Genomic DNA, 72,089 nt, shown 5'->3' with positions numbered 1-72,089 from the left:
ACATTGATGTCTGCCATCATTTCATAAGAGATCACCAACAAAAAGGGGACATTTGCATTGAGAGTGTAGGCACCGAAGATCAACTTGCCAATATACTCACCAAGCCATTGGATGAGAAAAGGTTTTGCAAACTAAGGAATGAGTTGAACATATTAGATTTCTCAAATATGTGTTGATGCAACCCCACTCATATGACATGCCTCTCCTTCAAGCAATCCAAGGTAAAAGTTGATTGGCATGACATACATCCTTGCTTAGGACATATTTAGTGCATCTAGTCATATTTTCAATCTTATTAGGACCTTGCAAGTGGTTCTATCTTATTAGGCTCATTCATGAAAATCAAATGAATTTTGATGTCAATATGGTATCACTATTGCTTCTATGCTTGACTTGATCTAGTGATGGCATATGACATGTTTATGGGCTTGTAAACCTAGTGTTTAATCTAGAAAATGAACTATAAGTGTTTAACTCAACATGGTATAAGATAACCCTTATTTGGAGGTGTGAAGAAGCTTGTCCTTGGATCAAACCGAGTTAAATATCTTTGGGAAATAATCTAGAATTGAACCAAATTTGGGAAAATGATCCTCACCCCATTGATTGAATGTGATAATCTTGACCCTACAAGTAATACTATCTATATTTAGAACCTTTGTGGTCATTGATGACAAAGGGGGAGAGAAACAAAGATAGACATAAAGATAAGGGGGAGAGAAACAAAGATAAGGGAAAGAAATATCTTAAAATGAGAGAAACATATGATATCTTGATATATGACATAGGGGGAGAGATATGACAAAGGAAAGAGATCAACTAAAATTTTTAAGCACACAAGTAGAGGGAGCAAGCTCATGAACTTGTATGGTGCATTTGAATGTGCATTTCATATGTTTGCTTGCATGGCACAAGTATTAAATTTACACATCCATGCTTGTGTGATGATTGTTAGTTGTAAAATTGAATGATGAAATGAAATCACTAGATAACTTTCATTTCCAAGTAAGTTTTTACAAGTGGTATCTTTTCAAGCATTGTTTCCAAGTGTTATAGATCTAACCATGGTGCTAAGGATGGAATATTGGTGCACTCCGATTGGTATCATGCTTCAAAGGTCCATCTTTTATACCTTAGCATCATATGGTAGACATTGACTCCTACTTTTCCTATCTAAGCATATGTGCAAGCTATAATCCAAACTATTAGCACATATGTAGGGGGAGCAATTGCTACCATTTGGGATTCATGAAACTTGTCCATATCCTTTTACACATGGTAAATATGCTTGGGCAAGCAACATGGATTCAATTCAATTTTAATTCATATCTTTGTATAAGGGTTGTCATCAATTACTAAAAAGGGGGAGATTGAAAGCTCTAGTTTGGTTTTGGTAAATTGATGAAACCCTAAGTGCTAACCTAGTTTATCAAGTGATCATGAGATAGGTAGCACACCTCCAGTGGAGAAGCTAATGAAGATCATAGCATGACAATGGTGATGGCATGGCCATGATCAAGGGCTTAAACTTGAAAAGAAGAAAGAGAAAAACAAAAAGCTCAAGGCAAAGGTATAACTTGTAGGAGCTATTTTGTTTTGGTGGTCAAGACACTTAGAGAGTGCGATCACATTTAGGTTTGATAGCCGTACTATTAAGAGGAGTAAAACTCATATTGGAATGCGGTTATCAAAGTACCACTAGATGCTCTAACTCATTGCATATGCATTTAGGATCTAGTGGAATACTAACACCCTTGAAAATATTTGTGAAAATATGCTAACACATGTGCACAAGGTGATACACTTGGTGGTTGGCACATTAGAGCAAGGGTAAAGAAGTTAGAAGTGAAAACAGAGGAGATGCCAGCATCGGTCAAGTGACCGGACGCTAGATCCAAAAGCACCGAACGCTGACTGCCTGCGTCCGGTCGCGCTGACTAGCGGTATAGTGGCTAGGGTTTATCATCGGACGCTGGGCTGTGTCCGGTTGAGGAAAACCGATTTTCGACCCTTACTGTACTCGACTGGACGCTGTGGCTCCAGCGTCCGGTCAGTTTTTACCGAAGCGTCCGGTCAAGTTCGTAGCTGTTGAAATCTGACAAACAGCGTTTGAAGCTGGTGACGCGTGGCATCCATCAGTGGACCGGACGCTGAGTCCAGGGTTCGGTCAGTAAGACCGGAGCATCCGGTCAGAGCGTAGTGTGCCCAGTAAAGGGGTACAACGGCTCTATTTCGTGGGGGCTTCTATTTAAGCCCTATGCCGGCTGTGGCTCATATCTTTGGCCATTTTTCATTGACATAGCAACCTTGTGAGCCTAGCCAAAGTCCTCCCACTCATCTCCATTATTGATTCATCATCATAGTGAGATTGGGAGTGATCCAAGTGCATTGCTTGAGTGATTGCATCTAGAGGCACTTGGTGTTCATGTTTCGCTGCGGATTTCGCTTGTTACTCTTGGTGGTTGCCGCCACCTAGATGGCTTGGAGCAGCGAGGATCGTTGAGCGGAGGGTGGTGATTGTCTTTGGCTCCGATCGTGGTGATTATGTGGGGTTCTTGACCTTTCCCCGGTGGAGAGCCAAAAGGTACTCTAGTGGATTGCTCGTGGCTTGTGTGATCCTCATCTTGTGTTGGTTGTGCGGCACCCTATTGAGGGTTTGGCGTGTGAAGCTAATTAGCGCGTGAACCTCCAAGTGAGTGAATCGCCACAACGAGGACTAGCTTGCCGGCAAGCAAGTGAACCTCGGTAAAAATCATTGTGTTCATCATTGATTCCGAGGTGATTAGTCTTCATTGTTATTCATCTTTGTGATTGATTGGTTCTTCATCTACACGGTGGTATAACTATCTTGATCACTCTCTTTACATTATCGCAAACTAGTTGACAAGCTCTTTAGTGTAACTAGTTGTGAGAGCTTGCTTGCTTGATTGGTGTGGCTCTTTAGTTAGCCTTTGAGAGCACACTAACATAGGATAGTGTCATACCTCTTGTGTGAATTGACACTATCTAAACTAGAATTGTAGTAGGTGGCTTGCATTTTAAGTAGGCTAGCGCAACACTTGCTTCGCCTCATAATTGTCTAACCATTTGGTTAAGTGTTGTTGTAGAAATTTTTATTAGGCTATTCACCCCCCTCTAGCCATTAGGACCTTTCAAGTGGTATCAGAGACGAGGTCACCGTTATTTGAGGCTTAACAACCTTCGGTGTTAAAATGGCTCAAATCAACAACACCAAGAAGCCACCCCAATTTGATGGCATAAATTATCCTTATTGGAAGTCAAAGATGATCACACATATCAAGTCAATCAATAGAAAGGTGTGGAAGGTGGTAGAAACCAAAATTGAGATTGGTGATCCAGAGAATCCCACCGCCGTTGAAGAAGTGCTTCTCCAAAACAATGACATTGCTCTAAGTGCCATTCATGATACAATTGATGAAAGAACATTTGAGCAAATCAAGAATATTGAGATGGCACATGAAGCTTGGAAGAAGTTGGAAGAATCATTTGAGGGCACTCAAGCCGTGAAGGGTGCAAAGGCATATATTCTCAAAGAGAAGTTTGCAAGCTTCAAGATGAAGGATGATGAGAGTGTGCCGGAGATGTTCCATAGGCTTCAAGTGCTTATCAATGATCTCAAAGCACTTGGAGAAGAGGTGAAGGACAAGGACTTCTCCCACAAGTTCTTGAGATGCTTGCCTTCAAGATTTGGTACATTGGTCACCATTCTAGTGAGAAGCGGTTTGGACACCATGACACCAAACCAAGTATTGGGAGATATAATGACCGATGATACCTATAGAGATGATGATGAGAAGGAAGAAAAGAAGGAAAAGAAAGATGAGAAGAAGGATGAGAAGAAGAAGAGCGTGGCATTCAAAGCCACATCATCCAAGGGCAAAGCTAAGCAAGAAACATCAAGTGAAGAAGATGAATCATGGGATGATGATGATGATGAGAAGATGGCTCTATTTGTCAAGAGATTTGGCAAGTTCATGGTGAAGAAGGGCTACCATGCTAGAAGAAAGAAGTCTTCATCCAAGAACAAAGAAGAGTCAAGAAGGTGCTTCAAGTGTGGAAGCAAAGATCATCTTGTTGCTCAATGCCCATACAATAGTGACAATGATGATGACAACAAGAAGAACAAGAAGAAGGACAAGAAGGAAAAGAAAGAGAAGAAGGACAAGATGGCCTTCAAGAAGAAGAAGGGTGGTTCATATGTAGTCACTTGGGATAGTGATGCTTCCTCAAGTGATGATGATGATGATAGTGATGATGACAAGACCACCAAGAAGAAGGTTCTTGCAAGCATTGCCATCAATGAGAAGCCTTCTCTCTTCGAATCTTCATCATGCTTCATGGCTAAGGCCACTAAGGTACAATCTTGTGATGATGAAAGTAATGAAGAACATGTTGATGATAATGAACATGAAAGTAAAAATGATAGTGATAGTGATGATGATAAACCTACTAAGGATGAATTATTTGACATGCTAGAAGATGCTAGAGAACACTTTGATATCAAGAGAAGGGAATGCAAAAGCATGCATAAGGAACTAAAAGCCCTTAAGCAAGCCTTTGAAGAGCTCAATGCATCTCATGGGAGGCTAGAGGAAGCCAATGAGAAGCTTGGCAAAGCTCACAAAAAGCTTGAAAAGGCTCATTCCTCTTTGCTTGATGAGCAAAATAAAAAGAAGCATGTTGAAACTTGTAATGTAGGTTTAACTTATGATATAATTGATAAATTACTATCTATGCCTATCATTGTTGCTCCTTCTAACCCTTCTTGTAGCACTTCCACTTCTACCTCATCTAGTAGTGACGATCTCACTTGTGATGCCTCACTAGTGGTTGAGAATGAGAACCTCAAGAAGGAGGTCCCTAAGCTCACTCACAACCTAGCTAAGGCTTATGGTGGTGAGGACCGCTTGCTTATGTGCTTGGGTAGCCAAAGAGCATCTCTCTACAAAGAGGGATTGGGCTATACCCCCAAGAAAGGCAAAGCGGCCTTTGCTCCTCACAAGACTAGTTTTGTGAAGAACAATGGTCGGTTTTGCACTAGTTGCAAGCAAGTGGGTCACAAAGAGCAAGAATGCAAAAGTAAGAACAAAAATGCTAATGTATCCTCCATTAAGCTTGATTCATGTTATATCCTTACTAAGGGTACAAATGGTGTAAAGGCTAAGTTCATTGGTAAACCATGGATGGGCTTAAAGAAGAAGGCCATTTGGGTACCAAAGAGCCTAGTGACTAACCTTCAAGGACCCAAGCAAGTTTGGGTACCTAAAAAGAATTGATCTTCTTTTGTAGGTCAATTACAAAGCTGGAGAAAGGCATTGGGTTCTTGATAGTGGGTGCACTCAACACATGACCGGTGATGTAAGAATGTTCAACTCAATCAACACCAATGGCAATGATGGTTATGATAGTATCACATTTGGTGATAATGGCAAAGGCAAGGTCAAAGGGCTTGGTAAGATTGCAATATCCAATGACATGAGCATATCCAATGTGTTGTTAGTAGAGAGCTTGAACTTCAATTTGTTATCCGTAGCTCAATTATGTGATCTTGGATTCAAATGCATATTTGGAGTAGATGATGTAGAGATCATAAGTGTAGATGGCTCTAACTTGATCTTCAAAGGCTTTAGATATGAGAATCTATACTTGGTTGATTTCAATGCTAGTGAAGCTAGATTATCTATATGCTTGTTCACTAAGTCTAGCATGGGTTGGTTATGGCATAGAAGGCTTGGTCATGTTGGAATGAAACAAATGAATAGATTGATTAAGCATGACTTAGTTAAAGGCTTGAAAGATGTTGTGTTTGAAAAGGATAAGCTTTGTAGCTCTTATCAAGCCGGCAAACAAGTTGAAAACACCAATCCTAAGAAAAGCATGATGAGCACTAGTAAAGCATTTGAGTTATTGCACATGGATTTGTTTGGGCCAACACAATACACTAGCATTGGTGGAAACAAATATGGATTTGTGATAGTGAATGACTACACTAGATACACATGGGTATTCTTTCTAGTGGACAAAAATGATGTGTTTGCAACATTCAAATCATTTGTCAAAGGCATTCATAATGAGTTTGAAACAACCATCAAGAGAGTTAGAAGTGACAATGGTAGTGAGTTCAAGAATACTAGAATTGATGAGTTGTGTGATGAATTTGGAATTAAACATCAATTCTCGACCAAGTACACTCCTCAATCAAATGGCCTTGTTGAGAGGAAGAATAGAATACTCATTGATATGGCAAGGTCTATGCTTAGTGAGTACAATATGAGTCAATCTTTTTGGGCCAAAGCTATCAACACGGCTTGATATTGTAGCAACCGCCTCTATTGTCACCGATTGAAAGAGAAGACACCATATGAGCTCTTGAATGGTAGAAAGCCCAACATTGCATATTTTTGGGTCTTTGGTTGCAAATGCTATATCTTAAAGAAAGGCACAAGATTGGGCAAGTTTGACAAGAAATGTGATGAAGGATTCCTACTTGGTTATTCCACTACAATCAAAGCATATAGAGTTTGGAATTTGGATAGTGGTACTCTTGAGGAGGTTCATGATGTTGAATTTGATGAAACCAAGGGTTCACAAGTAGAAGATGAGAACTTAGAAGATGTTAGAGGCATTCAACTTTCAAATGCCATGAAGAACATGGATGTCGGTGAATTGAGGCCTAGGCAAGTGAATGATGATGAAGATGATCAAGTGCAAGTGCTTTCCAACTCAAATGTGCAAGATGATACAAATCAAGTTAGTGCAAGTGGATCTCATGACAATGAACAAGATCAAGTGGCTAGTACATCATCTCAACCCAATGATCTAGCAAGTGCAAGCAATCAAGTTCCATTGCTCCAACCAACAAGTATTGCAAGAGATTATCCTTTGGACACTATAATTGCAGATATTTCAAGAGGTGTGCAAACAAGATTAAGATTGGCATCATTTTGTGAACACTTCTCATTTATGTCATCCATTGAACCAAAGAAGATAGATGAAGCTTTGAAGGATGTTGATTGGGTCAATGCTATGCATGAAGAGCTAAACAACTTACAAGAAATCAAGTATGGGAAATGGTAGAAAGACCAAAGAGACACAATGTGATTGGAACCAAATAGGTTTTTAGAAACAAGCAAGATCAAGATGGGATAGTAGTAAGGAACAAAGCAAGATTGGTAGCACAAGGCTATATACAAGTTGAAGGTCTTGACTTTGGAGAAACATATGCCCCGGTTGCTAGATTGGAAGCACTAAGAATCTTGCTAGCCTATGCTTGTGCTCACAATATCAAGCTCTATCAAATGGATGTTAAGAGTGCATTTCTAAATGGCTACATCAATGAAAAAGTATATGTTGAGCAACCTCCTAGTTTTGAAGATGATAAGAAGCCCAACCATGTATACAAGTTGAAGAAGGCATTGTATGGCTTGAAGCAAGCACCTAGAGCATGGTATGAGAGATTGAGAGATTTCCTACTCTCTAAAGGGTTCACCATGGGCAAGGTTGACACCACTCTTTTATCAAGAAGATTGGAAAAGATCTATTTGTATTGCAAATCTATGTTGATGACATCATATTTGGATCAATCAATCAAGAATTTTGTGATGAGTTTGAAAAAATGATGGCTAATGAGTTTGAAATGTCCAAGATTGGAGAGTTGAGTTACTTCCTTGGTCTTCAAATCAAGCAATTGAAGAATGGTACATTTGTGAGTCAAGGCAAGTACATTAAGGACATGATCAAGAAGTTTGGCATGATTGATAGCAAAGTCATTAGCACACCAATGGAAACCAATGGCAACTTGGATAGTGATGCAAGTGGAAATATGAAGGATCAAAAGTTGTATCGGTCTATGATTGGAAGCCTACTCTATGTGATCGCATCAAGGCCGGATATCATGTTTAGTGTATGCATGTGTGCAAGATTTCAAGCTTCACCAAGAGAAAGTCATTTGAAGGCTACAAAGAGGATATTGAGGTACTTGAAGCATACACCAAATGTTGGTTTGTGGTATCCCAAAAGAGCAAAGTTTGAGCTAGTTGGTTACTCCGACTCGAATTATACGGGATGCAAGGTTGAAAGGAAGAGCACCTCAGGCACATGTCAATTGTTGGGAAGATCACTTGTTTCATGGTCATCAAAGAAGCAAAATAGTGTTGCATTATCAACCGCCGAAGCCGAATACATATCCACCGGTAGTTGTTGTGCACAAGTACTTTGGATGAAGGCCACTTTGAGTGATTTTGGAATCAAGTTTAAGAAAGTGCCATTACTATGTGACAATGAGAGTGCAATCAAGTTGACAAACAATCCGGTGCAACATGCAAGAACAAAGCACATTGATGTCCGCCATCATTTCATAAGAGATCACCAACAAAAAGGGGACATTTGCATTGAGAGTGTAGGCTTCGAAGATCAACTTGCCGATATATTCACCAAGCCATTGGATGAGAAAAGGTTTTGCAAGCTAAGGAATGAGTTGAACATATTGGATTTCTCAAATATGTGTTGATGCAACCCCACTCATATGACATGCCTCTCCTTCAAGCAATCCAAGGTAAAAGTTGATTGGCATGACATACATCCTTGCTAAGGACATGTTTAGTGCATCTAGTCATATTTTCAATCTTATTAGGACCTTGCAAGTGGTTCTATCTTATTAGGCTCATTCATGAAAATCAAATGAATTTTGATGTCAATATGGTATCACTATTGCTTCTATGCTTGACTTGATCTAGTGATGGCATATGACATGTTTATGGGCTTGTAAACCTAGTGTTTAATCTAGAAAATGAACTGTAAGTGTTTAACTCAACATGGTACAAGATAACCCTTATTTGGAGGTGTGAAGAAGCTTGTCCTTGGATCAAACCAAGTTAAATATCTTTGGGAAATAATCTAGAATTGAACCAAATTTGGGAAAATGATCCTCACCCCATTGATTGACTTTGATAATCTCGACCCTACAAGTAATACTATCTATATTTAGAACATTTGTGGTCATTGATGACAAAGGGGGAGAGAAACAAAGATAGACATAAAGATAAGGGGGAGAGAAACAAAGATAAGGGAAAGAAATATCTTAAAATGAGAGAAACATATGATATCTTGATATATGACATAGGGGGAGAGATATGACAAAGGAAAGAGATCAACTAAAATTTTTGAGCACACAAGTAGGGGGAGCAAGCTCATGAACTTGTATGGTGCATTTGAATGTGCATTTCATATGTTTGCTTGCATGGCACAAGTATTAAATTTACACATCCATGCTTGTGTGATGATTGTTAGTTGTAAAATTGAATGATGAAATGAAATCACTAGATAACTTTCATTTCCAAGTAAGTTTTTACAAGTGGTATCTTTTCAAGCATTGTTTCCAAGTGTTATAGATCTAACCATGGTGCTAAGGATGGAATATTGGTGCACTCCGATTGGTATCATGCTTCAAAGGTCCATTTTTATACCTTAGCATCATATGGTAGACATTGACTCCTACTTTTCCTATCTAAGCATATGTGCAAGCTATAATCCAAACTATTAGCACATATGTAGGGGGAGCAATTGCTACCATTTGGGATTCATGAAACTTGTCCATATCCTTTTACACATGGTAAATATGCTTGGGCAAGCAACATGGATTCAATTGAATTTTAATTCATATCTTTGTATAAGGGTTGTCATCAATTACCAAAAAGGGGGAGATTGAAAGCTCTAGTTTGGTTTTGGTAAATTAATGAAACCCTAAGTGCTAACCTAGTTTATCAAGTGATCATGAGATAGGTAGCACACCTCAAGTGGAGAAGCTAATGAAGATCATAGCATGACAATGGTGATGGCATGGCGATGATCAAGGGCTTAAACTTGAAAAGAAGAAAGAGAAAAACAAAAAGCTCAAGGCAAAGGTATAACTTGTAGGAGCTATTTTGTTTTGGTGGTCAAGACACTTAGAGAGTGCGATCACATTTAGGTTTGATAGCCGTACTATTAAGAGGAGTGAAACTTGTATCGGAATGCGGTTATCAAAGTGCCACTAGATGCTCTAACTCATTGCATATGCATTTAGGATCTAGTGGAATACTAACACCCTTGAAAATATTTGTGAAAATATGCTAACACATGTGCACAAGGTGATACACTTGGTGGTTGGCACATTGGAGCAAGGGTGAAGAAGTTAGAAGTGAAAACAGAGGAGATGCCAGCGTCGGTCAAGTGACCGGACGCTAGATCCAAAAGCACCGAACGCTGACTGCCTGCGTCCGGTCGCGCTGACTGGTGGTACAGTGGCTAGTGTTTACCACCGGACGCTGGGCTGTGTCTGGTCGAGGTGGACCAGACGCGTCTGGTCGAGGAAAACCAATTTTTGACCCTTACTGTACTCGACCGGACGCTGTGGCTCCAACGTCCGGTCAGTTTTTACCGAAGCGTCCGGTCAAGTTCATAGCCTTTGAAATCTGACGAACAGCATTTGAAGCTGGTGACACGTGGCGTCCATCAGTGGACCGGACGCTGAGTCCAGGGTCCGGTCAGTAAGACCAGAGCGTCCGATCAGAGCGCAGTGTGCCCAGTGAAGGATACAACGGCTCTATTTCGTGGGGGCTTCTATTTAAGCCCCATGGCCGGCTGTGGCTCATATCTTTGGCCATTTTTCATTGACATAGCAACCCTATGAGCCTAGCCAAAGTCCTCCCACTCATCTCCATCATTGATTCATCATCATAGTGAGATTGGGAGTGATCCAAGTGCATTGCTTGAGTGATTGCATCTAGAGGCACTTGGTGTTTGTGTTTCGCTGCGGATTTCGCTTGTTACTCTTGGTGGTTGCCGCCACCTAGACGGCTTGGAGCAGCGAGGATCATTGAGCGGAGGGTGGTGATTGTCTCCGGCTCCGATCGTGGTGATTATGAGGGGTTCTTGACCTTTCTCCGGCGGAGAGCCAAAAGGTACTCTAGTGGATTGCTCGTGGCTTGTGTAATCCTCATCTTGTGTTGGTTATACGGCACCCTATTGAGGGTTTGGCGTGTGAAGCCAATTAGCGCGTGAACCTCCAAGTGAGTGAATCGCCACAACGAGGACTAGCTTGCCGGCAAGCAGGTGAACCTCGGTAAAAATCATTGTGTTCATCATTGATTCCGATGTGATTGGTCTTCATTGTTATTCATCTTTGTGATTGATTGGTTCTTCATCTACACGGCGGTATAACTATCTTGATCACTCTCTTTATATTATCGCAAACTAGTTGACAAGTTCTTTAGTGTAACTAGTTGTGAGAGCTTGTTTGCTTGATTGGTGTGGCTCTTTAGTTAGCCTTTGAGAGTATACTAACATATGATAGTGTCATACCTCTTGTGTGAATCGACACTATCTAAACTAGAATTGTGGTAGGTGGCTTGCATTTTAAGTAGGCTAGCGCAACACTTGCTTCGCCTCATAATTGTCTAACCATTTGGTTAAGTGTTGTTGTAGAAATTTTTATTAGGCTATTCACCCCCCCTCTAGCCATTAGGACCTTTCAAGGGGCGCCGGCAAATGGACGCGCCGGGTGCAGAGCCACGACGAAAGACGAGACGGTGCGTAATTACAAAGCAGAGCAAGTACGCTGTATGTCGAAAAAATAAACGAAGCTACTGCGCTCTCTTTCTCGTCAGTTCATGCTTATCAAAATAAACTTGTGAGTATATATATATCATTTTATTTATTAATGGATTTTATTTTATTTATAAAAGTTGCTTTTCATGCTTAATCTAACAGAATAAACCGTTCGCTAGAATTATCGTTCGACATCCCTCAATATCTTTACGCACTGAGTAATTTAACTTGGGCGTTTATTTGAGTCTGCAAAACTGAGTCACACCGGATTCGCTTATCGCTTCGAGTATGTTTGAAATAAAAAATCCGAGAAATTCGTTTCGAAAATTTTACTTAGACCTAAATCGTGATGCTAAATAAGCTCGTAATACCCCTGGTGTTACGAGTCACCCATTGCAGGTGCCGTTAGGTGAATGAAAAGATAAAAACAAACATCATTAGTAGGTACTCCCTCCATCCCTCCACCCGAAAAAAAAATGAATTCTTAAAATCACACGAAGGCAAACTATCTTAACTTTGATCAACTTTATAATAAAAAACAATAATATCTATGGCATCAAATAAGTACATTATAAAAATATGTTCCATGATGTATCTAAAGATACTAATATGATGTCATAAGTATTATTGATCTTTTCTATAAATTTAGTCAAATCTAAAATAGTTTGACTTATTGGAACTCTAGAAGTTGATTTGATTTGAGATGGAGAGGGGTAGAATTGAAATAATTTAGAGAAAAAAAATTGGGCCACCAAACTTTTGTTTGGGCCTCATATGGACAGCTTGAATTGTTCAAGTAGTAAAATAGATTTTTATACCTATACACCTACAGGAATCGTGGTTTGTCTATTTCTTGAGAGGGTGCGCACACACACACACGTGATACACAGAAACTAGTGAACCAGCCTGCCAGAACGAGAACGAGAACCCAAGGACAAGGAGCCCGTGCCCCGTCGTGGTCCAGGAGGAATGTCCCCATCTTTACCACCTACTACTCTTGGTCCGTCGTTGCATGGATGGGCCGATTTTTATGCAAGTAGACACGATCAATCCAGTTTATAGCCCAGTTAGACTTTGTTTGTATGCCATGGTTTAAAGTTTAGTTTGCCTAATAAATTTTAGACTATTTTTAGCACTTGTGTGGTCCAATGAACTAATGATATTTTTTAAAAAAAAAGTTTAGTTGGCTAATAAATTTTAGACTATTTTAGCACACTTGTGTGGTATAATGAACTAATGATATTTTTTGTGGGGTTTGCTAAACTTTTATTAGACAACAATTTAGACTATCTGTTTACAGCCTTCGGACCTAAATTTAGTGGCTAAATAAAGCCTTTTTTGGAAGGGAAAAAAACCTAGTTTATGTAAAAGGGGAAAAAGAAATCTCAGTAACCTGATTTATATGGCCTATTTTTGGGATTCAATCACATTAAAAACAAGGCATTGGTCCAATAATGTTACAAAGAGGTAGCTACAGCTACAAAACCAACTCACAATAATTCTAAGCATATCGTGGAAAAGAGTCTGATATTATAAATACACGATTATTCATGGAGAGGCAAAAAAACGCACTCTCTCTCCAGTTCCCTAAAGGAAGTCGTTTTAGATAACGACACGGTCTCCAAAGCATAACTTTGACTTCTATTTTTTTATAAAAATATTTATCGGAAAGTGACATATGCATATTTGTATAAAAGTATTTTTCAAGACAAATATAATTATATGGTTTTCATATTTCAAAACTCAACAACTTAAAAGTTATTCATAATCTATATTTCTAATGTTTAACCGAAGGCTTATCTCAAACAACTCCTTTGTCGAGCAGCTAAGTTTCGGCGGACTAAACTCTGCTGTTGATCGTCGTGTTGCTGCAAGTGCCAGACCTACATAATGCCTTCCCCAGATACCGGTGCATTTAACCAGCCAGGCCGGTTTGGTTTCCTTGGCACAGTACTACAGTGATCCAGGTATACGCATTGTATAGGCTTCACACGGCGTGTCTACTGGCTATTTGGTCATACTCGGCCAGTAGGTGGAATTTCTTTTTCCCATGTCAATGGAGATCTGTATCGTCATTTATTTATTTATTTATAGTTTGGACAAAATCCACGAGTAGGGAAAGTGCTCCCTTCATTTTCAGAATACGTTGTTTGACTACCCAATAAAATCATGGTTTAGTTAATAATGAGTCCATTAATATTTAAATTATCTCAAGCCTACCGGTCATCTCCACCCCTCACTGGTTGTCGTCCATAGTTGGCCACATACTGCAGGTTGTGGATGCCTTGGTGAGCGTGGCCACTGGCTAGTCACACAACAGTAGTCCCAGTCCCTCTGACACTGCAGCGGCTATGCATGCCTCCATGGCAGTGCTTGGTCAAAGCATTTCACAATCAGATGACTAGCGCCCCGACATCCGGCCCCAGGACGTGTTCGGACGCAACTCGGGGCCATCGTCCAATTCCAAAAACAGGAGCTGTCCGATCTTAACGCATAATAACATAAGAAACGAGCGCACCTATCCCGAATAGGCCCGTCCCCCACCGCGCCTCCATCCAAAGCCACGCCGCCAGCATCGAGAAGAAGGGGAGGGTGCGGCGCCCGCCTGCGCCTCTGGTTCGGATGCCCAACCGGCGCCGAGAAAGGGTGGAGACACTGAGGCGAGGCAGCCGAAGACGAGGAGGGAGCGAGATGCATCTAATCTACTTTTGAACATCCAGATACAATACTTGCAACATACGTCTAAAGACAGATGAAAGACTTGAAACATGCACCGCGAGGGATGCGTGGGATGCGTGGGATGGAGGCGCCACGCGTAGTGGAACGAGCAGACGAGGATTATTTTGCAGAAGCGCGTCCGGACGGAAGTCACGAGACGGACGTCCTCATCGTATCATTATCGTTTTACAATGGGCTGGTGTGTATTTTGGATTCGCTATGGTCCATGAGGATTGACGCTGTGGTGACTGCCCATGCTTGCCACTAGGCATGATCGCTGCAATAGCGACAACCTAGAGTCGGTGACCAAAATATGGATGGCAGCCTTTGAGATGGTGTTCTGGAGCAAAGACTACAAAAACAATTTTTAGATACGAGAGGTTTTCTTAGTGGCAGATCAATATAGAGCCGCCTCTACGGTAACCTCTAAAATGAGCCGCCTCTAAATCCAGTCACGTCTAAAAATATCCCTATTTTTAGAGGTGGCTCTATTTTTAACCGTATTTAAAACTAAGAGCTACATAATAAATTCAAATTTTAAAACAATCTTGGATGGAGAAACGACCAAAATAAAAGTTGTAGATCTCGAAAAATTATGCAACTTTATAGTTGAGAACTTTTTCATTTGAATTCATCTATGCATTGAAAATTATGTTTAAATTTTTTCATATTTAAAAATTGAATTTATCGAATGGCCTCGGATATAGAAACGGTCAAAATGAAAGTTATAGGTATCGAAAAGTTAAACAACTTCGTAGTTGATATTTTTTCGTTTCAAATCATTTATGCATGGAAAATTATATTTGAATTTCTTCACGTTTGAAATTCAAATTTTTTAAATGACCTCTAATGGAGAAAACGACCCGAACGAAAGCCGTAGATCTCAAAAAGTTAAAAATTATAGAACGAAGGGAGTACGGTTTAATTTTGTTGGAACAGTTCACCCTGTCAATGATAGTTCATCGGGGGGGTACCATGAAGAAGGAGACGACGGGCACATGGACACGCCCTACCCTTTCTGCCGGCCGGACGGGCCCCCATCGACCTGTCTTCCCTTGACCACTTATTAGTTTTCAGGAGCACGCATGCAGCCAGCAGCCATCATGATGCTGATGCAGTGATGCAGCCCGGCCGGCGGCCGGCCAAGTAGCAGCATCAGCCAACAGCAACAGGCGTGCATGTAGTACAAATGATCATTACATACATGGTGTACAACGTACTACTACAGGCTTTAGACGGCGGCCATGCATTATTCATGGTACAGTTTATGGGGTGACATATGTATAGGGCACCTAGGTGCTGTTTAGTTCCTAAAATTTTACAAAATTTTTCAAGATTCATCGTCATATCGAATCTTTAGACGCATGCATGAAACATTAAATATAAATAAAAAATAAAACTAATTACATAGTTTAGACGAAATTCACGAGACGAATCTTTTAAGCATAATTAGATTATGATTGGACACTAATTGTCAAATAACAACGAAATTGCTACAGTAGCATTTCCAAAAAAAAATCACCAACTAAACACTACCCTACTGCTACTGATGAAGTCGATGGTAGGAACAAGCTAGCTAGGGACACCATTATTCCATTCTTTTGTACAATGCCAGCTTGTGCTCGGTTTTCGCATGGCATGGTGCATGTCATCACATCTGCTGCGTGGTGATGTTTGGTGCCTGTATAGTGTATAGGGATTAAGGAGCAGCCACCAAATAATCTCAGTCACCGGCATATATGCATGGCGTGCAGTTTGGCACCTAGCACAACAACCTCATAAACATGTTTCTGCTCTTATATATAAAATCAAATTATTAACAAACCAAGATCAAAACAAGCAGATGCTCGATCGATCTGAAAATGACCAAAACTTTGGCAGCACACCTCCCCTTACAGAATTATTAAATCAGGTACTTACAAAGGAGCAGCAGCAACATGAAGGTTGATCATTCATTCATTCATCAAGCACAAAGCTCAAATTTAGAGAACGAAACACACTAATCTTACATAGCTTGTGGCGTCTGAATGTCTGATCATATATGTTTCAGTGTTCCCAATGCAAGAACGTCAACGGAGCAATTATATTAACACTGTTCAGACGATGATGGAGGTGATCCGAGTCCGATTCCGAGTCCGATTCCTCCATCAGTACAAGAGCATTACCCAATCCTTTCCACCTCATGATGCATATATATCTACACCTTAATTAATACTACAATTATATAAGGTTTGATCAGATTGACACCTCTGTTACTTTACTTATCTTGAGGTTCCCCGGACGACCGGCGGCCTGGGATCTGCAGCAGCGACGAGCCGGCGGGGGTGGAAGGCGCCGTCAGCGACGATATCCACGGCGCTCTTGCACCCGTGCATGTCGAGGAAGGCCACGAGCCCGCCTCCGCCGGCGGCGATCCACCACCGGCGCTCCGCGCGGCCGGACGATACTACTGCTGGCTTTGCCGGCAGCACCGGCACCGGCCACAGCTTGTTCTTGGTGTCGTCCTCGGCATCCTCCGCGGTGTAGCCGTCCTCCCTGGTGCACTCGGCGAAGGCGGCGACGAAGGGGTCGTCGTCCCTGGCGTCGGAGGACGACGACGCGGCAGGGGGCTTCGCGCGCTGGCGCCGGTGCCGGCGTCGAGGGGCCGGGCGGAGCAGCGGCGGCGGAAGCGGGAGCGGGAGCGGGGTGCCTGCTGTGGGGGAGCCGAGCCCGCCGCGGAACGAGTTCTTGGGCACGCCCGGGTGGCGCTCCCACGAGAATGGCACGAGCGAGGTGGTGGTGCTGGCGCGCGGGGACGGCGACGGGCAGAAGAAGGTCGACGCGCTGGAGATGGAGGAAGAGGACGACGAGGAGGAGGAGGAGGAGTGGGAGCTGCGGTGGCGCCCGCGACGAGGTGCCGCAGGCGGCGACGGGAGAGACAGCGGAGGCGGCGGCAGCGGCAGTGGCTGCGGTGGTGCGTGGTGCTGAGATGCTCGCATGGCTTGGCTTGTGTTGGGGAATCGGAGGAGGGTGGTGTAGCGAGGAGCGTTTGCTGTAGTTTCGATCCGGCGGGCAGTTGGGGGCCGGGCAGCTGTGCGTGTGGATAAATACTGTTGGAGTATTTGCAGCAAGGCCCCTTAGATTTGCATCCATATAATTTTTATAAGATTTTCGATTCACGGCTTTGGTTAAAACTTTTACAAAAATAGCTAATCTTTCTTTCTTATAAACTATTTGCTCTCGGCTCATTTTCCTTATTTGGTGAAAATTTGATGCCAGTGCTGAAATTCACTAAAGTTGCAGTTGTGGGGTATAAATGAAGAGAACGGTGGCCTGGTGTGAGAATTTATTCACTTTCGAACTAAAATTCATCATAATAAATTTTTATTAGTTTTCATAAGTGGCCTTGTTTTGTCTACTACTAACTCTTAGCCACATGCAAAAGGAAAAGGATTCATATAGGACTCAATGGCACCTCTCACCAAGGGTTTATGAATGAAAATGGTTGCTTCCATCGATGAGAAAAAAACTAACTCTAAAAATATAATACCAGAGCAGTGAAACGGTGGTATATGAAAATGGATTGAAAGTAGTTTAAAAATAGAGAAAATATTGCACCTAGGTCATCGCACTAGACAACCCCCAAGGCTGCAAGCCACATAATTTTCCGTTTGCATGCATTTTGTCGGATTTGAAAATTTCATTCATCTCTCTCAATGTGTATAACCCTTACCACATAGCCACAAAATCACTTCTTCACTAGATGAGGGATTATTACTTTGACCTAACCTCTTCAAATCTTGTGTTGCATATATGGCATTATCAACACACTTAAATTTAAAAGTTGTCACCTACAAAGTTTTAGACCTCATCAAGCAGTACAACTTTGATGTGAGCATGTCTCCGTCCGTGGTTATTTGAAAAAATTCAAATAGATCTGAGAACTTTTAATGAATTATGGGGCATTTAGGTGGTTGAATGATAAAACAGTTAAAGGACTAATGAGTTTTGGATAGATCTTATTGCAAATGATCCCTTCGCAAAAAAAATATTGCAAATGGTCATATCGCACTAATGTCATATCTCAAATTGAAGAAAGGGCAAGCAAAGTGAAAAAAGACGAAAGACATAAGGTTGTAGTGACTATTATTTGCTCTCAACGGTAGCTTGCTTCCATGAGCAAGAAGATATTGGTATTTGTGAAGATTGAAGTATGAGTAAAGAAAAATTGTAGGGTTTTAAATGATCATATATCCATGGCGTTTTCAGATTAGTGTAGTAGATATTTCCTAAAATATAGGGTTTTCTTCTCCTTTGGAAATTGATGGTTGGCTATGTTTTTGGTTTCTAATTTGTTGACACACTTGTTGAGGAATATCCAAGTTTCAAAGACCTGCTGAGTAATTAAGAAATTAAAAATGTAAATAATAACAATACATAACCTCAACCACTTAAGAAAAAATTAAAATAAAATTAAGTAAAACTTTGGGTGCTATCGCAAAACAACACTAGAAATAAATATTCTGAATACTCTCTCAGTTGTTACAAAATAAAGTACTCCCTCCATACTAAAAAATAAAAGTCGTTTTGGACATCGACACGGTCTCCAAAGTATAACTTTGACTTCTTGATTTTATAAAAATATTTATCGAAAAGTGATATATGTATATTTTTATGAAAGCATTCTTCAAGACAAATCTATTCATATGGTTTTCACGTTTTCAAACTCAACAACTTAAAAGTTATTCATGATTTATATTCCCAATGTTTTTACCAAAGCTTTGTCCAAACGACTTCATTTTTTAGCATGGAGGGAGAATAGTCCAAAGCTTCTAAGAAACAAGGTAAGTCCGCCTATATAACATCTACATCATCAAATTACCTTAATTATATCCACCATGGAGGGATTTATGTCTCTATATATCTTATTAATGATGCATTTATATGCATGGGGCATCACAGATTTTAACATGTTTTCTGTCGTTACCGCTCGCTCGCAGCAGCAGCAGGGAGGGGGTTGTTCTGCTCTGTATCGCCAGCAGCACGTGGGTGGATCGGGACTGGCGGTCGTTGGACCCGTCGTCGACGTCCATGGCGTGGCGGTTGCGCATCGTCTTCGTTCTTTGCGCGCGCATGCACGCACGTCTCTCGGCACTTCTCCGTTCCATGATTCGTCCGATCCGTTACCAACTTACCATGCACCCTTCCTTTCTGACAAAAGTCTTGTACAAAGGCAGCATGCAATGACAGATCGCCAAGGTTTTTACCTGAATGGATGAAGGTTGGTTCATGTGGGCGCCTGTTACTACTTGACTTGGCAGGTAAGAATGACTGCATATATAGAATTATATATATGCCGGCCAGTTCCTCCATAGCTTTGCAAAATAGTTGGTGTTTGAAATATTTGAGATGCTGAACGAATGTGCCAAGTAGTTTGAAAGCCATGCATGGTATTGTTAAAGTTAGTTTTGTTTTTAATAAAACACTTTAGATATATATGAGCATATATCAGGGTAATAAGATTACTCGATCACATATGACATCCCGTTGGGACATCAGAAACGACGGCGTCACTATCCAATAATATATGCAACCGATTCCCATCCCTTGCATGATCATCATATCATATGTACCAACAGTTTTCAACTCATGTTGCTCTTTCGTTTCGACACATGCTGCCCTCTGCTGGCCCACATAGTTAGCATTTTGTGATTTGTGTGACAAACAAGCCACAGTACAAGACAATACGTGCTAACATGGGTGGGCAACAAGCCGGCCGGCCAATGCAAGAGCACGTACTGACAACAAAGAATGAACAATTAAATAAAGGTTCCAAATGTCCCACGTACATCGTCTCAACTAATGATCCTATTCGTTTTTCTTATAATCTATACTTTTCAGCTTGTTTTTTCAGCCGGAACAGTGTTTTCTCTCACAACAAATCAGATGGAACAGTATTTTGACTTGTTTTTTTTTCAACGAAGCTAACGGGGCCAATATATCTTTCCTACTTACTTCGCGAGCTTTTCCCTCTCTATAATGCTATATGCTCCTAACCAACGCGACCTTTTCTGAATGGTCCTATACATACATACTCCTATGCATGGGTGATCAGCTAGCCACATGATCCCATCATTGCTCAGCTTGAGGCCACTACTTCTCAATTTCCACCCGCGGCCTGCACGGACTCCTGCCTGCGCCCCCTATCGCCACCGACAACCAGCTCTGCCTTCCCGGCCAGCCGAAATCAGCTTGTCGACCTCGTGCGCCTCTCCCTCTGTTTCCTGTTTCCTTACTAGATTTGTGCTGCTATCTGGATCTGTACCTACACCCATGCATCTCCTCCACCTCTGGTCTCCCCTGAGCTCGAACTCTGGCTAGACAACTCTTGTTTGTGTTGAGCTTGGAAAAGTAAGTGGACTTGAATCATGTCCACATGGTGTCCAAATTAATTAAGTTCTGGACACGTTCCAACGCTCGTTGGATGGTCGTTTAGCAACCTAGATTGTTGCATCGGGAACAACAAATTAACACCAATAAAAAATGCTGGTCTTGTAGTTAAGACTTTTTGGTCACGTCTGATTCGATCAAAAAGGCTTGTCTCTTGCCTTGATGACTTAATTTGTTTAGCCAAATGTCAAGAGGCTAATGGTGATATGGATAATCTTGTTCGGCTGGGATGAAATTCGGTACTGTTCATGCTAAAAACATTGTTTATGCTGAAATTTTACGAGAGAAAAACACTGCTCCGGCTGAAAAAAAAAAAAAAAAGACATCCAGCCAGCCAAAAGTGACCAGCCGAACACGACCGTATATATATCGTTAAGTTACGTCAAGGCCAGAATCAAGGCGATGAGGAATGAAGACGAAGGGGGTATATATGTAGCCTACGATGGCCGACTGGAACAGCTTACAGTTGCAACTGCTTTTGTCGCGGAAAAGGAGAACCGAAACACTCCGACTGAAGAAACCGAAAAACAATGAGATAACGGTGGAACAGTCGGCCGTGTATCGATCGGCTGAGGCTCGCTGTCATTATAAGCCGGCTTATCAGTCACGGTGTAGTTAAGACTTTTTGGTCACGTCTGATTCGATCAAAAAGGCTTGTCTCTTGCCTTGATGACTTAATTTGTTTAGCCAAATGTCAAGAGGCTAATGGTGATATGGATAAGCCTGAGAAATAATTGTATCCTATCCGACTTTCCCAGGACGATGAAATCTTGGCACTCAGAATTAATCACGACCGGCATATATATCGTTAAGTTACGTCAAGGCCAGAATCAAGGCGATGAGGAATGAAGACGAAGGGGGTATATATGTAGCCTACGATGGCCGACTGGAACAGCTTACAGCTGCAACGGCTTGTGTCGCGGAAAAGGAGAACCGAAACACTCCGACTGAAGAAACCGAAAAACAATGAGATAACGGTGGAACAGTAGGCACGTGTATCGATCGGCTAAGGCTCAGTTCAGCTGTGATTATAAGCCGGCTTATTAGTCATCGTACAATATTTTTCTCTCCCAACAAATCAGCCGTATAAATCAGCAACAGCGGTTTATAGACCAACCGAACAGAGCCTAAGATTTCGCAGCTGTCTCTACATACATACACTGTCTTCATACGCCGCCTATATATGGGCCCGTCATTATACACACGGACATCATCATATCGGCGCAAGCAAAGGAGAGAGGGGTGTAGTGTACTGCGACCCGCCTGCTGCAGACCTTCTCATGGGCCATGGCCCAAAGATAAGGCGGCCCAGGGGGCTTTGGGCTTGAAGGATTCGGAAGGCCCAGGGGACCGCCAAAAGCACCCACGTTGTTTTGTTCCCGGCACAGGCGCACAGGGGGCAACGTTGTTTTGATCCGAAAAAATAAGTTATGAAAGACTTATTTTATTATCCTTTTATCTCTGTTTCCTCTTTATAATCTGGCTTCTGCGATCGCACACAACCAAGTCTTACAATGTTGTTAGCTTATTTGGTGAAAAAAAAAATTGTTTGTTTTTTTCTCAAAAACAAAGTCATTACGAGCACACCAAATTGCCCAAATAGTAGCACCAGCCCCCACAAAATCTGTCATTTATATATCATCCACAATGGCTAATGGCTAGGTATCTGATTATTGCAGCATTAAATGCTCGTTAAGTATACCCTTTTCCTCAACATTGTGGATGTCCTAAGCTAGAGTGGTGTGATCGACAAAGAAACTAGGCAATGGATCATGATATGTTAGTTCTTTAGTTTGGATGGGTTCCCAGCAGGGGCAGAGCCAGGGCCGCTGGAGCACCGGCCTTGTCTCTAGAACCTCATATAATGCACTAATGCTAGGAAAAAAACATTCCTCTAAAATCAAAATATGTAATCTAGTTTCAATTAGCTTTTTTTGTCTGAAACCGGAGGGGCTTGAACCCCTACTTGTAGTTTCAATTACTTTACCCTCCCTTGTCTAGTTCAACGCCTCCTTTGTATCCTTTTCTGGCTCCGCCACTGGTTTCGAGTAATTCCTTCGTTCTCAGATAACCGCAGATACAGCAGGGACCGGAGTGAGATCTTAAAGATGAGACGTTAGGATATGATGAATGTGACGGGGGGGAGGGAGCATCAGCAGGCCAGCACCTACTATTACAACAAAAATAAATATCATGACGAGCCGGCTAAAGGAGGATGAAATCAGATGGCGTGCCCATGTCCGCGATCGACCCCTTCTCCTCTGCAAGAAAAGCAAGAAGATCCCAAGACGGCGACGCGTCAAATTTAAAGGCGGGAGGGAGGGGCATCGAGCAAACAAGGAAAAGCCCAACCGTCTGCCACAAGCAACGCCTTCCCTTCCCCTGGTTCAAGTGAAGAAAGCTTTGCCGCTACTCGACTTCGATTCGAACCCCTCACAGGGCACAAGCCAAGAAAAAAAAACTCTACTCCTGCTCAGAAGCAAAGCCCAGGGCTGTTGTCCATTCCAATTTTTTTTTTTTTTTCATTTCATCCGTGCAAGCAAAGCAACAAGCCTCGGGTACGTCGTCGTCGGTTTTCTTCCGGCCGGGAAGGAAGGATTGGAGACGGATCGGATGGGCGGCGCCGGGGCCGGGTCGCCGCCGACGGCGTCGTCGTGGCGGGCGGTGGCCGCGGCCGCTGTGGCGCTGTGGCTGGTCCTGGCGCTGGCGGTCCTCTGGCTGCCGCTGCTCTGCTGCGCCGTGGCCGCCGTCCGCTTCCTCAGGGTCAGGAGGAAGCTGGTGGTGGCCGGCAGGAGATCATCGCGTGGCTGCTGCGACGGCGACGACCGCGGGCCGGAGGAGGCGGCTGTGGTGGACGCCGACGGAGGCCGGCTCCGGCTCCTGTTGCTGCACCAGTACCTCGACGACCAGATGGAGCTCGTCGGAGGAGGCCACGAGGAGCAGCAACAAGGAACCCCCGCTTCGTGATGTTGATCCGACGGCGAAACAGTACTAGTGTGCTAACTGTTAAGAAGAGACGGAGAAACTGAAACCCAAAGCTTTCCTTTTTTTTTCATTTCGGTTTGCAGACTTGCAGTTCGTAGCCTGTAAAACAGGGGAAGTTAGCAAAATGAGTTCGCAATTTCTTCCTCGATTGTTGACTTGCAGCTCTTCCCGCTGACATTATGTAAATGTAGCCGTGTTAGACCTTTCGCTGTCAGTGTCATACTAACTGCATAATTCGGCGAAATTTTGGGATCCGGTATCGAATTGTAATAGTGTCTCAAACTTTATTTTAAATAATAAAAAAAAAACGTAACCTGCTGGTGCAACAAAAGGACGGATTGGCGGATTGAGATATGGGCTTCAACCAGCCGTTTCTTTCTTTCCCATTGATGCTTTTGATGAGAAGCATGCAGATCTTGTTCGCCAACAATACTTGGAACCGCTCGAGAGGTGCCTAATCGTCGCCACGCATCTCTCTGGTTTTTTTAATATAAGGCTCCATGCCAATTTCAAAAGGTCAAAAAAAAAAAAACTGTGAAATGCTCGAGAGAGAAGGAAGCGATTGAAATGATTTTTTCAGCTGCACTGACGTAGAGTGTCACTGTCAGGGACATATCTAGCGGTGGGACGGGAGGGGCTCAAGCCCCGCCTACAGCCGCCAAGTCCATGGAGCTTATGGCGAGTTACGCATTTACGCAGCGGCGCGGCGCTTGTGGCTGTGCGGCTCCTACAGGAGTTAGCTGCTGGCCGTAAGGACACGGCCTGTCCAAAAGTACAGCCGAGGCCCTCGCACGCTTCCTCCACTTGATCATCGTTCATGGGATCTCCAACAAGATCGCAGCGGCTGCTCACAAATGGAGCACCAAGCAGCATTGGCCCTTCCTAAAAAAAAATTTCTGTCATGACTGTGTTGAGAACGTTGAGAAGCAGTCTAAGCAGGGGCTCTGAATCCATCACATATTCTGAATTTATTATATTCAGTTATCACATATGATGATATATGAGCATGTTCTTCATTTGATTATTTCTCTAATATAAGTACGACCTTATTTTATTTGGCTAATAAAGCTGTCTTTGTTTGTATCTAAGCACACCGTTTTGACCTTCATTTGCTGTAGTACCTTTCAAATCTTGCTCCTAGTAGCAGCCAAAAAAAAACTAGGGTAGGTGATGGCCACTGATCGACTGACGACGGACCTCTACAGCCTGTTCGGTTGGCTGGTTCGTATCGTTGCTGGTTCGTGAAGAAGTACTGCTGACTGGTTTGTGTGAGAGAAAAATATTGTTCCGACTGAAAATTTACGATCGTTTACGACAAGCCACAGGCTGCTAGTACTTTGCCAACCGGCCAGCCAGCAACCACACTATCTGAAAGTGATGAGGCACTACTTCGCGGCGTTGAATTTTGGTATTCTTTCTTCACGCTGCGCCTTTTTAATTTGCGCCCTTATCTTTTTTTCTTGCATGTGAAAATTAAAACGCAGCTGTGCCATGTTTTACGTAATGATGCGTTGAAAATGTCAGGACTTACACTGAAGCGGCCATGTTAATTAGCTTTAAGGAGAGCGAAAGTACATAATACATATATGCATCATATATCCGGACTGAAACTCTGAAATTCCCGGGCATACCCTACATTTTTGGGCAAAATTTTAATAGTTTTTAGAGGTATATGTATGTATAATATAGTTAAGGTGTTAAAATTGCGTTTCTTTGCCATTTTATTGCTGTAATTCACGTGTAAATGAAAGCAGCCCACAGGCCACGCCTATCTGGACGGCCCATGGCCCATCTAGCCTTCCCACTCACTTCCCCACTCCCCCAAATCCACCGTAGGGGTAGGGCAGCCGCCAGCAGCTTCGTGCTTCGACCGATTCCGCGAATCGACGGACATAGAATTGCGTCGCGCCACTCGCCCACGCGGCCGCTCGCACCGCCGCTTGCCACTGCGCTCGCCGCCAGGCCACCCGCTCCACCGGCCCACGCGGCCACACCTCCGGCCTCCCCCCGCTGCCCGCACGGACGCTCGCGTCGCCGGCGTGCCCCACGCGGCAACGCCGCCCCGCTCCCGCTGCGGGCTGCGGCCGGCGGCACCCGCTCCCCCTGGCAGCTGCGGAGCTAGAGCTGCTCGCCGTCGCTCGGAGGTAATAAAAAATCAAATCCCTTTGTTGTATGCGTTGGCAGACTAGTATTGCAATCTTCTAGTATTTTTTTGTAAGACCTTATATTACAGCTAAAGAATTTGTATTGTTATTTATGCAAATTTCAAACTTATTTGTTAGGCATACCCTGGATTTAAATCCTGGGTCCGCCACTGACTGTATCTTATACTTATTATGTTACTGTTGCCACAGAGAAGCCTGCATGCCCCTCGCGCCACAGCCCACTGTAGCACGTCGGCCGGGAGTTCATATATTAGACCCGGACCTTCCTAAGATTGCAGCACATTCAAATCTTCGACAACAATACTTGGAACCACTCGAGAGATGTCGTCTTGTCTACGGCAAACGCAGGACGGTGTGCCGAATCTGCGTCGTGTGCCTCCTTTTCATGCACTCCGGGTCACTCCTGTTTTACACATGAGACGAGTCCAGATCGACCTGTCTCTTTGGTGGTCTCTTATACTAGTGTATATATATATGCGTTGAAAATAATGTCAGAATTTATCGGCCGGCTTATCAATTAGAATCTACAGTATTTTTCTCTCACAACAAAACAGCTTCAGCAGCTTATCAACCTGCTTTAATACCAGTTGAACAGGCCACGAGAGGCGAAAGCACATGATACATATACATTGTATATCCGTGCTGAAACTTTGAAAGCTATGGAAGAAGATGAAAATGAAATACGGGGCAACAAATACTAAACACTTCACGACCCGCCACTGGTATGCATGCACGCGTCCAGTGGTCCTTGAACGGTTGAGAGAAACAAAACACAAGATTTCTTTTCCAAGCAAAATGTTTGATCAAGTGCAAGAACAAGTAAATCGGAAAAGCCGCTGAGCTGGCAGCGACTGAGGCAATGGGACATGGGCTCAACTGAACCACCACCACCTTCTTCTTGTAGCAGCAGAGTAATATACTACCTGATCCTATATCTATTGATGTTGGATTGGGAGCACATGGAGATGGAGGGTTCTCCTCCTCCAGATCTGACTCCTGGCAGGCATTGAATTGCACTTGCTGCACCCATGAGGAGCAGCAACTGCTGCAGCTCTGCAAGTCAAGGTGTGGATGGACACAGATTGCATTGGGCCTCGTCGTCGTCGCGGCAGCCGGCAGCTGATCATGGTTGGCTGATCGCAGCTCCAGAGCCTCCCAACTCCTTTGAAAGCAGAACAAAGAAACGAGATTTGATGAACTGTCAACACTTGGAATTCGCATTAAGGTAGAGGAGATAAAAATGAAAACATGGTGAACTTGAGATCCGTCTCCCCTGGTCTGAACCCTGTTCTACCAAAAGGGTGGTTGGACTTGGACGGAACGAGGAGGGTCAGTGAGTTCGGCCGCACATCTCGTCGTGGACTCTACTGCTGTGTATTGTCATATCATTCATCTATTGCGCTCGCGGATCATTTTTAGTTTTGACGTTTTGTGCTAAACCAAACTCGTTGAAGCTTTCAAACTTCTACATTTGTATTAGATTTTCCACCACTCATCTTGGTATGTTTCTGTTGTTCTTCAAAAAAAATGGCATATGAGATGTGTTGCCGGTTCCCTTGTCTTCAGATTGAAGGAAATTCTACGGCCTGTATGTACTTTCGGTTCAAATTGAGTGCAGATGGCAGCTCTTATGGCCTCAAAGTGTCTGAATTTACATCAGACGGGATAAACGTAATATGTCTGCGGAGTTCAGGGGGAAGACGATGTCATTCAGAGAAAAGACAGTTTGTTTCCTCCCCCTCCTCTATTGAATTGATACCTATGGCTATATATAAGAAGTGGAGGGGAAACCTCAGAATTTTCATAACGAAAATTCATCCACTTGTCTCAAAACTAGGAAGCAGCAGTACAATACAGAATCCTGTACCGTGAAATATAACAACAATTACTCAAGTTAATATGATGAGCCGTTGCCCAAGAGCAGCATCTGCAGAAACAAAACAGGGAACTGCCAAGATTCCAGGAACAAGATGAAGTGTAATGTAAGAATAAGTAAATTCCATGGTATATTATATCAGTAAGTTTTTGTTTCCCTTTGTAGTTAGGCGTCCCCTTTACATATACAATCAAGAAGGTCTCACTTTGTCAGAAGCCCTCTCTCAAGTCAAGTGTGCTGGAATTTAACATCCACGGCCCAACCCAACCCCCAACTGTATCTCCTCTACAGACCACCCTAGAATAGTGGAACCAACATGAATCAGCGAATCCCTGGTCAATCTTGCTAGCATATGGTGACACTACCTACAGGTTATGAATGTACAAGATACCTGCCTACGCCAACCTATCTGTGTGGTATTAGTCTCAAAACCAAAACACAAAAGGATTTGCCTCGTATTTATGCTGTCAGGCCTATATCATCCCATCTTGCTGACACATGCAATCAGGCATTGGGAATGTGTACACCGAATCGTTTGGTTTCCTGAATGCAATGCTCTTCATGTCGCTGTGATGCAGTATTTCCTGCATGTTCTGCTTGAACTGATCCCATCTGAAATTTCAAAAGGATTTAAAAAAACATTTAAATAAAACGCTTCTAAACAAATTATGCCACGACAAAGATCACCTATCAAGCCATAAAATTGAAGGCCAAATCAGAGGTACACTACAATTTGTTGACTGGACTATACATTCAGAAAAGTATGTAAGGGTGGGTGGAAAGATGTATTCATTAAAGCAGTTGTTAGGTAATAACAGGAACAACAGACTAATTGGACCATTGGTCAAAACATATTGTTTTAAGCAGTTGCTTTAGTAAAGAATTATTATCTGAATGGAATCAAAGATGAAAATTATTCTGTGTGATTTGACTGTAACTAGCAACAAGTGACAGACTGACTGCTTTACAGTTACTGATAACGTGTATGATTGCATACAGTTACTAAATAAATTTAAGATAACTGCTCAAACTGACCTGATATTGGGATCATCAAAAGATAAGACCAGCTTCCGCTTGTCTGGTTTTATTGTCTTCGCATTCCCCCCAAACAGGTAGCGCCTGTGCCCCCATCAGAAAGCGAGGGAAGTTCCCCCCTTGAGTTGTCACAAACACTTCGCTCTGAACGCAGACAGTGTAATCTAATGCTGCTAGCTGAGACGAGTGCCCCTATAGAGAATTGGTAGGTGAGTTGGATCACATAATTCATCAAATAAAACAGCAGTATTTAATCTACCTTCTGTCTCAACCAAAACAGATACTTTTGAACATCAAATGGTTTCAAATTTATATTAGTAAATGTAACACCATCATACATGCATATTTTGTTCAATATTAAAAGGACTTCAGAGTGCTGGTGCAAGAAATACCTTGAACTGAGCAAGTTCTTCAGGCGAAGCAAGAGAATCCTTCGTCGTTAAAAGAGGGAAGGGAGACGAGCTTCGGCTCGACTGGCTAGGAGGTGAGGCTTAAGGCCTCTGCCTGCCGACCGGAGTTCAAGGCCCGCTGTGCGCAGAATTTCCGGTACCCATAAAAAAAAATCCTCTCGTCTGTCTCGACTTTCCCAAAGCACGGGCAACGGACCGGCCCACTTACAGGGTAATGGGCCCCTGTGTAAGGACGGGACACGGTGTTCGGGGGTTTTCTCGGCCTGCGTGAGAAGGTCTTTTTCCTTAAGCACAAAGTTGCGGGGGCTGTCTGCCCACTGTAGGCCGAGTTTTTTTTTAAAAGAGGGAACATCTGGCGAAGAGGAGCCATATATTTTTCAGAGTTGTTTATTTTACCGGAAGCAACATATAGGGAGGTTGTATCGTCAAATCCCATGCCCCGTGGCATCATGCCAACCTGCATAAATTCATTTAGTGAGGACATATATCATCTCCAGTAAACCCCTTTTACATATTGAAATGTTTTTTAAAAGGCAACTTCCACAGTGATAACCTGAAGCTTAACCAACTAAACTGACTTGTTAGCTGAATACAAAAAAGCAGGGGGAAATTGTTAGCTAATCTGCCACCTTGTATGAACACAGCAGAGGAAGGCGGCGCCGACTTAGCCGCTTGCTGTGTGTGAACACAGTAAGGGAAGGCGGCGCCGACTTTGCCCCCTGCTGTGATACAGTAGCCGCTGTAGGTGCAGGCGCCGTACGGCTCACCTGCAGCACTGTAGGAACAGGCAGTGGCCGGCGCAGAGTTAGCCCTGTCAGGTTATCTAGTTACTATGCTAGCATGGGCGCTGCACATAGACTAGATAGTTAGAGTTGTATAAATAGACATGTATGGCAACTCAGTAAAGAGAGCTCAGATTTGCCATCACACAGACAGGCCTCGGCCAACGCTGTTGTCTTGTATTGTGCGTGCTTGCTCTGTTCTCCCTTCTTCTCCCAACTCCGTCCGTAGTGTGTGGGTACGGACAACGCCGGTACGTGGTCTACACGGCTAGTGGGTGCTCAGCAACACTAGCGCGTGCTAGGCGAGACCGTCAAGTGCTCCACTCGCCTGAGCCGGTGCTCGGCAAGATCGACTAGAGTGGTTCAATGTCGTGAGCCGGTGATCCTGTGAGACCAACGGAGTGGTCTAGAGGCCATCTCGGTGGTCTGGAGGCTATCTGTAGTGGTCTGGAGGCCATCTCGGTGGTCTGGAGGCTATCTGTAGTGGTCGGGAGGCTAACTGCAGGCTAACAAGTGGTATCAGAGCCGTACAAACGCCGTCGTCATTCTAACCGATGGTGATGACAGGCGGTTCGGAGTTGGGCGACTGCAGTGGCACTATTGTGGCTGCCCAGCCACTACCGGATGTAGTTGTTCGCACGGTGCGGGAGGTCAGCGGCACCACTTGGCCGACGCTGACTCGCACTAACTATGGAGAGTGGTCGGTGACCATAAAGGTCAAGCTCAGAGCCCGACGGCTCTAGAATGCTGTTGACAAGGGCACCGACGTGGAAGAAGACGACATGTCAGCGTTGGAGGCTATCCTCGCTGCTGTACCGGCGGAGTACAGGGAACCGTTGGAGACGAAAAGCTCAGCTAAGGAGGCGTGGGAGGCCATTGCGGCAATGCGCGTCGGTTCCGACCGCGCAAAGAAGGCGACGGCCCAGCTTCTGAAGCAGGAGTACGCAAACCTCAAGTTCAAGGATGGTGAAACAGTGGAGGACTTCTCCCTCCGCCTGCAGACACTCATCAGCAAGCTGAAGAGCCACGGCGTCACCATCGACGAAGAGGAGGCGGTCTCCAAATTCCTCCACTCCGTGCCGGCAAAGTACATCCAGATCGCTCTCTCCATAGAGACGATGCTGGACTTGTCCACCCTCACCATCGAGGATGTGGTAGGCCGTCTGCGGGCGGTGGATGAGCGCCTGGGGCAGGCGATAGCAACGAAGGACAGTGAGAAACTCCTGCTGACGGAAGAGGAGTGGGCTGCTCGGCGAAACTCCGGGAAGGCAGCCTCCTCCAGTTGCGGTGGCAACGGCAAACATCGCGGCAGGGCTTCTTCGGAGAAGAAGCAAATCGACTCCAACGCCTGTCGGTGTTGCGGGAAGATGGGCCATTGGGCATGGGAGTGCCCAAATCGCAAGAAGGAAAAGAAGGCTTAGGCTCACCTGGCAAAAGCCGATGATGAGGATGAGGCCACTATCCTTATGGCGACGTTCTGTGCACTGCACGATATCGAGGCCATAGAGAGGGAAGAGGCGATAATGGTGGAAGGATCTAGCAAGGCCCTGAAGACCGTCAACCTCGACGAACCATGTGCCCAAGTCCATCTCGGACGTGTGGGCGCCGACCAGGAGCAGCGGTGGTATCTGGACTCTGGTGCCAGTAACCACATGACGGGCTCCAAGGACTCCTTCTCCGAGCTCAACGGCGATGTTACCGGTACGGTGAAGTTTGGTGACGGCTCAAGGGTGGCTATCCAAGGGCACGGCACCATCATCTTCAGATGCCAGAACGGGGAGCACCGCGCGCTAACGGATGTATATTACATCCCGCAGCTGCGTTCCAGCATCATTAGCATTGGTTAGCTGGATAAGCGCGGTAGCGAGGTTCTGATCAAGGATGGCGTTCTGAGGATCAGAGACCGGGAGCAGCGACTTCTCGCCAAGGTAAAGAGGTCCCTGAACCAGTTGTACCTGCTCGACCTAAAGGTAGAGCAGCCGGTTTGCCTGGCGGCAAGGCACTCCGAGGAACCATGGATGTGGCATGCTCGGTTCGGACATCTTAGCTTCGACGCGCTTGGTCGGCTGGGGAAGATGGTCCGAGGGCTACCCCACATCAAACACGGAGGCGAGCTGTGTGATAGCTGCCTGGCCGGGAAGCAGAGGAGGCTACCGTTCCCAAAGGCGGCCAAGTATCGCGCGAAGGAAGCTCTCGAGCTAGTTCACGGCGACCTCTGTGGGCCGATCACACCTGCTACATGCGATGGTCGGTGGTACTTCCTCCTACTCGTGGATGATTGTAGTCGCTACATGTGGCTGCAACTCCTGACGAGCAAGGATGAAGCGGCGGTGGCGATCAAGAAGTTCAAGACGCGTGCGGAGGCCGAGAGCGGCAAGAAGCTCCACGTACTAAGGACTGATCGGGGTGGTGAATTCACTTTGGTGGAGTTTGCTACGTATTGCGCGGATCAGGGTGTGGGACAACATCACACCGCGCTGTACTCGCCACAACAGAATGGCGTGGTGGAGCGACAGAACCAGACAGTGGTCGGCATGGCCCGATCCATGATGAAGGCCAAAGGGATGCCGACAAAATTCTGGGGAGAGGCGGTGTTCGTCCTCAACCGTGCTCCAACCAAGGCCCTAACGGGCAAGACACCGTTCGAAGCTTGGTACGGGAGCAAGCCGAACGTGTCATTCCTCCGGACATTCGGTTGCATCGGCCACGTCAGGAAGACAAAACCAAACCTCACCAAGCTGGAGGACAGGAGCACACCCATGGTGTTCCTGGGCTACACAGAGGGTACCAAGGCGTACCGGCTCTATGACCCACGCGAAGACAAGGTGACTGTCTCACGCGACGTTGTGTTCAACGAGGAGGCGGCTTGGGACTGGAACAGTCCGAGCACGGGGGAAGTAGGAGGCTTCCCCAACACCTTCGTCATCGAGCACTTGGTCATCCACGGAGGTGGAGACGCTGCGGAACAGGTGCCACGCACTCTGGGAGGAGCGCCGAGCACTCCGGTGGTAGAGTCGAGCACTTCTGGGGCAGTGCCGAGCACTTCAGGAGGGATGTCGAGCACTCCGGGAGGAGTGTCGAGCACTTTTGGAGGGATGCCGAGCACGCCAGGAGTGGAGCCAGGAGGTTCTGCAGTGGTGGCGACCACTTCAGGATGGGTGCCGAGCACTCCCGTGGCGGAGCCAAGACGTCTTACTGTGGTCCCAACCACTCCAAGACTAAGGCTAGGCACTCTTACAGTGTGGCCGAACACTGCAAGAGTTATGATGAGCAGTCCAGAAGCAGTGCCGAGCACTTCGGGTGCTATGCAGGGCACTCCGGCGGAAGAAGGAACTCCATCACCCCCGATCGAGTTCGCCTCACCTCCAAGTGACATCACTGAGTTTGTGGACGCCTACCACGAAGGTGAGGAGTTGAGGTTCCGCAGGCTGGACGACATCGTCGGCGGCACAGGTCCCTCAGGTCTGGCGGGTAGGCTGCTCAATGATGCAGAGCTGCTACTCGTCAGTGTAGAGGAACCACCCACGTTCGCGCTAGCCAAGCGCGATGGAAACTGGCGACGGGCGATGCTGGAGGAGATGAAGGCGATTGAGGAAAACGAGACTTGGCAGCTCGTCGATCCACCTCCAGGATGCCGTCTGATCAGCATGAAGTGGGTGTACAAAGTCAAAAGGGACAAGCTCGGCGCCATCATCAAGCACAAGGCGCGCCTCGTCGCCCGAGGCTTTGTCCAGCGCGAGGGCATCGAATTCGAGGAGGTCTTTGCGCCAGTAGCGCGCATGGAGTCGGTCCATTTGCTACTTGCTTTGGCGGCAGCAAAGGACTGGCGCGTCCATCACTTGGACGTTAAATCGGCCTTCCTCAACGGCGAGCTAGCGGAAACGGTCTTCGTCAGGCAACCTCCAGGGTTCGCTGTCAAGGGAGAGGAGCACAGGGTGCTCCGACTGCGCAAAGCGCTCTACGGGCTGCGGCAAGCCCCTCGAGCATGGAACGCCAAGCTTGAAACCACGCTGGGCGAGCTTGGGTTTCAGAGGTGCGCAACCGAGCACACGCTCTACACGCGACGACGGGGAAGGAAGAGCTCATGGTCGGCGTGTATGTGGATGACTTAATCGTCACCGACGCGCGCACGGAGGATATCAACAGCTTCAAGCGAGAGATGGCAGCTCGCTTCCGAATGAGCGATCTCGGCGCTCTCTCCTACTACCTCGGCATCGAGATGAGACAGGGGAAGGAGGAACTCACGCTCGGGCAAAGCGCGTATGCCTCCAAGCTGTTGGAGAGGAGCGGCATGGTGGAGTGCAAGCCATGCGTGACTCCGATGGAGGAGCGACTGAAGCTGACGAAGGCCAACACTGCGGCAAAGGTGGATGCAACACTCTACCGAAGCATCATTGGCAGTCTGCGCTATCTAGTCCACACGAGGCCGGACATTGCGTTCGCCGTGGGCTACGTCAGTCGCTTCATGAAGGATCCCGGAGAGGATCACTGGGCTGCGGTAAAGCGGCTACTACGCTACGTCAAGGGGACGGTGAATCATGGAATCATCTTCCCAAAGACCGGCGGGAGTAGGCTGCAGCTCATGGTATTCAGCGATGCAGACATGGTGGGGGGCATCGACGGACGACGGAGCACCTCTGGCATACTCGTCTTCCTCGGGTCAGCCCCAATTTCATGGCTGTCACTGAAACAGAAGGTGGTAGCGCTATCTATGTGTGAGGCAGAGTATGTAGCGGCGGCCACAGCGGCGTGCCAAGTTGTGTGGCTACGCCGGCTGCTGGGCGAGCTGACCGGCGTGGAAGCTCACCCACCAGCACTGATGGTGGACAACCAGCCCGCCATCGCCCTCGCGAAGAATCCGGTTATGCACGACCGGAGTAAACACATTGACGTAAAGTTTCACTTCCTCAGGGACTGTGTTGATGGAGGGCAAATCGTCATCGAGTTCGTTGAAACTGCTCGGCAGCTTGCAGACGTCCTCACCAAGCCGCTCGGACGACTTCGACTCACGGAGCTGAAGGAGATGATCGGCATAGAGGGGGTACAAGGGTTAGCAGTAGGATTAGGGGAAGATTGTTAGCTAATCTACTGCCACCTTGTATGAACACAGCAGAGGAAGGCGGCGCCGACTTAGCCGCCTGCTGTGTGTGAACACAGCAAGGGAAGGCGGTGCCAACTTTGCCCACTGCTGTGATATAGTAGCCGCTGCAGGTGCAGGCGCCGCACGGCTCACCTGCAGCATTGTAGGAACAGGCAGTGGCCGGCGCAAAGTCAGCCCTGTCAGGTTATCTAGTTACTGTGCCAACATGGGCGCTGCACATGGACTAGATAGTTAGAGTTGTATAAATAGACATGTATGGCAACTCAGTAAAGAGAGCTCAGATTTGCCATCACACAGATAGGGCCTCGCCCAACGCTGTTGTCTTGTATTGTGCGTGCTTGCTCTGTTCTCCCTTCTTCTCCCAACTCCGTCCGTAGTGTGTGGGTACGGACAACGCCGGTACGTGGTCTGCACGGCTAGTGGGTGCTCGGCAACACTAGCGCGTGCTCGGCGAGACCGTCAAGTGCTCCACTCGCCTGAGCCGGTGCTCGGCAAGATCAGCTAGAGTGGTTCACTGTCGTGAGCCGGTGATCCTGTGAGACCAACGGAGTGGTCTGGAGTCTGGAGGCTATCTGTAGTGGTCTGGAGGCCATTTCGGTGGTCTAGAGGCTATCTGTAGTGGTCGGGAGGCTAACTGCAGGCCAACAGAAATGCAGTAACCAAGGCTATAACAATTTTAAAGGAATAACTTTGAAATACTAACTGCGTGATTCAGTGCATACGAAGCAACTGTCTGTCCAACATAAAAAATGCTTGACTCCCATGAGCTGATGTACTATGGCAGTACAGCCTAAGAGGCCTAGACTCAAAATGTGTTTGTAGTAGACAAAGACAAATACAAAATGGAAATAGGAGGTGCTAACCTCTAATGGAGTAAGAGGACACTTTCCATCCCTTCTGTTTGCCTCAGGGTTTATCACTCGACCATGCCGACGAAACTTCCCTCTCCAGCTCCTTTCACGAGCATTGTCCATTTCAGTTTTCTCCCTCCAGCCACCATCATATGTACAACATGAAAAGGCTACCATATCCTGAAACATACACCGTATTAGTAGGATGGAAAAAAAAAGTCATAATTGTGAATGCATAAGAGAGACTTGAAACCTCTTCAAAGCGAAGATGCACTGAGACATACTTCCCACCATTCAACAAACTCTTTTCTGTCATTCGACCAACCAAGTCATCTGAGAGAGTTCTTATGGGTTCAGCAAATCTTAATGCATGGTAGTTTACCAAACACCTCAAGGCCTGGATGTTCAATGGAACTGACTGGGCTAATCTGTTTGAGAATGGGGCTATGCGCACAACCCTGCAAAGAACAGAAAATAAAATGAAACTCATGCTTTGGCTTTGCCCCAGCTAAATCAAGCTCTCTTTATTTTTTCTCCAGGTTGGGTACGGGGTGTTTTTCGTACCCTAACTCCAGCAGTTTTGGAAGAACATTTTGCACATAGTGGTTTGGAGATGAGTAGGCTTTAGTTCTCATATTTGGTATGCTGCTGATATTATGATTGAAGCGCAGCAAAACATCTTCAGGAAGTTTCTTCACAACCCTTACATGTTCTTTGAGTGTCTCAATGAAATGATCTTCATCAAATACATCACCAAATTTGCTGAAAGAAATCCATCAGGTCAGATGACAACATCTATATCCTCATGAAACTGCTTGATAAGAAGTGCAGAAGCAATACCAATGATCATTCTCAAATCAGAATGTTAAAATTTCAAATTTAATGTTTAGAACTGAGACAAATTGCTTCAGACAAAAAGACAGGAATCATAAATTACAAGGGTGTTCAATCATTGCAAGGAAACAAAGTAATAATCAGACAAATAATTACCTAGGATCACGCCAGACGCTATTCAGATGAAATGTTGGGATCACAAGAGTTGCATTAAGCAAGCTGGCCACAGCAACAGCATCACAGATCTGCATTAAAAAACCTGAGTTAATAATTACTCAACATAGTGAAGCTTCCAAGAACTTCAGAAATATAAAAGATTAGCATCACAGCTAGTGGACAGGGACCACACCAGCATTCAAAAGTTAGGATGAGAAGAAATATATTTACAAAGAAACATATAATAGCACATATGGATAGTCAAGATAATACTCCAGACTGTTTCGGCAGGTCCTAGACAACAGAGGCTTTCTATTTAGTTAGGAAACTTTAAGCTCCTGCTTTTCAAATGAAATAATCTTTTTTTTTTCGACAAATTCTATCCTGTTGCCAGTTCCATGATTTCATAACAAAACTGTTAAAGAAAGCCAGCTCCGTTGAGTACAGTGTACACTAACAAGAATACCCAAATCACTTATTGGTGGACCAAAGATTCACAAGGCACTGGACTTTAATATAAGACAATGACAATGTATCTACTCAGAACCATAAGTACACATTTGCTCAAGAGTAACAGTCCTGGTACTTACAGAAAGCCTTTGTTGATTTAGACCACCATTTGCTTCTATCATGAGATAGCCATTTGAGGGTGGCAACTCTGCAAATGACCAAAGTGCCATTTAACCTATGAGTATTGGCTTAAACCCATTCCTTGGCTATCTCTGCTCGCCCAGTTATTAAGATTTATGAAACCATACAAAGGTTTCAAAATGGTACCTGATCGAGTCAGCCTACTGTTGACACAAGGCATCCATGGGTCCCCGGAATTCTGGTAATGTGATGTCATTAGCTGCATATGCCAAAACGATAATTTGTTAATGTTAAGAGCAAAATAATCTAATAAATGGTCAAAGATTGGTTCCCACAACGGACAAAAGTAGGCAATGCAATAAGGTAATCTACATGTGAACACGTTGCCAGGGAAGTTTTCTGTTTTTTTTTTAATTTAAAAATGATACTGAATAACAGAAGTTTACTACCGATTGACTTCCAGATGATTGCCGCACTCGCGAGGGACACCCGTCAGCAGCGGCGGGGCAGGGGCAGGGGCTGGGGCCGGCGCTCGCGCGGGACCATGTGGTGTGGCCTGCGAACGAGCTTGGGGGGGAGGCTGGCTGGCTGGATGGGAACCGCAGGAATTAATGGCGGGCGGGCGGAGCAGGGGATTTTTTATATTTTTAATATTTTTTTAAACTAATTTTAAATCTAACATTGTCGTGGATGACGTGACGACGATCGAAAATGCTGACCGGTGACGTGGCAGGGCTTGCCGCGCCACGAACGCCGGCACGCCATGGCCGCCGGCGCGCCACCCCATCCGGCCACGCACGGCGGCTGCCCGCCGAGGCGAACGCCCACGCCTCCTGGCCTGGTCTAGCGCGCCACCGCCGCGAGTACGAGCGCCGCTGCCGCGAGGTACTCCCCTAGGGTATTTGTTGATTGAATCGACAGTGTTAGTTTAGTAAGTTAGTAAAATAAATAAAGTTAGTATAATTAGTATAGTTAGTAAAGTTAGTTTAGTTAGTATAGGTAATATAGTAAGTTAGTATAGATAGTAAAGTTAGGTAGTTTAGTTAGTACAGTTAGTGAGTCTAGTTATACATTGTATTTAGTCTAATTAGTTGTTGTAGTTAGTCTTGTATAGATGTTAATATTAGATTAGTTAGTATAGTTATAGTTAGAAAATGTATTAATATTACTATGGACATTGCGTATGATGATTTCGACGACTTGATGAAGTTTTTTAAAATGCTTTTGCAGATGGATTGTTGTGTTAGAGTTTTTTACAGAGAAAGTGTTAGGAGAGAAGATGGTATGTTTGAGAATATGGAAGAAGAATTAGAATGGTTTGATGAATCTCCTAGCTTCAACGACCTTTGTGTCCGTTTGAATACAAAGTTTGACGGTAATTTCACACTGAAGGGAAGGTTTGATACTAGGAAGACTAGGGCACACTATGTCCTCATGCCCTTGCGCGACCCTGCTCACTGGTCCCGCTACACTAGAGTGCTCCAAGGTTCTAATATGCCCATGGCTGAGGTGGTGGTGGAGAATGGGTACAGGGTGCAGGGTGTCCAGGACGGCCCATTCATTGTCGGTGTTGGAGGCAGTGAACAAGAATTAGGGGTCGAAGGGGAAGCAACTCATTGTAACATGAATTTGGACGGTCAGTTGACGTAGGAGCAGTTTCATTCAACTACGGTATGCTGTATAAGCAATGACTTCGATGTGAATGATTTCGAACGGGAAGAGGAGGAGAAGGAGGAGAAGGACAGGATTGGTGATGCAGTTAGCAGTAATTCAGATGATTCTGATGATGACCAAGGAGGTACAGATGCTATGCTAACACCGGTTGATGCCATGCCAGTACCGGTTCATACTATGCCATTACCAGTACCAACTGAGGTTTTGTATGGTATCTAGGCTCAGGGTAGACTAGTCACATATTTGGCAGCAGATGATACCCCCTATGATTCATGGGCCAGAATTAGCGAAGCGCAGCAGTATGTTCCACCACCACCTTACACAGCGACTGAGCTTGAGCAACTAAGGTCGATGAACGTACCTTTTAGGGGCGTTCCAAACTATAGGGATGTCAGCATGATGGATATGACAGTTTGTGACATCGGTCTCCAGATGTGTAGGAAATCATTGTATGACCATGAAAAAGAAACCCTTAGAAAGGGGATGATATTCAATACAATGTCAGAGATGAAGCTCTTCCTTAAGGACAATGTTGTGTATCATTATAGGCCGTACACCGTCACTTATTCGGACCAAGAGTTGAGGTATCACGTGATATGCAAAAACAGTTGTATGTGGAGGTTAAATGCACGAAAGAGATAGAGTGATGGCAAGTGGAGGATAAGTAAAGTTGTCGAACCCCACACTTGCCTAACAAATAGGGGGAAGGAAAATCATGAGCAGCTCACTGCACGTTACCTTGCCCATCGTATATTGGGGCTCGTTGATGACAATAATGACATTTTGGTGTCTTCTTTACAATAGTCTATATTTGGATTCATTAAGTATGATGTGAAGTACGGAAAGGCTTGGCGTGCTAAGCAAATTGCCCTGGCGATTCGATGGGATTGTTGGGAGGAAGCGTACAACAGGGTGCCCCGTATCTTATGTGCAATGCATTACTACAACCCTGGCTTAAAATGGTTTGTGGACACTAGAGGGATGTGTTTTCGAGACCCATTAAGGCACGTCCTCTATCATGTGTTCTGGTCGTTCACATAAATGGAACATGCATTCCAGTTTTGTTGGGCAGTCATACTTGTTGATGGCGCTTTCCTAACAGGAAAGTACAGGGGCACCTTGATGATGGCTGCTGCTATTGATCCTGAGGACTAGATAGTACCCATGGCTTTTGCTTTGGCAGAGGGAGAGAACAATGAATCGTAGTCATGGTTCATGCGGCTTCTACGTGTACAAGTGCTTGGCCCATCTCGCACTATATGTTTGATCTCAGGCCATCACCTAGGGCTTCTTAATGTTGCAGCTGAGCATATAGATGGGTTCCCGCCTCTAGTGCATAGATGGTGCATGAGACACTTTGCCGCTAATTTCTAGCGGCGTCAGAGGAAGTAGGAGGTATGTGACAAGGTAAAGGCTCTATGTTGTGTACGTATAGAGCACCAGTTCAAGGAGACAAAGAGAGAACTAGACAAGATTGTAAATGAAGTGGGAAAGGCCTGGTTAGAGGTGTAGATGGAACAGAAAGCTCAATGGGCATTAGCATATGACGAGGAGGGTTTTAGGTATGGCATCATGACCACTAACTCCTCGAAGTTCTTCAACCGTGTATTCACCGGAGTTCGATCATTCCCTATGTCTGGAATTGTTGAGTTCTCCTTTCATAAGTGCAACGAATATTTTGTCAAGAGGTGGGAACTTGCGCAAAGGAATATAGCTGAGCAGGGGTGTTTTGGAAAGGTCGAAGCTGAACATTTGAAGAAGGCCGAGGAATTGGCCAAGCAGCACACTGCTGAGCCGTATGGACCCTGCCACCATATCTTTAGTGTACGGGGCAAGGGTGGCACAAGCTTGGGCGGCGAACGTTATGGTGGACGAAACTACCAAGTTGATCTTGAAAAGGTAGAGTATAGTTGCAACATCCCTCAGATCATGCATGCCCCTCGCTCTCATATGATCACAGCCTACAGGGTTCGTGGGTACAACTATGAGGATTTGCCATATATGTCACCCTTGTATCTCCGTTCGAACACCCGACACAGTGGCCACCTTATAATGGTTATGACTACGTGCCGCATCCAGATCTAATGAAGGTAGGGAAGGGTAGGAGGAAGAAGAAGTGACTCAAGGGTGACATGGACGCTATGAGAGGGTATGGCGAAGACATGTATGGAGGAGGAGACTTCAATGAGACCCGTGGCAGGAATCTTTGCTCTATTTGTAAAGAATCTGGTCACAAGGCTAGCAGACATAGAAGACGAGGACAGCAGGTGCTTTCATATTGTGTTCATATTGCATAACAAGTAGTTCAAATTTTGCAATGCTACATAATGTTAATTTGAATATTGTTAATTTGAATACTCTAACCCTTTGTTTATCAATTTATAACAGGATGACCCCTCCCACACCGCACCAGATGTACCACCTTCTTGAGGTGGAGTACGACGATGAGGTTTCCAAGAGGCGTCCGAGGGTTCGTTATGTCGAACGAATATTGTCGTTCAAAACTTGCAAGGGTGAAGAAGTTAGAGGTGAAAAGGAGTTTGTCTTGCTGGTTACTGAGTGATCGGACGCTGGTCTCAGAGGGACCGGTGCGTCCGGTCAAGTGTGGCAGCAAAGACGCTGGCGTCGGTCAAACGACTGGACGCTGGGTCTTGGACTGACCGGACGATAAGGTCTAGGGTCCGGTCCTATTGTCGGGCAGCGCTGAGAAAAGTCACTGTGTGACCGGACGCTGGATGTGTCCGGTCAAGCTTGACCGGACGCATCCGGTCGAAGAAAACCGTTTCTGGAACCTTACTAGAAACGACCGAACGCCGGAGGCTGAGCGGTCAGTCACTTTGTGCGCTGCGTCCAGTCAACTGATGACCGTGAAATCTGACGAACATTATTTGAAGCAGGGGACACGTGGCGTGAATCACGTGACCAGACGCTGAGGGCCAGCGTCCGGTCACCCCGCGTTGTGCCTAGTGAAATGGTACAACTGCTCTATTTCGTGGGGGCTTCTATTTAAACCCTATGGCCGGTTGAAGCTCATACTCTTGGCCATTTACATTGACATAGCAACCTTGTGAGCTTAGCCAAAGTCCTCCCACTCATCTCAATTATTGATTCATCATCTTTGTGAGACTGGGAGAGAATCCAAGTGCATTGCTTGAGTGTTTGCATCTAGAGGCACTTGGTATTCGTGTTTCGTTGTGGGATTCGCTTGTTAGTCTTGGTGGTTGCCGCCACCTAGATGGCTTGGAGCAGCAAGGATCGTTGAGTGGAGGGTGGTGATGGTCTCCGGCTCCGATCGTGGTGATTATGAGGGGTTCTTGACATTTCCCCGGTGGAGAGCCAAAAGGTACTCTAGTGGATTGCTCGTGGCTTGTGTGATCCTCATCTTGTGTTGGTTGTGTGGCACCCTATTGAGGGTTTGGCGTGTGAAGCTAATTAGCGCATGAACCTCCAAGTGAGTGAATCACCACAACGAGGACTAGCTTGCCGGCAAGCAAGTGAACCTCGGTAAAAAAATCATTGTGTTCATCATTGATTCCGAGGTGATTGGTCTTCATTGTTATTCATCTTTGTGATTGATTGGTTCCTTCATCTACACGATGGTATAACCTTCTTGATCACTCTCTTTATATTACCGCAAACTAGTTGTCAAGCTCTTTAGTGTAGCTAGTTGTGAGAGCTTGCTTGCTTGGTTGGTGTGGCTCTTTAGTTAGCCTTTGAGAGCACACTAACATAGGGTAGTGTCATAGTTTTTGTGTGAATAGACATTATCTAAACTAGAATTGTGGTAGGTGGCTTGTATTTTGAGTAGGCTAGCACAACACTTGCTTCGCCTCATAATTGTCTAACCATTTTGTTAAGTGTTGTTGTAGTAAATTTTATTAGGCTATTCATCCCCCCTCTAGCCATTAGAACCTTTCAAGTGGTATCGGAGCTGAGGTCACCGTGATTTGAGGCTTAACAACCTTCGGTGTAAAAATGGCTCAAATCAACAACACCAAGAAGCCACCCCAATTTGATGGCTCAAATTATCCTTATTGGAAAGCTAAGATAACAACATATATCAAGTCAATCAATAGAAAGGTGTGGAAGGTGGTAGAAACCAAAATTGAGATTGGTGATCTAGAGAATCCCACCATGGCCGAAGAAGTGCTTCTCCAAAACAATGACATTGCTCTAAGTGCTATTCATGATGCAATTGATGAGAGAATATTTGAGCAAATCAAGAATATTGAGATGGCTCATTAAGCTTGGAAGAAGTTGGAAGAATCATTTGAGGGCACTCAAGCCGTGAAGGGTGCAAAGGCCTACATTCTTAAGAAGAAGTTTGCAAGCTTCAAGATGAAGGAGGATGAGAGTGTGCCGGAGATGTTTCATAGGCTTCAAGTGCTTATCAATAATCTCAAAGCACTTGGAGAAGGGGTGAAGGACAAGGACTTCTCCCACAAGTTCTTGAGATGCTTACCTTCGAGATTCGACACATTGGTCACTATTCTAGTAAGGAGTGATTTGGACACTATGACACCAAACCAAGTGTTAGGAGACATCATGACCGATGATACATATAGAGATGAAGATGAGAAGGAAGAAAAGAAGGAGAAGAAAGATGAGAAGAAGGATGAGAAGAAGAAGAGCATGGCATTCAAGGCCACATCATCCAAGGGCAAAGCTAAGCAAGAAACATCAAGTGAAGATGATGATTTATGGGATGATGATGATGATGAGAAGATGGCTCTCTTTGTTAAGAAATTTGGCAAGTTCATGGTGAAGAAGGGCTACCGTGCTAGAAGAAAGAAGTCTTCATCCAAGAACAAAGAAGAGTTAAGAAGGTGCTTCAAGTGTGGAAGCAAAGATCATCTTGTTGCTCAATGCCCATACAATAGCGACAATGATGATGACAACAAGAAGAACAAGAAGAAGGACAAAAAGGAAAAGAAAGAGAAGAAGAACAAGATGGCCTTTAAGAAGAAGGGTGGTTCATATGTAGTCACTTGGGATAGTGATGCTTCCTCAAGTGATGATGATGATGATAGTGATGATAACAAGACCACCAAGAAGAAGGTTCTTGCAAGCATTGCAATCAATGAGAAGCCTTCTCTCTTCAAATCTTCATCATGCTTCATGGCTAAGGCCACTAAGGTACAAACTAGTGATGATGAAAGCGATGAAGAACATGATGATGAAAATGAAAATGAAAATGAAAATGAAAATAACCATGATAGTGATAGTGATGATGATGAACCTACTTAGGATGAATTATTTGACATGCTAGAAGATGCTAGAGAACACTTTGACATCAAGAGAAGAGAATACAAAAGCTTGTGTAAGGAACTAAAAGCCCTTAAGTAAGCCTTTGATGAGCTCAATGCATCTCATGAGAGGCTAGAGGAAGCCAATGAGAAGCTTGGCAAAGCTCACAAAAAGCTTGAAAAGGCTCATTCCTCTTTCCTTGATGAGCAAAATAAAAAGAAGCATGTTGAAACTTATAATATAGGTTTAACTTGTGATATAATTGATGAATCACTATCTATGCCTATCATTGTTCCTCCCACTAACCCTTCTTGTAGCACTTCCACTTCTACCTCATCTAGTAGTGATGGTCTCACTTGTGATGCCTCACTAGTGGTTGAGAATGAGAACCTCAAGAAGGAGGTCAATAAGCTCACTCACACCTTGGCTAAGGCTTATGGTGGTGAGGACCGCTTGCTTATGTGCTTGGGTAGCCAAAGAGCTTCTCTCTACAAAGAGGGATTGGGCTACACCCCCAAGAAAGGCAAGACGGCCTTTTCTTCTCACAAGACTAGTTTTGTGAAGAACAATAGTCGATTTTGCACTAGTTGCAAGCAAGTTGGTCATGTAGAGCAAAAATGCATGAACAAGAAATCACAAGCTAATGTATCCTTCATAAAGCTTGATTCATGCTATATGCTTACTAAGGGTACAAATGGTGTGAAGGCTAACTTCATTGGTAAACCATGGATGGGCTCAAAGAAGAAAGCCATTTGGGTACCAAAGAGCTTAGTGACTAACCTTCAAGGATCCAAACAAGTTTGGGTACCTAAAAAGAATTGATCTTCTTTTGTAGGTTAATTACAAAGCCGGAGGAAGGCATTGGGTTCTTGATAGTGGGTGCACTCAACACATGACTGGTGATGCAAGAATGTTCAACTCAATCAACACCAATGGCAATGATGGTTATGATAGTATCATATTTGGTGACAATGGCAAAGGCAAGGTCAAAGGGCTTGATAAGATTGCAATATCCAATGACATGAGCATATCCAATGTATTGCTAGTAGAGAGCTTGAACTTCAATTTGCTATCCGTAGCTCAATTGTGTGATCTTGGATTCAAATGCATATTTGGGGTAGATGATGTAGAGATCATAAGTGCAGATGGCTCTAACTTGATCTTCAAAGGCTTTAGATATGAGAATCTATACTTGGTTGATTTCAATGCTAGTGAAGCTAGATTATCCACATGCTTGTTCACTAAGTCAGCATGGGTTGGTTATGGCATAGAAGGCTTGGTCATGTTACAATGAAACAATTGAATAGATTGGTTAAGCATGACTTAGTTAAAGGCTTGAAAGATGTTGTGTTTGAAAAGGATAAGCTTTGTAGCTCTTGTCAAGCCGGCAAACAAGTTGGAAACACCCATCCTAAGAAAAGCATGATGAGCACTAGTAAAACATTTGAGTTATTGCACATGGATTTGTTTGGGCCAACACAATACACTAGTATCGGTGGTAACAAATATGGATTTGTGATAGTGGATGACTATACTAGATACACATGGGTATTCTTTCTAGTGGACAAAAGTGATGTATTTGCAATATTCAAATCATTTGTCAAAGGCATTCACAATGTTTGAAACAACCATCAAGAGAGTTAGAAGTGATAATGGTAGTGAGTTCAAGAACACTAGAATTGATGAGTTATGTGATGAATTTGGAATTAGACATCAATTCTCGGCCAAGTACACTCCACAATCAAATGGCCTTGTTGAGAGGAATAATAGAACACTCATTGATATGGCAAGGTCTATGCTTAGTGAGTACAATGTGAGTCAATCCTTTCGGATCGAAGCTATCAACACGGCTTGCTATTGTAGCAACCGCCTCTATTGTCATCCATTGAAAGACAAGACACCATATGAGCTCTTGAATGGTAGAAAGCCTAACATTGCATATTTTCGGGTCTTTGGTTGCAAATACTATATCTTGAAGAAAAGCGCTAGATTGGGCAAGTTTGACAAGAAATGTGATGAAGGATTCCTACTTGGTTATTCCACTACAAGCAAAGCATATAGAGTTTGGAATTTGGATAGTGGTACTCTTGAGGAAGTTCATGATGTTGAATTTGATGAAACCAAGGGTTCATAAGTAGAGAATGAGAACTTGGAAGATGTTAGAGGCATTTAACTTTCAAATGCTATGAAGAACATGGATGTTGGTGAATTGAGGCCTAGGCAAGTGAATGATGATGAAGATGATCAAGTGCAAGTACTTTCCAACTCAAATGTGCAAGATGATATAAATCAAGCTAGCACAAGTGGCTCTCATGACAATGAACAAGATCAAGTGGCTAGTACATCATCTCAACCCAATGATCAAGCAAGTGCAAGCAATCAAGTTCCAATCCTCCAACCAACCAATATTGCAAGGGATCATCCATTGGACACTATCATTGGTGATATTTCTAGAGGTATACAAACAAGATCAAGATTGGCATCATTTTATGAGCATTTCTCATTTGTGTCATCCATTGAACCAAAGAAGATAGATGAAGCATTGAAGGATGTTGATTGGGTGAATGCTATGCATGAAGAATTAAATAACTTCACAAGAAATCAAGTATATAAATTAATAGAGAGACCAAAGGAACACAATATGATTGGAACCAAATGGGTCTTTAGAAACAAGCAAGATCAAGATGGGATAGTAGTGAGGAACAAAGCAAGATTGGTAGCACAAGGCTATACACAAGTTGAAGGTCTTGACTTTGGAGAAACATATGCCCCGGCTGCTAGATTGGAAGCAATTAGAATCTTGCTAGCCTATGCTTGTGCCCACAACATCAAGCTCTATCAAATGGATGTTAAGAGTGCATTTCTAAATGGCTACATCAATGAAGAAGTATATGTTGAGCAACCTCCCGGTTTTGAAGATGATAAGAAGCCCAACCATGTATACAAGTTAAAGAAGGCATTGTATGGATTGAAGCAAGCACCTAGAGCATGGTATGAGAGATTGAGGGACTTCCTACTCTCTAAAGGGTTCACAATGAGCAAGGTTGACATCACTCTCTTCATCAAGAAGATTGGAAAAGATCTATTTGTCTTGCAAATCTATGTTGATGATATCATATTTGGATCAACCAATCAAAATTTTTGTGATGAGTTTGGAAAAATGATGGCTAATGAGTTTGAGATGTCCATGATTAGAGAATTGAGTTACTTCCTTGGTCTTCAAATCAAGCAATTGAAGAATGGTACTTTTTTGAGTCAAGGCAAGTATATCAAGGACATGATCAAGAAGTTTGGCATGAGTGATAGCAAAGTCATTAGCACACCAACGGGAACCAATGGCAACTTGGATAGTGATGTAAGTGGAAATATGGTGGATCAAAAATTGTATCGATCTATGATTGGAAGCCTACTCTATGTGACCACATCAAGGCCGAATGTTATGTTTAATGTATGCATGTGTGCAAGATTTCAAGCCTCACCAAGAGAAAGTCATTTGAAGGCTACAAAGAGGATATTGAGGTACTTGAAGCATACACCAAATGTTGGTTTATGATATCCCAAAGGAGCAAAGTTTGAGCTAGTTGGTTACTCCGACTCGGATTATGCGGGATGCAAGGTTAAAAGGAAAAGCACCTCGGGCACATATCAATTGTTGGGAAGATCACCTGTTTCATGGTCATCAAAGAAGCAAAATAGTATTGTATTATCAACCGCCGAAGCCAAATATATATCCGTCAGTAGTTGTTGTGCACAAATACTTTGGATGAAGGCCACTTTGAATGACTTTGGAATCAAGTTCAAGAAAGTGCCATTGCTATGTGACAATGAGAGTGCAATCAAGCTAACCAACAATCCGATTCAACATGCAAGAACAAAGCATATTGATGTCCGCCACCATTATTATAAGAGATCACCAACAAAAAGGGGACATTTGCATTGAGAGTGTAGACACCAAAGATCAACTTGCCAATATATTTATCAAGCCATTGGATGAGAAAAGGTTTTGCAAGCTAAGGAATGAGTTGAACATATTGGATTTCTCAAATATGTGTTGATGCACCCCCCCCTCACTTGTATGACATGCCTCTCCTTCGAGCTATTCAAGGTAAAAGTTGATTGGCATGACATACATCCTTGCTAAGGAAATGTTTAGTGCATCTAGTCACATTTTTAATTTTATTAGGACTTTTAAGTGGTTCAATTTTATTAGGCTCATTCATGAAAATCAAATGAATTTGATGTTTATATGGTATCACTATTGCTTCTATGCTTGACTTGATCTAGTGGTAGCATATGACATGTTTGTGGGCTTGCAAACCGAGTGTTTAATCTAGAAAATGAACTCTATGTGTTTAACTCAACATGGTACAAGATAACCCTTATTTGAAGGTGTGAAGAAGCTTGTCCTTGGATCAAACCGAGTTAAATATCTTTGGTAAATGATCTAGATTAGACCAAATTTAGGAAAATGATCCTCACCCCATTGATTGACATTGATAATCTCGACCCTACAAGTGGTACTATCTATATTTTAAGTCTTTATGGTCATTGATGACAAAGGGGGAGAGAAACAAAGATATAAGTGATAGGGGGAGAAATATCAAATATATTAGTACATGGGGAGAAAGAAGTGTACTAAGATGATGAAAAGACAACAAAGGGGGAGAATTTGACATAAGGGGAGAGATATGATAAAAGGAAAGGGATCAATTGAAAATAATGAAATGAAATCACTAGATAACTTTCATTTCCATGTAAGTTTTTTTTAAGTGGTATCTTTTCAAAGTGCATTTCCAAGTGGTATAAAGCTAACCATGGTGCTAAGGATGATATAATGGTGCACTCCGATTGGTATCACGCTTCAAAAGTCCATCTTTTATACCTTAGCATCATTTGGTAGATATTGTCTCCTATATCTCCTATCTAAGCATATGTGCAAGCTACAATCTAAACTCTTAGCACATATGTAGGGGGAGCAATTGCTATCATTTGGGGTTCATAAAACTTGTCCATATTCTTTTACACATGGTAAATATGCTTGGGCAAGCAACATGGACTCAATTGAATTTCAATTCATATCTTTGTGAAAGGGTTGTCATCAATTACCAAAAAGGGGGGATTGAAAGCTCTAGTTTGGTTTTGGTGAATTGATGAAACCCTAAGTGCTAACCTAGTTTATCAAGTGATCATGAGATAGGTAGCACATTCCAAATGGTGAAGCAAATGAAGATCATAGCATGATAATGATGAAGCCATGATGATGATCAAGTGCTTGGACTTAGAAAGAAGAAAGAGAAAAACAAAAAGCTCAAGGCAAAGGTATAAACCATAGGAGCTATTTTGTTTTGGTGATCAAGACACTTAGAGAGTGTGATCATATTTAGGTTTGATAGCCGTACTATTAAGAGGAGTAAAACTCGTATCGGAATGCGGTTATCAAAGTGCCACTAGATGCTCTAACTCGTTGCATATGCATTTAGGATCTAGTGGAATGCTAACACCCTTGAAAATGTTTGTGAAAATATGCTAACACATGTGCATAAGGTGATACACTTGGTGGTTGGCACATTTGAGTAAGGGTGAAGAAGTTAGAGGTGAAAAGGAGTTAGTCTTGCTGGTCACTGAGTGACCGGACGCTGTTCTCAGAGGGACCGGTGCGTCCGGTCAAGTGTGGCAGCAAAGACGTTGGCGTCGGTCAAACGACCGAACGCTGGGTCTTGGACTGATCGGACGTTGAGGTCCAGGGTCCGGTCCTATTGTCAGGCAGCGCTGAGAAAAGTCACTGTGTGACCGGATGCTGGATGTGTCCGGTCAAGCTTGACCGGACACGTCCGGTCGAAGAAAATCATTTCTAGAACCTTACTGGAAACGACCGGACGCCGGAGGCTGAGCGGTTAGTCACTTTGTGCGCTGCGTCCGGTCAACTGATGACGTTGAAATCTGACGAACGGTATTTGAAGCAGGGGACACGTGGCGTGAATCACGTGACCGGACGCTAAGGGCCAGCGTTCGGTCACCCCGCGTTGTGCCCAGTGAAATGGTACAACGGCTCTATTTCGTGGGGGCTTCTATTTAAGCCCTATGGCCGGTTGAAGCTCATACTCTTGGCCATTTACATTGACATAGCAACCTTGTGAACTTAGCCAAAGTCCTCCCACTCATCTCCATCATTGATTCATCATCTTTGTGAGATTGGGAGAGAATCCAAGTGCATTGCTTGAGTGTTTGCATCTAGAGGCACTTGGTGTTCGTGTTTCGCTGTGGGATTCGCTTATTAGTCTTGGTGGTTGCCGCCACCTAGACGGCTTAGAGCAGTAAGGATCGTTGAGCGGAGGGTGGTGATTGTCTCCGACTCCGATCGTGGTGATTATGAGGGGTTCTTGACCTTTCCCCGGCGGAGAGCCAAAAGGTACTCTAGTGGATTGCTCGTGGCTTGTGTGATTCTCATCTTGTGTTGGTTGTGCGGCACCCTATTGAGGGTTTGGCATGCGAAGCTAATTAGCGCATGAACCTCCAAGTGAGTGAATCACCACAACGAGGACTAGCTTGCCGGCAAGCAAGTGAACCTCGGTAAAAAATCATTGTGTTCATCATTGATTCTGAGGTGATTGATCTTCATTGTTATTCATCTTTGTGATTGATTAGTTCCTTCATCTACACGACGGTATAACCTTCTTGATCACTCTCTTTATATTACCGCAAATTAGTTGTCAATCTCTTTAGTGTAGCTAGTTGTGAGAGCTTGCTTGGTTGGTTGGTGTGGCTCTTTAGTTAGCCTTTGAGAGTACACTAACATAGAGTAGTGTCATATATATTGAGTGAATAGATACTATCTAAACTAGAATTGTGGTAGGTGGCTTGCATTTTGAGTAGGCTAGCGCAACACTTGTTTTGCCTCATAATTGTCTAACCATTTTGTTAAGTGTTGTTGTAGTAAATTTTATTAGGCTATTCACCCCCCTCTAGCCATTAAGACCTTTCACCAACGACATCGTGCTGCGGGAGTCCGGGACAGTGACGGTGGTGGCGAATCTGGCGGCAGCTGCTCGTCGAGCGGTGGCGGCTACGTCGGCACCCATCACGGCTGCTCACTGGCACGGGCGTGGCCAGCTCTCTGGTGCGGGATACGGCCGACGACGATGTGCACGTAGGCAGGGGCGAGCGAACGCGTAGAGAAACTGCGGCCCGTGAAGCTTCGCGATGGATCGGTCCCGTTTAATCGGGACTGACTCGTATCGGACAGACCAGATCGCATGAGCGCTCGATCCAACGGCTAGCGGCTTAGCGGGCAACGTGGCCCTATCCGTTAGCCCTCTTTTGGTGCAGGATTCGTTTATAGAGATTGTTGCTAAGCAGCTGAGGTGACAGTTAACGGTTGGATGATGTTTCGAACGGCTGTGCAGATGTAACCCACTGCTGAACAACCCCAATCCTAGGCAAACTACGGCTGCCATTGAAAATTTAGCGAAGTAAAAAATCGAAACTGCACTTGTGGCGAAATTAACCTCCTTTTGCGGCTCATCATGTCAACAAAAAAAAAGAATCACCAATTGATGGTCGGTAGATAGATTAACTACCAATATATATACTAATCGCAGTTTGTCAACACCTGGGCGGCTGCTGTAGTGACCATTGTTGCACTTTAACTGCCACCAAACAAGACGGCGCGAAAAAACCTGGCGGTAGTAAGAGTAAGACACCGCGTGGATTTTACGATGCTCGATTTGGAAAATACATCATCTGTAGATTGTGTATCCGGGATGTGCTGTCAAAATTCTTGTAGCAGACTGCAGTACTATGGACACCCGTTGTCTGTCTCTCGTTTCAAAACGAGAAGAGGGGAAGTGCACCTGCATCTATACGGCCTTGATCACTGTGCCCTGTCCTCTTGGGTCAGCAGCCGACCGTTGCCTCCTCCTGCGGAAGCCAATCCCATTCCCATTCATCAAGGACCAGCACCATGCTGGGCTTTTCTGCACAAGAGCCAAAAGGCTAGAGCAGTAGAACCCCAGAGCCAGAGCAAGCATGCGTGCTCCAAAACGTTTTGCAGCTCATCGTCTTTTCGTTCACTCATCAGTCCTGCTCTAGTCAAGGCCACACAAAGTAGCCAGTTTCTAGCAACGGCGGACCTAAGATTTTACCAAAGGATATGCCACAAAAAAATGTTGTTATGCAATTCGGTAAAACCATTTCCCTCTCGGTAAGACCATATTTTGATTCGGTAAAGCCACATGCATTAAGCGACATGATAAGCCTTAAATTCAAATATTAAGCTACAAACAGCAGCAAATAGTTTAGATGAAATACAAATAGCTCGAAATATAGCTATAAAAGAGACTTACAATACTACTTGTCTGACATGTTTACCTATAATGATATGAATGTCTCGGTTATTCAAGCCGACCATGATTGTACATCCATACGGCCATACATAATTGAATTGACCATCTCTGTCTTGAATCTTTCTTTTTGGAAAACTATGTACATAAGATTTGAAAGGACCTTTAATTATATAAGCTCTCTGAATTGCATCTTGATCATTCAAAGAATAACTTTGAATGGGTTTTCTTTCACCAGAATGTGACTACATATATTAACAACGCATTGGATTTTTTTATGATTAGTATGGCAAGATAATAGAACAATTCATTACTAAATGTTTCTGTTTATAACGTTACTAGAGCTAAAATAAAAAAGTGCCACAAGCACCCTCTTCTTTAGCAAGCACTACTAAGAAACTATCGTAGTTAAGGGGATAAAAGATACTAGTCGAAAATAAAAGGTAACGAAACAGAGTCTTGAAGTTATTCTTAATAAATAGAAATCAATGCCGGGAAATAGAGAAAATAAAAGGTTAAAATGCAGCACTGTAGTTAATGCATAAAGGCATCGCTCCGCAGTGTATAAAATTGAAAAATAGAGCACTATATAGAGAATAAGAAAACAAAGAAAAATAATATAATAAAATTAAAATTATGAACACGGGGCTCGAATCAACAACCTCCTAGAAGTAGCCCCAAAGCTGCAAACCACCAAGCCATGCACAGTACTCAGTAGTAAAATAAGTTATAAAGTTTTGTTATATATATAAGAGTTTAAAATTTATGCAATGGGCGGGAGCTGCCCGCTTGAACTACTTCAGCAGTATTTTTCAGCGAACGAACAATATTTTTCTCTCACAACAAATCAGCATAAGTAGCCCGTTACTACGTACTCCCTCCATCCAGAAAAGAATGCAATTATAGGATCCGTGCCAGTCAAAATAACTCAAGTTTAACTAAGTTTATAATTAATAATATTAGCATTTGTCTCCAAACAAAATTTATTATGAAATATATATTCTATAACTAATCTAACGGTAATTATTTTATATCATGAATGATAGTAGTTTTTTTTATATAAATTTAGTCAAACTTCAAACTGTTTGATTTCTCGAAAAGCGAGAATTGCATTATTTCCTGAATGAAGGGAGTACAGTAGGTACTACCTCCGAGATGATGTAATTCCAGGTGCTTTCTCCTGTCAAACTGTCTAAAAATTTAACCAAATTTATAAAATAAAGTATTAAAGTTTTATAAAACAAAATACTGGTATCTTTTCGCACAAGTTACATCAGCTAGATTCTGTGGAAAGCTTCTTCCATAATGCCTTGGAGATGAATCGCCACCAGCTTCTCTGTGCTTGCGTCCATGTGAAATGAGACTAGCGTGTGTGAAAAGACAAGAGACTAGCGTGGAGTCAAAGAGAGAGTCTTGCACATTTCGTAATATTCTCTCTCATAGCATGATATAATTGCTATTGTCTCACTTTCTATATTTGCTAGGTTAGAAATAGTATTAGCATATATAGTTGGAGACACACTAAAGATCAACAACGGCTCACAGAAGAAAAAAAAAGAGCATAAAGGCTGTCCTGATCGCTTCGCTGAAAAGCCAGGCTGAAAAATATCGTTCAGTGATTTGTTGTGAGAGAAAAACACTGTATCATGACTGATAAGCTAAGTTGATAAGTTCAAGCGAACTTCATTGAATACATGTTATTCCATATATAGTAGGAATGTAGGATAGACTCCGAGGCAATTCCGTGTTTTTTTCTTTTGCCTTTACTAAACGCACGCAAAATTTGTTTTCGCGGCATCAATGATCCCAGTGAGGAGAAACCAAAATTCATCAGGGATTTCATCACTTGTTCATGTCAAAAGCAGAACTTGCCCTATCTTGACGTTACAGCTACTCGGACAAGCAGCCGTAAGCAAAAGAAGACAACTTTCAGCAGTTTCGGATACTAGTAAGCCGAGTAGTTTATTCGCTTCGATCTCCTTGCTCCTGATATAATTAACTTAGATGTACTAAACAATATGAACAGAACAGCATGTTGTGTTCAACCGCCCTTTCTTCCAGCCAAACCATCCAGAAAATACATCTGCAAGGAGATGCATGTTGCTCAGGAGATAATGTCGGTTCACAGCAAAGGCCAACATAGATGCACACTCAATCCATCTTACCTGTTTCATGGCCAGCTTCTGAAGAAACTTCTGCCAGATTGCCAGTTGCCTAGAACTATTTATTAGTTTAGTGAAGCAAAACTTATTAAGTCCTCAGTTCAAGTAAACTCAAGCTGATGAGCTGGTTGCCTCCAATATAGCACAGCATAACCTAACAATGCTGCGCATGGCTTGAGTTCTGAGGCAGAACCACACTCAACTTCTTTGACCAGATCTTCAACGTCTTTCTCATCGATGCACACCTGAGAAAATTCGCTTCCTGTATCTGCAATTCACTCCCTGCAGTTGCAATTATGCATACATCATACATGTCAACCTGACAAGCTTCATCTAAAATATCCAACAACCAAACCTACACACACTTCAACAAATTACATAACTTCACGCAGCAAAAACTTGAAAAAGAGAAGGGATTCCATAATATAAAGATCCATTCGATACATATAGCACGGCAGCCTTAATATATAAAGATCCATTCGATATACAAATAGTAAACTAGGTTCTTCGACCAGTAAATTCTGCTTTTGCAATTAAGGAGTGAAACCTTCCGTTTAGCTACTGGGCACCACAAAATGTTTTTGCCATGCACACCGAGGCAGGCCTTTCCCAGACAGAAGCCAACGGAATTTCATCACTCTTTGATGGCAAAAGCAAAATTTAGACCTTTTTTTATGTTACAGCCACAAGGACAAGCAAGCAGCCGCATGATGAAGCAAAAGGAGGACCACTTTAAACGGTTCAGATCCTAGTGCTAGACCTAATAACCTATAATCTAATTTGCTTGCAACTTCACGGTTCTAAATTCAGTGTTGCATCTGCATTTGCCTCGATTTCCTTCTTGCTCCTGACCTTGCATCTCTTCTTTGTTCCCTCATCAAGAAGTCCCAGGTCTTCCACGACCCCAATATGGGCATACAGCACCTTCTCCAGGCTCTCAGTAGAGGCAGCCTTCTAACCTTTGCTGCCTCTCATCAGCTGGAACTCTTCCTTGCCATGGTTTCTGCTTGAGAAATGGGTATGCACTCTCATGGCTTCCTGAAACCCGGATATCGTCGGCTGGAACTTCACCAGGAACACACTCTGATTGGCTGGTATTCCATGGCTAACCCTCGCCATCTCAGGCGGTACCCCAATGTCTGGATGAGTATGACAACGTAAACAAATTTTATACTAGTAATAACAAAATATAGCATGAGGATACTTCTAAGAATTATTCTGCACCACAAAATTGTAACAATAATAGACAAAAACATTCATTTTGCTCTGCAAAAATACTACCAGAATTGCAAAGGAACAAACTGAGTATGCCTACATTAGGCAGCTGAATAAGTTGATCTCATTATAACATATCTTAAGGAAATATAACAGAAGACAACATGAGCACATATTTATCCACTATCCTAAGTTAACTAGGTGCTGCACAGATAGGTTCTTTTTAGTCTCAGTGAAAACTAACCTGCCAATACACCTTCAATTTCTTCTATGGAGACAATCTTTGCACCAGTATCCTTTGCCTCATTACCAGTCGAGCTGTTATGTATCACGACAACTGAAGGCCACAGCATGAGGTCTCCCCTCATGGCATTTACTTCCACAAATGGAATGGAGTGATGGGCTTTAGATGTGTCTGGAGCAACATGCCAATTCCACCCCATCAGAACACAGAGTGCTTTGTGAAACCCCAAGTGTTTTGTCTTCAAACCGGCCTTGCATGTATCATAAGCATGTGATAGCAGTGCATCAAGGTCTGGAAACTTCCTCGCAACACTGTTGTAGGAAGTAAACAAAGAAGCAAAATAAACAGAGTGCATGTATCAAAAGAAATGTTATGTGGTGGTCTTTGGACAAACATAAAGTCCCATCAAAGTACATGATCCTCATCAAGGACATGTACAACAATGTTGTGACTAGTGTTCGAACAAACGATGGTAACACAGATTACTTCCCGATTAAAATTGGACTTCATCAAGGGTCAGCCTTAAGCCCGTATCTCTTTGCCTTGGTAATGGATGAGGTTACCAGGAACATACAAGGGGATATCTCTTGGTGTATGTTGTTCGCTGATGATGTAGTGTTAGTGGACGAAAGCCAGGGGGGAGTAAATAGGAAACTAGAGTTATGGCGGCAGACCCTTGAGGGGCAGAATGGGCACTAAAGCTACATAACATTCTGCCAATTTCCTAGAGAGAAATATCCATTATAACTCGGTATGTTAACCTAAACTATAGGGTTAAATTATAAAGCTTATCTACTGTATGAGGTGCATTTTAATGTTACTACAGAAGACATCACTTTTCCTTGGATTTCTCCATTCCAGTCACCATACCCAGCAAGTAGGCAACTGCTAACGAAGTTATAGGAGGAACTGTTTAGTTCGCAGGCAAAGAAAGACAAACCTGCGACAGACACAGCAAGACAAAGATCCTTTTGATGCTTCACGGTATTTCTTCTGCGTAGCTGGACTCTCATTTAATATCTTTGCGTACTTAAGAAATGCTTCCTCAACCTGTTTACTGAACTCCTCTGAACCTTCTGGTGGATCTTTCTGCAGAGGAGGATCCTCGTACTCTGGAGCATCTTCATGCTTTACTTCAGAACCATTAGGTTCATCTTTTGCTGACTTTGAAAATTTATTTGGCCTAACAAATTCATTCTATCTGATGGGTACCCACCATTGAACTGATGAGGAGCAGTTCTCAGTCTCTTTTTTGCACTCTTAGTCAATCCTCCTCTTCCTAATCCTCTTCCTCTTCCTCTTCCATGCATGGGAGCTTCCCCAAATTGTGAGTGAGAATTGGGTCTAGACAGCCTCTGATACATAGGTACGTGTTTTGAATACCCATAACCCAAGATGTCAGAGTGAGGATGGTTCCCCCGATCCATATCAGTCCATTCCCCATTGGTTTCATGTGGCAAAGCAAGCCTTGAGAAAACATCACCATTAGTTGGCACATCATGTCTTGCATCATATTCATCATCAACAAACTCAAACATGTCATATCGTGACATTCTTGGTGGGGGTAGATCATATTCATCAATATCATCATCATAGTGCTCATGTCCTGCAAACCCATGATCAGCTTGATACACATCTATCTCATGATCATGATATTCAGGACTTCTGCATCTTTTCCTAGAAACCATAAGGGAAGCTTCTTGGTCACTTGAGTAACCAAAGGAATCAAACTCATGCTGACGGGCTGCCCGCCTCACAATTCCAATAGGTTCAGTTCCAGGGGAGTGGGAGTAGCGATCATCACCACCCCTTGCTGTTGGGTACTGTACAGAAGCACCGCCGTCATAAGGATGTTGAATTAAGTGATCTGTGTCCTGATGCATGGCTTCAAAGCTACCCTTGTCTTCTTTAGTCCTATGGGATAACCTCAGATTGTCGTTAATCCTTTCATCCCTGAGACCTCTCAAAGATGTTGAGCCCGATATGTGCCTTGAATTCAGTGGGACATTCCCACGTATATTCTCTGATGCAGTATATGTATCATGTCCATCATACTCCAAGGATGCAGCTCTTGGTCTATGCCTAGAGTGTGCCTGCCTTGCAATATCCAGTAATGTTTCATCACCATGACCACTGCCATGCTCTAATGGACTTCCTGATAACCTATGAGGATGACCACTCCCATACCCCAGTGAGTCATGAGACGACCTGCCAAGGCCATCCATGTTGTATCCGTTGCTTGTCTCGTAGCCAGGTTCAGTGCACATCCTGTATGGATGGTGGTCCTTGGCAGGCAAGGATGAGGAAGGATCACCAAGAACCAGGTCAGACTCCAGCATACCCCTACTAGAGTAAAGCCTCTCCATTTCTCTAATCCTCCCAGCAGGCACATCATCAGCAGAATAAAACCTTTCTGCACCTCCACCTTTCTCAACAACTAAGTCCCTACTGCCAGAATAATGCCTCTCAGTATCTCTACTCCTCTCAATGTATGGGACATTCTTGTGGTACTTAAAATTGCCATCATCATGCAGCCGCTGGGTGCTTCCCGCACCATAAATATCACTGGCCTTCATGGCAGATCCTCCTGTCAAGAATCCAGTCTCGTGCGGCACAGAGGGATACAGAGGTGGTGGAGGCGACAACCTGCGGTCCTGGGAGTACATGGCGCTTGTCCTTCCCATTTCAGTTGCACTTATTCTGAGAGTCACACCACCGTTGCCAAGGAACTCGTTCTCCTTTCCGATGTTCCGTGTACCAGGGCTGCCCCCAAGGTAGTCGTCCTTGAGAAGGCTACGGTCGCCAGAGCGGCCAAAATAGTCGCTTTCCTTCCTCCCGGCGCGCAAGGATGCCGGACGTCCGAGGTCGGAAGGGTGGTCAGGGAGCATGTAGGCCGGCGGGGAGTCGTGGCCGAGATCGGCAACGCGGCCAGGGCGGTCGTGCCTGTCGCGCTCCTCGCGGTAGGGCGCCCTTTCGTAGTCCCTGGCCCCGCGGGGCGAGACGCGGCTATCGCCGTATTCCCTGCGCCCGCGGGGAGAGGCGTGGCGGTCGCCGCCCGGCGGGCCGAAGGCATCCTTGTGCGGCGCATGCCCACGGCGGGGCGACGCGTCGCGGTCGCCGTAGCCCGCGCGCTCGCGCCGGGGAGGGCTACGGCCGCCGCGGGGAGGGCTGCGGTCGCCGTAGCCGATGCGGCCGCCGCGGGGCGGGCTACGGTCGCCGTAGCCGGTGCGGCCGCCGCGGGGCGGGCTACGGTCGCGGTCGTTGTCCTCGCCCCTGGGGCGGCGCGGGCGGCGGTCCGGGGACTGGGTGCGGCGGGAGCGGTAGTTGGAGCGCCTACCACGGTCGTCGCGGTAGGAGGCGCCGCCGTGGCGCGCGTCCCTGCGGCCGGAGCCCGCTCCAGCTCCTCGCCCTCCTTTACCTCCACTTCCCCTGCCTCCGCCTCCGCGTCGCATGGCGCCGGCGAGGTCGCAGCTACGGCCTGAGAGTGGGGGTCGCTACCGTGACGGTGGAACGGCGGTGGGTGACTAGCTGTGGGATCGAGGCGGGCTTCAGATCCAAGCCTCAGATCAGAATCTCATATGCGTCAAGGTGGCGGCGGTTGTGGCAATAGTCGTCGCCGTAGTGATGGGCGATGGGGTTCGGAGGCGGCGGGCGGCGGGGGAATGGAATGGGGATCGCGGTGGGTTCAGGTGCGGCGGTTAGGGGTTGCAGTTTTATGCTGCTGATGTGGTGGTGGGCCTTCATTACTTGGTTGGGCCTGTGGAGCCCATGTCCGAAAGCAAAAGAAAGTTAATCAAAGGCCTCTAAAAAAAGTTAATCAGTTGCTCAAAAAAAAGTTCATCAATGGCAATCCACAAAAAAAAATTTAATCGATTTTCAAAAAAAAAAGTTAATCAAAGGAAAGGGAAAGGCCAAAGAAGAAAAAAAAATGAAAAAAGATATGAAGTTTTGGATATGCTTTGCCTTTTGCCTGTAGTTATTGGATATACTTTACCTTGCATACAATGGTAGTGAAAGGAATATACACTATGCAAGGTGCACTCTTTTCTTACACCCTCGATGCTTAGTTGATTTTGAGCCTTTCTATATTAAATTGTAGAAAATATCACGAAGTTAACGCGTGACTTTGTGAAAAATTTCAGAAATTCAATAAGGAATCTTACTTGTAACAAAAAATTCAGAGGAAATACATATTGGATCTAGTTTACCGTATCTTTTACCGATTATACAACGTAGGATATACTTTGGTTTGTCATTATGGTACACTTTTCATTCATATTTTTTATTATACCAACAAATGTGCCTGTGCGTTGCAACATGATATAACTATTATTACACGGTCATTTGGGCGACTTAGGTTTATTAATAATCGCATCATGGGTTAGGATTCATCTTGAAACTGGATTTCATATTGCCTCCTCGACGTACATTAGCTACTCTAATTTACATGAGCACGAGAGATTTAAAGATTTATTATCTAATTATTGTTCATATTCATTATAGGATTGTATACTTCGCACTGCATCATGGCTAGTTAGACATGCTGCTCTAACTTATATAGACATGTGAGAGAGTGACGTACCAATATAAAATGATCTATGCTTTTTAAATAATATAAGCATATATAAATATAGATTTATTTATTTTTGGATAGATTGAAACATGGTCAATTGATTTAAATGGATTGTAGTCGGATGGACATGCCATAAATCTAATTTAACCCATATATAACTTTGACTGTTTTTTTTTCGAATAACTTTGATGTTGAGTTTGTTTGGATGAAGGTGCATGCAGATGTACACAAGTCGACTTGTACCTGTTGTCTAGGACGACCATACAAACTCGCGTCGATTGTAGATTAGAGTGAAACCGAATAGTTTTCATGTGCACGTTTTTTCAAAAGCAAATAAAGTGGTCGAAACGGACGTGAAAACGGCTCGCTAATTAATAGAACTGAGAAGAGAAACGCGGGATGGACAGACTATGACCAAGATCACTCATGGTGGAGATATAATAAAATTAAAAAATTTGGTTTTGTTCAATTTATAATTGCCCAATTTCTGTTTTTATCCTTTCTATTTAAATTTGGATTCCTATTCAAACTACTCATGACTATTTGCCCAATTTCTATTTTTATCCTTTTCTATTTAGATTTGGATTCCTATTCAAGCTACTCATGACAAAAAGCCTCGCATGTTTGGTAATATCAAACAAAAATCTATTTAGATTAGAATTCCTATTCAAATTATCTCAAGAAGTCTCGCTAGACAAGATAGTTTCCACATTCGGAATTAGTTAGGGGAGAGCCAGACAAAAAAATGGGTGGAGAGAAATTTTGCCTCTTTAATATTAGGTATAGATATAGATATATATGATAGTTAGATTATCAAAATATGCCAAAGGAATGAATCCATTTTGAATTATTTTTCTTTGTAACCGTCTTGGTTCATTCGTCTCCCCGTGCTTCGGTGCTCGTGCTTTGGTTTTTCCTCTTTCCATGGACAACGCCTCATGGGTAGGATTATCATTATCATTAGACTATCATTTCTCATGGGTAGGATTATCGTTATCCCCCCCTACCCATCAAGGCATCAAGTTGATTGTCCTCGTACGAACCAATTCGTAACGAATTTGCGTATGAAAGACATGATGCGAATAAATTTTAGATTTCCCATATAAATGCTACTATTTTTTAGAATAAGAGAGGTCAAGCCAGACCTTTTATATTCAAAATCACTAAATAGTGTTAGGACTTATGGTTGTGAATTGTTGTTTACATTAAGTTTAGCATGCATTAGATCGACCTTGTGCAGTTGTGCAACACAATCTAAGTCAATGTCTTGGTGCAATATTTGGTGTTTGCAAAGAGCTCTAGAGACAGTTGCATTTGGTAAAATTATGTTTGATTACTTATATTGTGTGACATGTAGTCACATCCATATGGTAGAGAGAGAGGTGAGAATATTTCATTTTATGTGCTCTATTAAGGGTGTGTTTGGATGACTAGAGCTAGCTACTAGTTAGGGCCAAAAATTAGCTCAACTTAACTAAAGTTTTTTTTATAAAAGCTTCATTAAAACTTAGGAGCATCTTACATTCAGGAGCTCAATAGGGCTCCAAAAAACAAGAGGAAAGCCATGTCTAACAGGACATTGGAGAACACTAGGTTCGTGTCCGTGCTTTGCCATAAGAACCAAAAAGAAGATCATAGTAATTAAATGTTCCATATGTACTTAACTTGACAAAAATATGATGTATTGCACGCACCATGTAGCTCTCTTCGTTGGGTTCTCGTGACCAGGATGATGGTGTGGTAGTTGAGCTAATATTGCACCATTAGCGAATATGTCGCTATCTATTGAGAAATATTAGTTTTAGCATATCCTAGCCAACGATGGTGTTGAAAAGTACGCTGGAAAAACACAAAAATCGGAGCGAGGTTAGCGCATCATCGCCGCATCGGAGAGGCAGGCGACTGTCAATAGATGGGAGAGGAAGCCAACTGGGCCCTACCTGTCGGTGTGGCTGTTTGGTCGTAGGATGGGAGCAGGCTCCACTCAAAAAAAAAAAAAAACACAGCGTGGAGGCAGACCCACACGGGTGTTGACGTCGCCCGTTGGGGCGTTTTGGCAGTAGAGATGAGAGGAGTGGGTACAAAAGAAGCTTGTTGGGATGCTAAGACGTGCGTTGTAGAATTTAGACTCCTATGGATCTTCCTGACTTGGTAAGCATTGTTGTAATTGAGATTTATGAATCCTTCTGTAGCTGGCTTAATAATCCACAGAGGTTCAGATATCACTCCATGAGAGTTGAGGTAGGAGACCATGCTCTGGTTGTCAGAGAGATAGGTAACCTTGTGGCAATTAAGTTTGGCAATGATGCTTGCTGCTAGAAGAAGAGCCATAGCCTCAACTTCAATTACACAGTGAGCTTCACACCATCTGGCTTTCACAAATACAGAGTTCATAGTTTGCCCCAAAGGGATCACAATGAACACTCCAATGCCTTGGCTAGCTAGTTGGCTAATAGGGTTTGACTAAAAAATTAGTCCACCTATTAGACCATGTTCGCTTGTCTTATAATCCGTACTTTTTAGCTTGTTTTTTTTTCCAGCCAGAATAGTATTTTTCTTTCCCAACAAATCAGTCAGAACAGTGTTTCGACTGTTTTTTTCATCTAAGCGAACGGGGCCTAATATTTGGATGTGTTTAATTTTGGCTAGTTCTCTTGTATCCAAACAGGTCCTACCTCATGCAAATTCACACTATCTAATACGATAAATCCTGGTGTACTAACTAATGTGCTAAACTTTTCAAAATATGTTCTGGTTCTGGTCATATGGTTTCACTTGTCAGTATACTTCATCCAACCCCACACCTCTTTCTGATGAAAGAGGAGAGGAGAGAATATCGAAACTCTTGAGAACACCTGCTCCGACTACTTAATTAAGGGTTCGCTTCAACTTTTTTGCAGCCAAAAGCAGCCATTCTACAGTGCTAGCAGAAAGACATTACAGCTGCTCCGGCTGCAAATAAGCTGCAATACTGGCAGCCAAACAGTATTTCCGGTTCCTCTGCGCACTGTAGCAAAGAGCCAAGACCATTCTAAACGGGGCCTAAGCATCACAAATCAATCACACGTCAACGTCAAATAAAAACATTATACAAGTATGGTGATGGTTTTCCACTATAATAATTGACAAAATGCAGAAAGAATTTAACACAACTTACAGGTAAGACTGAAGCATTCCTCAGATATTACGATTCATAATTACAAGCCTCCTAGAAGTAACAAAGCCTAAGGATACCATATCCACCAGCTTAAGTGGATACATGGTCGTCCAATCATCTTTTGGTGGGTATTGAATACTATGGAACGGACACAGTGAATTTATACAATTTTATGTGTCTGTACAAGAGCATATCCCATTATTCTTTCGTGCCATAAAACCGGCAACGGCAACACTGGCCCTGCTTCCTGGGAACATCTACAAAAAAAAATGCTCACCCTCAATACTTGCAGCCTCCACTTGAAGTTTCACGCCCATCAATCATGGAATAAGTAAGATCCATGTCCACTGATGCCACGTTATGCAGAAATACCCGCAAGAATCATCCCATTGATTCGTCATGCAACAAGAACAGACGACGGCTTCTTGAAGCTGGAGCTACTTGCTTTATTCGAAGATGTGATCACCCTATCCTTTGAAACAGGGCCTAAAACAAATTCTGAAGAATTTGATTGTTGATTGTTTTCGCTCTGGTCTGGTAGAACCCAGATTTTGATGAGGCCCTCACGGCAGATGGTGAGGATTGATTCATTGGTGAACACCAGACCAGATAGGGGATCCGCATGTACTCGGTGGGCAACAAGGGGCGAGAGTTTGGGGACATCTCGCATTCTAGGAGAAGGTTGAAGAACACCTGTTGGAGGACATGCATTGTCCCAGTGCGCGGAAGGGCTCCCGCTGCTAAATGTCGGTGAGGCACTTGAAGGATGCCGTAGCGGGACAACAATCTCATCCAGTGCCAGGTCCCATAGAAGTAGTTGGGTGTCCTACAATCATGTAACAACGAAAATTTACGCCGGCAATAAATCATGTTGCAAGCAAAATGCCAACTTGCAATTTAAAGCTTGTCATGTGGTTATATTTAAGCATATATTAGTATGCTCAAGAAGTTCTAGGCAAATAACTCCATGCCAAACAGGAATACAAGGAAAATGGCCGTCCAATACTTATGTTTACTTACATAAACATAAATTATTTTCAAAAAAAATCATGAGAAAATAACCTCATCAGTACTGAAAAAAAGTAGTAACTCTCTTATCCCTGGTCTCGAAAAAATAAAGCAAATTGATCAGTTCCATCCATTTCAACAGTGGACTGAGAAATCTGCCCACAGCTCCATTAATATTAGGTCTCAAAATAAACCAGCAAGACAAGAAAATGGAAAGGCCGGTCTTCCAATTTCAGGTGTCATTATTATTTTTATTAACAAAGTATCTTCACCTTCTATAATATAGTTAGGATTAGAGCTTGCAACAATTCCCATATGTTTTGAACATACATAGGCTGTGCTGTAATATTTCAAAATTCAAACTACAGTTCTAGCTATATAAACTAGGCATACCTGACCAACAGAACCAAAGCGATAGACATTTTCTCCATTTCCATCAGAACTTGGTGGGGACCAATATGAATCAAAAGCAACTCCACTAACCTGCCACCAGAAGAAAAATAGCCTCATTCTCAATCAACAAGATTTGACAAAAGACACTAAGAAAATTTAAGGAAGGCGAAACTATTACCCATGAATTATGTCCTTCACCCCAAGCAACTATCTTTCTATCATCCATGCCCCATACCTGAACAAGATCATCTTCACCACCTGTTAATAGATATTTTCCATCTGAGCTGTAGACAAAACAATAAATAGGTTAGAGGCTGAAATGTTATTTTGTGTGACAAACCCATATGACAGTGATAAAACATTTGCAGATACAAAGATCAGCGACATATTGATGTAGAGATCAAATGAATGGGGCAATGCAACATTACTGAAACACTGAAACTGGGATATTAAACCATGGTGCTGAGCCAAAAAAAAAAGAATTGCATGAACAAACCATGCTACAAAGTGTTGTGAATCACATGACTAAAAAAGACACCTGTTAAGCATGAACAACCAAGGGCAGATGGAAGCCAACCAGTGATCAATAGAAGTTTAGTAGAATAGTAGCAACATATTTTAAGCTTTGAGAATTGAGGCTGATCAGGCAGCCAGCAAACTTAGTTGCCAAGCAGCACAAGCATGAGTCATGACTAGCAAGTACCACAAAACATAAAATACGTGGATAGGAGATAGAGAGCATAACAAGGGAAACACATAGGTGGGTATATTTCCCAAACAAATCAAACTACACAAGCCATTCACATTTACCTCCAAGTGCAACACAACAGTGCACCATAATAACTTCTTCCACCAAATATTAGTTGTTCCTTTGAAAAATCGAAAACTCTCAAATAACCTGCATATTGTTTATCAATGTTAGATGTTAGTTTAAGAAGAAAGAAAATCAGTGGACCCTATAATGAAGTAAAAAAGCATGAGATGCCTAGGGCAAAGCAAGTACCATCTCTCCCAACAGTCGCCAAGTATGCGCCATCAGGTGAAAAGGAAATTGCATTGATCGAACCTTGACATATATGCCATCTAGCGACTGGGTTGCTCTGCAATGTTATTCATGACATAAATCCCAGTTAATTATGTTGCCACATTTTCAAGGACAATCATGTTCTATACCTTGATCAAAACTCTTCTAGTCAAATGTCAAGCAGGAATATTTACAAGATACATAACAAGTAAACTCACAGAACCATAAAGTTCTTGTAGCACAATAGATTCTACATCTAGTTGTCAAAACCAATAACACTGCCCAGGTGGAGGTAGTACAAAAGTATAGTGTTCAAGACAGACAGCATGCTACCAGAAATGTTGCTGAATGCTAGGAGCAAAGACTGAAATGCAAGCATAAATCAATTAAGTAAACAATTAACGGTTCTGAAGGATAACTTTTATATTTTAGTTCAGTCACTTAAGCATAGGTACTCTGCACCTGGAATCAATTTAATGGAGTGCTCTCTTAAATACTTGAGATTTGTGTCATTATGTGCAACTTTGACAGGAAAAGTAATACAGTAGTTATCACTGTTTAGTATCTAACATAATGCTGCGTAGAGCTGAAGGGTTGAGCCATTCTCTAATACCAATACCAACAACCAAAAAGAGCACATGTTATAATGTTAACTAATGCTAATGGCTAAAGCATCTTGCTTCACCAAAGTAATGCACTTTAGGAAAGCAGTCACGGAAGAACCTAGAATACCTTCCTCGACTTTGCATGTGCAACCATAAACTGGGATTGATCCTTCACAGCTGGAAACATACAGTCTGTGTTCCCATCCTTGTTCTGAAAACAACAAAAGATAGAACATCAATTCAAAATCAACCAAAGGTCGAGTAAGGTATTTTTGGTAGCATGCTGTCTGTCTTCCCATCCTTGTTTAAAAAAAAAATCAACCAAAAGACCAAAATAAAGTCTACCAAATTATTATCAAACTCTATAACTAGCAGCTGCTCACTTTATCATACACGTACAAATTTCCATCAGAATGGCTAACAACGAAAATGCTTTCACGCTCTGGTACCCATGCGACAGAAGTGCACCGACTGCAAAACATTAATATCCAAATCTTGATTAGAGAACTAAGTTAAATAAATGGAATAAGATAGACATCCACATGGACTATAACAAAACAACATTATGCTTATATTGCACCGATATCAAGCTTTAGATAGCTTGGGTGCCACTGAAAGAAGTTCCAGAGAAGCCAGTTAAGAAAACTATCCCTTTAATTTCACTAGCAAACAAGTTTAAGGATTCAAAGGCATGCAAGCAGCTGCTTTTTGTCACAAGATGATGAGCGTGCAAAGAATTAAATTATCCAAACTTCAAAATAAGATTGCTTCAGGCAACAAAAGCAAGTTTGGGCTTCGAAAGTGCTCCTTGAAAGCACAGTCGAGGAATACATATATAGACATAGAACCCATAGCTTTACCACAATGCTGTGAAGGACAAGAAGAACTGGCTCCACTAAGATTAGATTCATAGCATTGCTTTAGTACACATTTATGTTAGAACTCTAGAGTAGAAAGCTAAAAAAGACTGAGAATCATGGTGGATGCAGGTAACTTTGCTAGCTACTAAACTTAGCCTCATATCTGAATTCTGAATTTCTGAACTTAAAACCAAATAAGAATAATGGGTTCATGTATCCATATTAACAGACATTCACCTATGCTAACCTTGATCATGCCTGAATCTGATATGTTAAATCACAGAACAGTAATATAAAAAACATGTAATCTAAAATATTTATGAACAATGTCGATAAATTCAAAAGATCATATGTATCAGGTATTTCATTCAAATTAATAATGAAAAATTCAATCATACCTTCCATTGGGTGAGACATCTTTATCACCCTTATTGTAATGTAGAGCTGCCACGGGTTTTCTTCCAGGATCTTGTAACTGTTGCCTCAGCAACATTGAATAGACTGCACAACAGCCCATAAAAGAAACGAAAATGAATGTCTCAGACTTATGCACAGTCCAGTTTGAAGCATAATGGGGCTCAACTAATCATCTCCACTAACCATCCCCTGATCCCATCCCAATGATCAGGTCATGCCCCTCTTTGGCCTCTGGGTCGAATGCATGGCACAGTGGGTTTGAGTTGCTGAAATGGATGGACTTTAGTGGATCCTAGTGCAAGTAAACAGATGATCAGAAAAGAGCAAGACACCAAAAACTGTGTGTAGCTTGCATCCAGTAAAACGACTGAATACCTTCTCCTGAGAATTGAGATCACTGATGAATAGTGTATCAGCAGCATTGAATACAATATATATACCCTTTCCATCATAATTTGTGGCCCCTTGTGATCCACCAAGGCCTGTAGATGTACCAAGGCCGCCTCCTCCTATACGGCTGCTTCCAGCAACAGCCCGGTTCGCGCCATTGCCGCCGCCAAAGCTAAGTGCCTTGCTTCCGTTCCCAGTGCCCAGCAGCCTTGCTGCCGCAGACCGCATCCCACTGCTGGAGCTTGGTGTCGATGGCTGGGAGCCCTGGCTAGCAGGCTTCTCCTTGAGGTATGCCACTGTCAACTGTGATAAAAAAAAATGCAAAGCAATGGCCATGGTAAATCATTTCCCAATCAGAACATAAACTTATTATCAAACTGTAGAAGTCCAAAACGTATGGCAGAATAGAGAAATAAACCAACAAAGGTCTTCACTAACATAAAGCTTCCGTTTATTTACACTGAAACCAAACAGAACCACAACTTCACTGATGAAGCGTCCAACGAACCAACAGCTGAACTAAACCGTCCAAAATGCCTATGATAACTCTATTCTGTAGTACCGAGTACATAATTCTACAATCACTGCCGTAAATTTGCCTCAAACGGATGCTGCATCCCAATTAAAATCCTATTAGCAGTGATGAAAAGACTACCAAAAGCATCCATCCTCCGCAGCAGCCCGCGTAGATCCCCTAGCAGAAGCACACTTCCCACCCGTACCTGCGAGACGGTCTTGCCGCCGTGGCTGTAGTGCAGCACCGCGGAGTGCGTCTTCTCGTACTGCAGCCTGTACCTCCCCTCGGGCGTCTTGAAGTAGGTCTTGAGCCCCGCCGCGGCGCCGCCGCCCCCAGCCCCCGCCCCCCCCCCCCCCCCCCCCCCCCCCCCCCCCCCCCCCCCCGCGCCCGGCCCGACCCCGGGCGCCACCGCTGCCCGCCCTCTCTCTCTCCCCGCAATCAATTCCCAGCCGCAACCCTACCGCCGCTAACTCCGCCGGCTCGGCCCTGGTCCACGGGGACTAGGTGAGCGCGGGTAAGGCTTCCTGATGGCGGAGACGGATCTAGGCGGCAGCGGCGGTGAAGTGGAGGGGGCGAAGAGCGGTGGCTGCTGGCTGGCCCGATTTGGGAGAAGACAACTGCTTTGGTGTACTAGTTTGGAGGCGGAAAAATAATTAAAAAAGCGATGTTGGTGTTTATTTTGCGCTATAAATAAAATTAAATGGCAGCAGAAAAGAAAAGGCGGAGCCCACCAGTCAGGAAGATTGCCGCCCGCGGCGCGAAGGGGCGTTCCGTGACGTCACCGAGACTCATCGGGCCTGTTTGTTCGTGTCTCCATTGAAGCCCGGCTATGATTAAAGTCTAGGGCCGCGTTTAGTTGCCTGCAGAATCGGCGCCGCCGAAAATCCTGCAGCTACGGTAGCATTTCATTTATATTTGATAATAATTGTTCAATCGTTGACTAATTAGGTTTAAAACGTTCGTCTCGCAAAATACAACTAAACTGTGCAATTAGTTTTTGATTTCGTCAACATTTAGTACTCCATGCATGTACCACAAGTTTGATGTGACGGGAAATCTTCTTTTTTCATAGTACCAAAGTTTGAATTTTGGTATAACTAAACATGGCCTAGGTAGGTGGGCTTGCCTTGGTCACATCAAGCCAACATATACTTATTTGGTTGCATAGAGTATCTAAGCCTAGTTTATAATTGGTGTGTTTGGTTCCCTCACTTCTTAGGGGGTGTTTGGTTCCACGGACTAAATTTTAGTCCATGTCACATCGGACGTTCGGATGCTATTTAGGAGAACTAAATATGAGTTAATTATAAAACTAATTACACAGATGGAGACTAATTTACGAGACGAATTTATTAAGCCTAATTAATTCGGCATTAGCACATATTTACTGTAGCACCACATTGTCAAATCATGGACTAGTTAGGCTTAAAAAATTCGTCTCGCAAATTAGTCACAATCTGTGCAATTAGTTATTTTTTCGTCTATATTTAATACTCCATGCATGTGTCCAAATATCTGATGGGACAGGGACTAAAATTTTCCTGTAGGAACCAAATAGCCCCTTAGATAGAATCACCTTATCTACTACCTCGTAACTTCACCCCCTATAGCACATTCTATCAAGTTTGAATTCAGTTTTCAGTTTGTTTTTACTGTTTTCAAAACTTAGAATCTTTGAAACCAACAAGTTTTTGATGTTGGTCCTTTAATCAATGTTAGAGATCTCAGATCGATGAACAACTTTGCTTAAAGACGATCATCAAGTTGTTTTGCAAAATCGAGAGAACGAGAGAGAGAGAGGAAGATGTGCTGTCAGTCACTATAGAGTAGCACCTTCTGCTTCACCGCCGGCAATCTCCACGCGCCGGAGAAATTCGTCGTCGCAACGCCACCTCCACTCGATTCCTCTTGCACGCAGCTTCGCCTCGCCCTTGCGCACCACCCTGGCCTGCTTGCGTCGCCTATAGCCGCCGTAATCGTCCCCAGTGCCGGTTGCGGCCATGGCCGCCGTCGACAGTAGCACGGCAATGGACGCCCTCCTCGTCGTGGCCACCACAAGAAGGCGCCCAGCAGCTCTCCCGTGGCGGCGCCCAAGGCCTCCGCGAGCCCTCCCCCGGTGATGCCACTCCTAACACTGGCACCGGTCGCCGACCCCGACCTCCAGGATCTGCGAGATCCATGGGCGAGGTTGCCGAGGGTGGCGCGACCATGAGCGGGACCACTGGGGACAGCGCGGACGTGCATGGGTGCGGCGTTGGAGATGGCTTGCGCTCGCGACCATGGTTGGGGAGGGTCGTGTTCGTGGCGGAGGGGCAGGGCACTAGGGGCGCGACTCGCGAGGGCCGACAGTGGGCGCGAACGGCGGCAACACGGGCGTGGAGGACCGGAGGTGGAGCAAGGCACTCGTGACGACGAGGTAGGGCGGTGCTCGTTGCCGATGGTGGAGAAGGCACGGCACCAGAGGAAGCAAAGAGGACGCGAAGGGAGGTGACAGGAGCGGAACCTGCGCTTGGCTCTAGGAAAACAGATTGGGATTTCATTCTTTGGGAGCTAGGCCAAGTGACGCACGGTGGCTAGCTTTAGCCAGGCTAAAGCCCAACCACAGGCAACCAAACAAGCCTAAGTTGGCTCCAGCTGGCCAGCCCAAGGGTTGGGCACCCAACCAACACAGGCCTATCCTGCTTTCCTGCCACTCCCGCCGGCTTCCCTTCCTTGTCTCCCAGT

At 44.0% G+C, this 72,089-nt stretch overlaps 4 protein-coding genes and 1 pseudogene across 4 annotated transcripts; 1 reads left to right on the top strand and 4 right to left on the bottom strand.

Moving 5' to 3' along the window:
- Window positions 1-16,058: 16,058 nt before the first annotated feature.
- On the bottom strand, window positions 16,059-17,368 carry LOC136505950 (uncharacterized). Its single transcript, XM_066501081.1, has one exon. It carries the CDS (start codon window positions 17,301-17,303, stop codon window positions 16,587-16,589), a length of 717 nt encoding a protein of 238 aa, XP_066357178.1. The 5' UTR covers window positions 17,304-17,368; the 3' UTR covers window positions 16,059-16,586.
- Window positions 17,369-22,993: 5,625 nt separating this feature from the next.
- Window positions 22,994-23,989, top strand: LOC136502517 (uncharacterized). The gene has a single exon (XM_066497787.1). The coding sequence runs from the start codon at window positions 23,368-23,370 to the stop codon at window positions 23,719-23,721; it is 354 nt and encodes a 117-aa protein (XP_066353884.1). The 5' UTR covers window positions 22,994-23,367; the 3' UTR covers window positions 23,722-23,989.
- Window positions 23,990-28,253: 4,264 nt separating this feature from the next.
- LOC136503220 (O-fucosyltransferase 9-like) lies at window positions 28,254-38,718 on the bottom strand. Its single transcript, XM_066498367.1, is given in 12 exon segments — window positions 28,254-28,392; window positions 28,816-28,907; window positions 28,909-29,007; window positions 29,208-29,277; window positions 29,576-29,682; window positions 35,972-36,139; window positions 36,213-36,417; window positions 36,524-36,721; window positions 36,950-37,038; window positions 37,540-37,607; window positions 37,727-37,799; window positions 38,710-38,718. Coding segments are annotated over 12 exon segments (1,317 nt in total).
- A 16,649-nt stretch (window positions 38,719-55,367) lies between these two features.
- LOC136502665 (uncharacterized) lies at window positions 55,368-60,099 on the bottom strand (annotated as a pseudogene).
- Window positions 60,100-64,042: 3,943 nt separating this feature from the next.
- LOC136502666 (probable catabolite repression protein creC) lies at window positions 64,043-69,698 on the bottom strand. Its single transcript, XM_066497911.1, has 11 exons — window positions 69,571-69,698; window positions 68,834-69,151; window positions 68,642-68,750; window positions 68,440-68,542; window positions 67,565-67,652; window positions 67,309-67,392; window positions 66,556-66,652; window positions 66,363-66,450; window positions 65,731-65,836; window positions 65,553-65,642; window positions 64,043-64,977 (listed from the first exon to the last, which is right to left on the bottom strand). The coding sequence occupies exons 2-11, from the start codon at window positions 69,074-69,076 to the stop codon at window positions 64,549-64,551; spliced, it is 1,437 nt and encodes a 478-aa protein (XP_066354008.1). The 5' UTR covers window positions 69,077-69,151; window positions 69,571-69,698; the 3' UTR covers window positions 64,043-64,548.
- Window positions 69,699-72,089: the final 2,391 nt, after the last annotated feature.

The sequence above is a fragment of the Miscanthus floridulus genome, chromosome 14 (assembly GCF_019320115.1).
Source record: "Miscanthus floridulus cultivar M001 chromosome 14, ASM1932011v1, whole genome shotgun sequence".
NCBI lineage: Eukaryota > Viridiplantae > Streptophyta > Magnoliopsida > Poales > Poaceae > Miscanthus > Miscanthus floridulus.
This window is presented reverse-complemented; position numbering and strand designations above follow the sequence as displayed.

What these genes read in the sequence shown, in the direction of transcription:
- LOC136502666 (XM_066497911.1), bottom strand. Translation starts at nt 69,076, where the DNA reads ATGCGGTCTGCGGCAGCAAGGCTGCTGGGCACTGGGAACGGAAGCAAG. An exon ending in GATGTCTCACCCAATGGAAG is followed by an intron (nt 67,653 to 68,439) that starts GTATGATTGAAT and finishes AATGTTTTGCAG; the next exon opens with TCGGTGCACTTCTGTCGCAT. An exon ending in ATTTGTACGTGTATGATAAA is followed by an intron (nt 67,393 to 67,564) that starts GTGAGCAGCTGC and finishes TGTTGTTTTCAG; the next exon opens with AACAAGGATGGGAACACAGA.
- LOC136502517 (XM_066497787.1), top strand. Translation starts at nt 23,368, where the DNA reads ATGGGCGGCGCCGGGGCCGGGTCGCCGCCGACGGCGTCGTCGTGGCGG.
- LOC136505950 (XM_066501081.1), bottom strand. Translation starts at nt 17,303, where the DNA reads ATGCGAGCATCTCAGCACCACGCACCACCGCAGCCACTGCCGCTGCCG.